Source organism: Diabrotica undecimpunctata, chromosome 2 (assembly GCF_040954645.1).
Source record: "Diabrotica undecimpunctata isolate CICGRU chromosome 2, icDiaUnde3, whole genome shotgun sequence".
In the NCBI taxonomy this organism is placed as follows: Eukaryota; Metazoa; Arthropoda; class Insecta; order Coleoptera; family Chrysomelidae; genus Diabrotica; species Diabrotica undecimpunctata.
Genome location: NC_092804.1, coordinates 99,457,332 through 99,529,420, shown reverse-complemented (window position 1 = coordinate 99,529,420; position 72,089 = coordinate 99,457,332). Strand labels below are relative to the sequence as shown.

Here is a 72,089-nt window from a genome sequence, read left to right as displayed (position 1 = left end):
GGGTCCTTTTATGCTTTCTTAAGTAATCTTCCGCATATTGGCATATTATTACATCTCCCTTTCCATTTAATGAAATTCGATCAGCCTGCATCGAATTAAAAATTTCAGATTTCAATCTTAATTTATCCAAAAATCTCTTTCGAGATTCTGTGAATGAAAGCATGGTTTGGCCTTCACTTGCATATTTAATTCCTGCTTTGTTTTCCTTATTGTAATAACATTTTTTTGCATGTCGCTTCAGGGATTTTTGTTTATATAAACCTTTGCAGTATATACAGGGTAAGTAATCTGCTGATACAGTATTAGAATTTGAAAAAGACGAAGGTCTCTGGACAGGTCTAATGGTATCGGCTGCATGCAAATATGAAAATATATGCTTTCTAGCAATATCTCTTTTGGGTAACATGGTTATTTTTAAAACACTCTCCTCTTTAGGATGTTTTCTAAAAATATGCCTCGAAAAATTTGTTACGTTCAAACTGCAGTATAGGCAGCGGTCTCTCTTGTTCCACACCCTTCCTTTCCGCAGACAACATTCTACACTTTTGCCCTTCGAAGTGCTGACCTATTAAAAAAAGAAAATAAATCAGTCTACTAAAGTCAAGGGAATTATTTAAAACAAATCACAGTGAGAACTTCTTACTTACCAATATCTAAAAAATTACAACATTTAAAAAGCCACAGCATAGTTAATTTAAGACAGAACAAATTTATTGACAAATAAGTAAATAATAAATTTTTGTCAGTCGATTTACTCTACTATATGGAACGTATTTACTCTTGTGCAAAACTAATATTTTTATGTAAAAACACGATTAGAATGTTACAATGATAGCTTTTCTTATACAGATAAACTGTTAATTTTAAATAATTTCCCTTTTTTAATTTTGTACATAAATAATAAACAAAAATAGCTTTGAGAATAGAATTCAACAAATTCAATAAAACAGAGCATTTTAGTTATTCGGTTTATAAAGTTTATGTTGAATTATTTGATTATATACAGAAAAATTATAATCATTACTTACCTTTTGTTATCTTTGAATTTTGTTTCACTAATTCAACTAACCGCTGCCCTCGAGACATTTATAAAATATAAAACACCGTAACCGCAAATTACTTTACTCCTTGAGTAGGAAATATGCAATACAAGACGAGCTCTGGTCGCTCGACTAATACCCTTTAGAGCTGGCAACAGTGTGGGATCTCGCGTTGATCGGAAAATATCTAAAATTTTGTATATAAGTCTTCCCCTTCCCTTTTCAGCTACGGATCTCGTTTCGCTTTTAATTTATCAGAAAAATTTAAGTTTAAAAATCTTTTCCCCTCTAAGTGTGCCATGATTAATATGTTAATTATAAATATAGTTATGAACAATATACTCAAATAATTAATTTCCTATTGGTGGATCTCGGGTTGTCCTCGATTTAATCGGATCTCGCCTTGTTATGAAGACGTATATATATATATATATATATACACTATATAATATATATATATATATATATATATATATATATATATATATATATATATATATATATATACACTATATAATATATATATATATATATATATATATATATATATATATATATATATATATATATATATATACTATATCTTCTTCTTCTTCTAATGGCGCTACAACCCTTTGTGAGTCTTGGCCTGCTTAACAATGTTCTTCCATTCTGCCCTGTCGGATACTTTCCTTCGCCACTGCCTGATGTTCATGGTTTTAAGATCCCTATCTACGTCGTCTATCCATCTTTTACGGGGCCTTCCTCTTGTTCTGTTTCCTTGGGGCTTCCATCTCTGGACTACTTTTACAGCTCGATTATCTGGCATTCTTTCTAGGTGACCAAGCCAGTTTAGTCTTTGTGACTTTACAAATCTGACAATATCTGCGCTCTGCATTAGTTCATCCAGCTCGTGATTCATTTTAATTCTCCACGAACCATCGCTGCATTGGGTTGGTCCAAATATCTTCCTTAGTATTTTGCGCTCAAATATTCTTAGTTGATTTTCATCAGTGGTTGAGAGGGTCCACGTTTCACATCCATATGTGACCACTGGTCTAATTACTGTTTTGTAGATTCTCAGCTTAGACTCACGATTCAGTAACTTACTTTTCATTAAGTCTTTGTATGCATAAAAGCACTTATTACCGCTAAGAATCCGTGCTTGTATTTCTTGACTGATGTTGTTGTTGTCATTTATTATTGAGCCTAGGTAGGGAAAAGTGGAGGCATATTTGTAGGTATGGTTGTCTACCTTCAGATTCTCATGTTCATTCGATTTTGTGCACTCCATATATTTTGTTTTACTTTCATTTATATATAGACCAAACGTAGCAGTTTCTCGTTTCAGTTCTATAACTTTTTCGCTTAATACACTTTTGTTGCGGCTTATTATGGCAACATCATCCGCATATGCGCATATTTGCATAGATCTTGTATTAATACAGCCGTTTATATCCAGTTTTCTAACAACAGCTTCTAAAGTTAGATTAAAAAGTGTTGTTGATAAGGCATCCCCTTGTCTAACTCCATTTTCAATATCAAAGGCCTGCGTCATATCTCCATCTATTCTCACCATAGCTTTGGAACCCTCCAGAGTCATTCGTATAAGTTTAACCAACTTATTGGGTATCCCTAACATAGATAGTTGCTTTAACATCTTTTGTCGATCTACTCCATCAAACGCCATATATACTATATAATAGATATATATATATATATATATATATATATATATATATATATATATATATATGTATATGGAATTGATAACATGGCATGCCATGTTATCAATTCCAATTGTAACTATAACATCATAACATATAAGATCCAATAATGTAACCTAAATTCAAATTAATAACATTTAACGGGTTTTTATCCAAATATTTAGTGGCTCAAAACATGTACACCTAGACACACTGATGATGGAAAATGGAACATAATTAAATACCTTTTATAAAGGATTTTTAAATAAATTTTTTGTGATATATGGTATACAGCCACCTACAGGAACTTAGTTTCCTTGTGGAGTACAACCATAACTGACTAATATAATATTCATCTTGTGCATTAGTTACAGGTAAAGGCAGGTTATTTTCAGTAGTAATATCCCTAGGACATTGATAACAGACGAGATAATCTTATGACAATCGAAAGGTACTCAGCCTTCGGCTTCGTGCTGTTACCAAGGAACGAGCTTGAGAAATTTGTTGTGAAATTATGAGGCATTCATCAATGTCCGAGGGATATTCGGCGGATAATTTTTCGAAAAAAAAAATTTATATAAATTTATATTTAAAAATATATTTCAAATTCTCATATTGACGGCCCAATCTTTTAGTATCAACGCCAATTCTTCTAAGCTCCTATGTTCATTCAACTCATATTCTCGTCCGCAGCAAAATTCCATGAATATTCCCCAAATATATTTGTGACTGTAGGTTGTATTTCTGGGAATTTTTTCTTTGATTAGCGCATTTATACTTTGAACATTCTCATTGCCGAAACGTGACATTTTGAAATTTATTTGGATGAAGTTGTCAAACTCGATCGTGTTGTCATAGGGATTGAAAATTGCACTGAATGCAATTATCAGTCTAATGTTGACATGATTGGGTGAAATTGTTCCACATGACACAAAATGACGAAATTTGAATGGTTGTTAGAACAGTCGAAAAATTATCATAATAATATAATCATTTCAGAAGAGTCAGTTGATTTTTGAACTTCAGCTAATTGTTTTTTAAAAACATCTTCTTTTCTAAGATGAATATCCTTATCCCTTTTAAATGTTTTTAAGGTTTTCTCATTAGATTCCAGATCAGCTTGCCTTATATTAACTACGCATTTTGTACAGGTGTTGCATATATCCTTTCTTGTATATCCAAATGAAATGTTAAATTCTTCATTAAAACCTTCGAAAAAATCACATATGAGACTCTATTATCAGAATGTTTGTTGAAATTTTTATGTAGTTTAGTGATTGATAGATTAGGGTCCAGGTATTTTCTATTACGGCTATCAGATTTTGTATAATGCCATTCTCGAACTGGTAATTCAGCAATAAATTTTCTGACCTTTTCAAGAGATTCTGGTGTTGTTCTGACACAGACATTAATGAACATTAATGAACTGTTCATTAATGTCTGTGTCCCGTTTTACGTTTTGAATCTTGACAAAGGCAAGGGTTTTCTGCCGAAACGTTGATTACTATGGAAAATAAAATCTAGTTCCATATGTAATATATATTTTAGTGAACCTAAACCGAAGAAATACTAATTTTATAATAATATGTATATATATATATATATATATATATATATATATATATATATATATATATATATATATATATATATATATTTGATTTTAATGTTTTTTACTAAGTATATATTTAAAGTTTATGAAGTCAAATTACAATATTCAGTATTTGGACTGTCATAAAAATTTTGCTTTATGGTACTTGTCCTCTTAAGTTCTTATTTAAGTCTACGCGTATAGTATTCTCATAATACAAGAATACCTACACCATTTTAGTACTTCTCCCCTCATTCAATATTACTTATATAGTATGCCCTAATACAAGAGTAATCACACTATAGATTGTGTTCATATAAACAATACATAAAAGTGTAACTTTTTAGCAACAACCATCAAGAGTGAAGTCTCTCCAGATATCATCAAAGTTCCCAATGGTTTAAGCGGGAAAGGAATTACCACTAGATACTGGGATTGCTGCAAACCGTCATGTGCTTGGGTAGACAATATCGACACGCCCGATAAAAAACCTATTAAGTCGTGCAAAAGTGATGGAGAAACTGTGACTTCAGCTAGTGATCCCTCTGGTAAGCAATTTCTAAGATATATTTTTTGTTCTGAAATCAACAATTTTTTGTTTTAGGATGTGATAAAGGTAGTGCTTTTACATGTAACAACAACCAACCGTTTATGATTAACTCCACTTTATCTTATGGTTTTGCTTCTGCTTCCTTTACCGGCGGTATTGACTATAGCATGTGTTGTTCTTGCATGTTACTTAATTTTGAAGGTCAACTGAAAGGAAAGCAATTTTTGGTCCAAGTCACTAATTCTGGTGTGGAATATCAGACAAACCAATTTGATCTCGGTATCCCTGGAGGTAAGTTTCTATAATTACGATTTTTTTAAATTGTCATCTTATGCCCCACAGCCTAAGCAATGGACAAAATATGAAAACTTCAAAGTAATATTTATGTAAAAATCTATTTTATACACAAAAGTGTAAACGATCTACGAAAGATGATTGAACATTCTACTTAATATCTACTCGAGAATCAAATTTAAAAACATGAATGTGTACGAAATATTGCATATTAACATTGTTGAACTTTACTAATATGAATAGCAATAGTTATAAAACGTTTTATATAGAAAGTTCCACATTTTTGTAATCAAGATAATCTGATAAAATATAATGCTATTAAAAAGCAGCAGAACTTAATGAAATAGGTATTATGAATAAATAAAAGATGTAAAAGAAGCTAATTGGCTGTAGTAAGACAAGTTTAAAACAGACGGCTAACGAAAAGAAAAGGTTTTCTTCAAGAGATAAAAAAGTAATAAAATAAAAGTCCAGATATTAGGATTTTTGGATACATATTCTGGATTTTTTTTAGATCTTCCTTCTTTAAGAATTTCTTTAAGGGGATTTAATTCTTCGTATTTCAATACTTATTTTAATTTCATGAAATTATTTTTCATAATGTGGTTGAAAAGTACTTTCTAGTTAATCTGTATATATTTTAACTTTTTGTTTATTACTGCGGATCTAACTTCATGGTTGTTTCTAATGGAAGCACTCAGTATAATTATTGATCTTTTGAGTTTTTTATAGCGGTTCAGCGCAAGTTATAGATAGTCTTCTCAGTACTGATTTAATGGTTTAACTAAGGTAACTGTTTAGAAAATCTTATTTTATGTGTTTGATTTCCTATTTAAAATGCCAGTAGAATTATTCAAGTTCAGTTCATATGCAAAATTCAGAGTTTGTTGGCAAACACGACACAATATTCTTTTTGTGGTTATTAAATTAGTTATTTCTTTTGGGTATTTGTTTTCTTTGGTTCTGGTAGTGATAACTGGTGTGTTATCCGAAGCAACTAGTTGAATATTGTATAGTATACGTTTTGAAAAACGGCGAATGATCTGAGCCCATATTGTATACCTCTTCTACTTCTAGGTAGTTAGACACAATGCCGCTTATTACAACTGATAAAATTACTAAAATTTCTGTTAGAGTTTGTATCTTGTTTACATAGTTTACTCATATCATTTCTTTTAGTAACTGCTCGGCTCTAGTTATTGTTAACGTGAAACCCCAATAAACAGGTTTTGTTTTAAAATCAGATCTAAAGATAAATCTTTGTCCCTCCGTTACATAATCAAATGATTATAGTTTTTTATTTTAAAACATGTCTATGAGGAGAGTACAGTGGTACCACAGTTATATTGTAGTTTTTAATTCACATCCAGAGTTGTTAGCTTGGAATTCTGTTGACTTAAATCCTCTTTTGAAAATAATTCGCAGATTCCCTATTTGTTAACGGATTAAGTATCACGAAATGCGAAAAATTACTGCTGGTACGACAATTAATAATTTGCCATATATAAATATATAGCTTTCGAAAAGCTTGCATAAACAGTTTGTCATTTTGTTTATTTATTATAACTAACTATTGTATTTATTTTAGGTGGAGTAGGTTTATTCCCCCAAGGTTGTACGGCTCAGTGGAACGCTCCAAGTACCGGTTGGGGTGATTTATACGGAGGAGTTCATAGTGAAGAAGAGTGTAACGAACTTCCCGAAGTTTTACAACCAGGATGCAAGTGGCGGTTTACATTTATGGAAGGCGTTTCTAACCCCGATGTGACGTTTACTCAAGTACAGTGTCCAAAGGAACTTGTTGAAAGAAGTGGTTGTGTACTATAAATAGAATTAGATAGATACAATAAAAACTATAAAAATAATTGTTTTTTTTTTGTTTTTAGCTTAATTATTTAAGATAGTGAGACTTGTTACAACTTTCGCATTTCTCCTAATTTGGTTAAGATTAAGCATTAAAATGATAATTTTTCAAGTAGCGTCTCATAACAAGCACGTCATTCATTTGAAATCTTTAATATCCTTTCCTCAAATTTTAGTCTTTATGTATATAAGCCATCGTGATTAAGAAACTATTTTTGTACTGTATACAGGTTATTATAAATATTTATTAAAACATGTTACGAAACATTTTGTACGAATTCATTTAAGATAAACACACCGTAAATTCAGTCAGGGTAGCCTGTACCGTATAAAGATATAATTATCCCAGCTGTTCGTTACGAACACAACCATGAAAGTCAAGTATGGGCTTAATTGACCCTTTTTTGTTTACTAAAGAAATCGTAAATTAATTTGAATTTGACAAAAGGCGATATAAAATCAGGTATTCAAATAATAAAAAAAAAACAAAAAACAAAACGACAAAAATATGTCAACTCAATTTGGCAAAGACTGAACTCGAATAAAATAATGAAAGGAAAAAAATGGGAACACAAATTGGTACTAGCTTGTTCACCACCAAAATTTAAATAATCTAAAATTAAATCGATAATATTTACCCTGGTTATTTAAACGTTACAAAACCTTAAACGTTATTACAAAATCTTTTCTCTCTCATTTCTTTCCCTTGGTAACGATCATTCTAATTATAAGTTCAGAAACAACCGCATCCGCTGTTAAGAAATTTACCTCGAATGTAGACGTGGTTGTTGTAATGAAATGCAAAACCTTTATAAACTAGGTTTTAATATACAAGAAATTAGCATTGTTTTGTTTTAATGAATAACATGACAATTACATATGACATTAACTAAAACTAAGATGACAAACACAGTTCACAGACCACAGGACATTCACCCCAACTTTATTTTTGAACAAAGTCTTTAAGGTAAGCAGGAGTGTACCTCTTCTAATAAGACTGTCTTTATTTTCTTCCTTTAAAACACTTTCAATATTACCTTGATCTTCCAGAACGTTAACAGGAGAAATATTTGGATTTTCCTCACATATACTCAATCTAGGGCTTGGTGGATCTTTGATAAACTGTTCATTAGAAACCGCAGATTCCGATCCAGTAACACAGTCCAGTAGAGATGCATCTCCTCGTGGTGCGTTGTCTTAAGGCTACTGTTGTTTCTTTACCATCTTCACGTCTAACAACAGCATAGTTTGGATTTGCTTCAATTAGCTGTACTTCTTCAACGAGGGGTTCATGTTTGGACTGCCTCACATTTTTTTTTCATAAATACTTTTCCGTGGGTTATCAACCATGAAGGAAGCGCAGCTCCATTTATAGCTTTTCTGGAATGATGAAACATTCGCTCATGAGGGGTACTGTTTGTAGATGTACACAAAAGAGAACGAATTGAATGAAGAGCTAAATAGTTTTCCATATAATTCCATTATATCTTTCTGTCTGGCCATTGCCTTCAGGATTGTAAGATGTTGTTCGGCTTTTAGGTATTCCTTGTGAATGCAGCAATGTTTTGACTTCTTGAGACATAAATGCCCCCCCTTGATCTGAATGGATATAACTAGGCATTCCAAATAAAGAGAATAAGTTTGTAAGACACTTCACAACAGTTTTCGCTGAAACATCTTGACATGGATATACAAAGGGGAATCGAGAATATTCGTCAACAATTGTTAGGATATATTTGTTATGAGATCTAGATGGAAGCGGTCCTTTAAAATCCAGAGACAATCTTTCAAAAGGCGAAGTAGCTTTAATTAATCTCCCTTGAGTTTTCAAAAACTTTGGTTTTATTTCTGCACAGATAGGACAGCGATTGGTCATTTCACGGACTTCATCCATAGTATATGGTAAGTTACGTGTCTTTATCCAATGGACCATTCTGGTGATTCCTGGATGACACAAGGATTGATGTAGTTCAAATAGACTTGGTCGAGGATTTATTGAACAGCTCACTCGTGAGAAAGTATCTGGCACTACATTCTCAACTCCTGGTCGGTACTGAATATCGAAACTGTAGCATGATAATTCAAGGAGCCATCTGATAATCTTCTCATTTTTTATCTTACTAGTGTGGCGCATATTGAACATAAAAAAGACAGACTTTCGATCAGTTATAAGTCGAAAATGTTTACCTATCAAGAAATGTCTCCATTTTCTAAGAGCTTCCACTATTGTATAAGCCTCTTTTTCCACTGATGAATGATTTCTTTCACTTTTTGATAAGGTTCTTGAAAAGAAAGCAACAAGTCTTCCTCCTTGGCTAAGAGAAGCAGCAATACAAAAGTCTGAAGCATCAGATTCAACTATAAAAAAATCTTGTCATCAATCGTAGTAACGGCTGAAGAAATAATTTCAGATTTAAGAATTTGGAAAGCTTCAGCTGCTTGTTCTGTTAAAGGAAAAGTATTGCATGTGACTAGTTTTTGTATCTTTTCTGAAAATTGTGGGATAAATTTGGAATAATGTGCAAACATTCCGACAGCTCTCTTTAGTGATTGTGAATCGTTTGGTAAGGGTAACTTCTTTAATGGTTCAAGTCTTTCAGAATCAGGTTTTAAGGTCTGATTTTCTATTTGATAACCCAAAAGTTTGATTGAATTTAGTGTATAAGAACTTTTATTTTGATTTATTGTTAGATTGTATTTCTTCGCTACTTCCATAAATTTATTAAGATTTTCATTAGGTTGTTGTTGATTTAATCCACAAACCGTAATGTCATCAAGATATGCATATACACCTTTTAAATGTTCGGATTTAATAATACCATCGATAACCCTTTGAAAACAAGCCACTCCGTTGGTTACCCCAAAAGGAATCCGGCAAAATTGGTATAGTTGGCTGTTGGCTTCAAAAGCAGTGTATTTTTTCTCTTCATTTTTGATTGGAATTTGATGGTATGCATTTTTAAGATCAATAGTACTGAAGACAGAATATCTTGCTACTTTTCTAACGATATCTTCAACATCTGGGAGAGGATAGGCATCTAAGTAAGTAAATTTATTAATCGTTTGTGAATAATATACCACCATTCGCTTTTTGTGTGTTTCACTTTTTGTAATAAGTACTTGTGCACGCCAAGGAGAGTTGCTTTCTTCTATGATTCCATTCAATAGCAGATACTGTATCTCGTCAGATATGAATTTTCTATCTTCAGTTGAAAATTTTCTTGATTTAGTTGCCCTCGGTTTGCAATCATTTGATAGATTGGAGAATAATTTGGGTGGCTCTATATTTAAGTATGCCAAACTACAAATGTTATCTATACGATCAATAACTAAAGGCATTTTTTAAGCCAGCAAAAGTGATTTCTAGAGAAGAATGTTGTTTAAGCAAGTCATGACCTATAACTACATCAGCACATAAATCTTGAATTATTGATAATTTGACATTTTTATAGGAATGTTCGTTTATTTCTAAATTAACAAAGCAGTGTCCTGAGATAGTCGTTCTGAGTGCTGTTGAAGCCATTATTATGCTTGCATGACTTCTAAATGTTTTCACGTTTATAGACAATGCATAATTCTTACTGATATATGACTCAGAACTACCTGTGTCTATTAAACTTTCAGTTGTATTTCCATTCACCTTTATCTCAGTAACACTTTTAGATAAGCATTGAGGGGCAGCAGCAAGATTTCTAACATTGGAACTAGATGTAGTAGTAGCTAAAACAGCAGCTGATACTGAATTGGGCATCTGAAGCCTACATACCTTGGAAAAATGTCCAACTTTCGAGCATTTCTTACAAACTTTGTCTCTAGCAAGGCATAGGCTACGAGTATGCCTTTCAGTTGATCCACTAAAGTAACATTTTCAACTTTTCACAGCAGCAGAAGTATAATTAGTGTGCTCTCTGGTTTCGGAAGAAATTGCATTAATAATTTATACAGGAGTTGTATAAGCCTCAGAGTGTTTTGAAGCTGACTCCAGAGACTGGGCTTTCACTATGGCATCTTGCAGAGTAATAGTGTTGTTTTCTAGTAAACGTTGTCTTATGTCATTAGAAAGAATGTCATTAATAAAAGAGTCTCTTATATAATCTTCTCTATTTTGGTCTGCAGAAACGGCTAGAAAATTACAGTCTTTGGAAAGCACTTTAAGATGTTGAACGTATTGACCTATATTTTCACCAGTTTGTTGTTTTTTGTCATTAGGATATGTCTGGCAAAAATTTCATTTTTGGGTTTAACAAAAGCTGTTTCGAGAATACTTTTGGCTTCAGAATACTTTCTACAATCAGAGATGAGTTCATAGATATTGTTGCTCGCGTAATTTACCAGTAGTTTGAATTTCTCCTCCTCTGAAACAGAGGAAATAAAGTTTTCAAAGGTAGCTTTCCAATGCATCCATTCTTGAGACGATCTAGGAGAGTTAGGAACTGCATCGAATCTGTCTGGCCGTAGTAGCTTATCCATATTTGGTATTTCTTGTATATTAAATTGTAATGAAATGCAAAACCTTTATAAACTAGGTTTTAATATACAAGAAATTAGCATTGTTTTGTTTGAATGAATAATATGACAATTACAAATGACATTAACTAAAACTAAGATGACAAACACAGTTCACAGACCACAGGACAGTTGTTTCTAACGATATAAAAATAAGTTAAGGGCCAATGTATTGTTTCACAGAAAAAAATAAAAAATTAGGGTTTTAACTTTTAGTAAATAGATCAACATAAAAACAGGATGCTATATCCTAAATAGAACTTAGCTAAACACTTAGCTTAGCTAGTTGAGTGTCAAATTAAAGAATGAAAAGAAGAAAAAAATCTGGCCCCATGTTGCAGCGCTAAAAAAGTGTTACGTAACTTCCCTGGACGAGAATTTTGGGATGAAAAGAGAAAAATAAAATCAAGGTGCAAGTTAGTTCACCTTGCAAACCCGCGCTTAGGTGTTTTGAAGGACACAACGGTGAGTTTTGAGACGTGGGTCAATAGATTTGGTATGGGGGTATATTTTAAGAAGGATAAAAAAGATAAGCTAAAACTCATAAAAAAATATGCATACATAGTCAAAAAAAGAACAAACAGACTTACCTTTCAATATCTCTCTATATTTCTTTCATATTTACCTTCTTATTAGTTATCAGAAGAAAGAAAGATTATAGGAGAGCATTAACTAAATAATGACTACAAATTAACATTTTTTATTACACAAAAGTTCAGCCAGATAAACGTATGATGTAATGTTAACAAATCAACCAAGTAAACATAAATAAAATAAAACAAATAACAAAAAGACAAAAATAAAAATTTAGATAAGTCAGGTATTAAGTAAATAGTTTTAAAATTAGGTGCACTACCTTTATAACTGGACAAAACTGCAAAATAAATTCAAATTGTAAAATTTAGCAAAAATAATTAGGGATTACCTCAGTTGAAGCTGACTATCATGATACTACAGGCACCTACAGGCATTATATCTTACTAAATATCTATAAAAAATTACATACTAGTTAGCTGAACAAAAGGGAACAACAATTCCCTTTGATCACTAGAGCACTGGCATGCAAACTGATAGGCTGTCTTTACAAACAAAGATTATTACGGGATACCAGAAAAATAAAAGTGCATACCCTATATGTAGAAAAATTTTGAACGGCACTACACTAGATATGTAGGCAATAAAAGTCAACATTTGTAATTCTTCAACTGACCAGAACGAAGACATTTAGAAATATGATCTCCAACATTCGGACAAGTTTTAAAATTAATTTCAACTTACATAATACTGCTATAGACTTCACTAACTAATTTTCAAATGAATTAAAACTTATCACTTTATTTTACCTTGGTTTAACTGTTGTACTTTATTCGTACTACTGCAATACATTTCTGATTTTCCCACGTTTCTTACGGACTACGTGCCCAATTGCGACAAAAACTAAAAACAGGCCAAGCCTGAGAGGATCTTCATCGTCTTCTTACCGTTTCTCACGGCGCTATCCCGAGAAGTGACTCCATCCTCAAAATTTCTTGCGGAAATCCAATTTAGGCGGAATCCAGATCAAACGAAAGAGCAATTTATTTATTATAAACACTCTTAAATGTTTAAATTATTAATCTCAGAAACGCAAAAAGGTTAAGAATCTTATTCGGCTTTAATTATGTACGGTGTGAAATGAACTAATCTGATACTGTCAAAAATAACGCATTAAAAATTTTTATTATAACTAATAATATATTTTAATATTTTATTTTTATTTTATTAATATAAGTAATAAAAATAAACCAAAAAAATAAAACCAGTTAAGATATAATCTACGTTTGGCTAGTTATTATCAATTGCCTTCTGATTTTCACCGACGGGTAGATTTACTTAAAATTTTAAGCGATTCTGAGGTATTACTTGACAAATTTTGATAATTATATTTTGCTGTTTTTCAGAAGAATATTTTGCACACAATTTGCTTTATTAATCACCGGGACGAAATACTGCACTTAAAATGGCAAACACACGAATCACATCCTCGTCGCCAAAATAATAAGTATCGAACCGGATTGTAAATAAATAACAACAGTATTGTATACTACCGACTTTCATTATCACTGCAAAATGGAAGGAAAATAATAACAAAACAAAACCGATAGTTGAACGTGTATATCGTCTCAAGTTTTTTATTAGCTGATTATGGCGTAGCCACACTGCATGGTTGCCAATACATCACAAATAACAACTGTTAACCTTAATTCTAGATTAACCCTGCGGTTCACGGGTGATAATTTGATACACGAAGGAACGGGTTGGGTCTAAGAAGCCCAAAAATTAAACTAAGAATTTTTTATGTTTAATTTTGTATAAAAAATATAAAAGAAATTACATACTACAATATGGTAGATGTTTAAAGAACACCTTGTATATAACTTATTCAGTCATTTTATCAATGCATATGCGACAAACAGGTACGGTATGTTCTAAGCAAATAAATTTTTTACAGTAGTAACACATGTAGCGAGTTTTACGATCTCTACAAAAAGCACAACGCCCCCTTTTATTTTGCAATTCCGCAGGTGCTTCTACTGGTCCAACACCACTGAGTTTAGCAGCAAGCTCTCTTATATCTCGTGCCAAATGAGGAGATTGGGCTCTTGCTTTTATATTGTCTATCACTAACTAAAGACCTAGTTCTTTTAAAAAAAATCTTCTTTTGCTTGTTTTTAGATCCGGTGTGTTACTTCTCTGTATCACAAATGCATTTATTGCAGCAACATCAAGCAATGCATAAAAGATGACCAAGGGCCAGCGTTTTATATTTCTTGCGACAATAGACCTCGACTTGCGACTATAGGAACCTCGAAGTTGATCAACGGTGTCCACACCACCTTTCGTAGAGTTATAGAACATTATTGCTTAAGGTTTACTTTCGTCACCCGTTGTCGGATCGATTTGGTCATCATGATGTAGAGTTGACAAAAGAACAACATGTTTTTTGGTTTTGGTATATAGGACAATATTGTCATATCTTTGGTAAATCCAAACATAGTTGATTTTGGCGGTCTATTGTTCATTAAACATTCGGTTGGGATATGCCTTTTGTTTTTCCGTAGGGTGCCTATAATTGTTAGACTATGATTTGTCAGTAAGTTTTGTGCGAGTTCAATTGATGTAAACCAATTGTCCATTGTGACATTCCGGTTGGATCTGGAGATTGGTTTGCAAAGCCGCTCAACCACATCGTTGACTGCAGAACTGATAGAATATGGACCTGGTGGTTGTGTACCGGCATATATTTCTAATTCATAAGTATAGAACGTGCGAGAATCCAACAAGGAAAATACCTTCAGACCGTATCGGGCCTGTTTTTTTGGAAGGTACATTCTAAAACTACAGCGACCTCTAAAGCCTAAAAGCATTTCATCGATAGTGACATATTGGCCAATGGTATAATATTTTTGAAAATTTTCAACTACATTCTCGAATACGACTCTAACTGCTGCAAGTTTGTCTACTTGTGTCCGTTCGTTCCTTGTACGAATATCATCTAGGCGTAAGCACTTCATAAGAAATCGAAATCTGCGGAGAGCCATCGTTGCCGGAAATATGTCAATGCCCATACCATTTCTTTCCCAAAACTCAAAAATTGAAGTTCTACCTCCACGATAAACTCCAGCTAAGTAAAGCAGACCAATCAGAGCTTTTAGTTCACATATATTTGTTAGCCTCGCATCAGAACTGTCTTTGTATCTCACGGACACACGCTCGATATATACATTAGTACATTCAACAATATGTTTTATAATTTTGTCGTTAAAAAACAGTTCCCAGCATTCTTTTTCAGTTTTGCAACTTTTCGCTTCACGAATAACTCCAGGAAGTTTTGTTATGATATTTTCTCGTCTAGTTCTAACATTTCGTGATCCGCATATCTTATTCCATTTCATTCCATCTTTGGTATTGTAATAAAGGTGTTGGTTTGACTTACCTTGTGGAATACATTCTTGTACGTTTAATTCGGTGTCTGATAAATCCAATTCAGACTCAGAGTTATGATTAACATCTTCATGTTCTAAGTTGCCAACTACAGACTCATCGGAATCTGAATCTTCATAATTTTCTTCCTCGTCGGTTGCAACTTCCTCGTAGAGACGTTGCAAATGTTTTGCCTCTCTCTCGTAAGAATACATTGTTTTGCTAAGCTCTAAAAACAATACACTACAAATTTTGTTTTGTGGGTACTTTCATAAAAAAAACTTACATTAAGGAACGGGTTGGGTCTGAGAGAACGATAACAGATATATCATCGACACTATTGCTTCAATGAGCATTCGTAACTGAGGGATTATAGCTAGCTATGCCGACGAAAGGTACCTAGACCGCCAGGACCGTACTTAGACTCGCTGACCGAATAGAGATATTAGAAGAACTGAATGGGACTGACAGACCCAACCCGTGCACCGCAGGGTTAATGTTATAAAAAAAAATGACAACCTCTAACCTGTACTTCATTGATCGGAATTTGTTGGAAAATATTCATCGCTAGACCCATTATTAGCGAATACTTGGCTCTGAAAGACTATCTTCATCAAAAATACTCATTTTAAACTACACTAAATACAATTAAATATGCAAATGAATCTTAATGTATCCAAAACTAACATCCACAAATACGTGTGAAAACAAAAACAGTTGCATGAACAGGGGTGTATATCCCATGTACTCACTTTGGCTGTCAACAGTTAGATAACTCCACTGACAACACAAAATGTATTGCCTATCTACATGGTTACTGTATGACTTATAACTTAGGTATACCTTACACAATCTGTGCTAATATAAAATACTTGATGCAGAACACGTTTTAGACTTTAACTAATATTGGTGAAAAATGGGGTTACACCACTTTTACTTTAAGGAGCTCAAGTGTAGATGGCAGTCTACTGGCAAACCCACTTACTAGCCAAGTGATGCAAACAGAATCCCGAACCTCTTATTTTTTTATATCCAGAGGTATAGTAACAAATTTTATAGAAATAGAGCTTGTAGAGGAGCTATATTTGACTACTCCCCAATTCTACTAACCATTAGTGAACAAATTGTTACCACTGACACTGAAGTGAAACCCGCGTTGACCATTAAGTTTAAAGACTGGGTAAACTTCCAATCAGAAATGAATGAGAAAATTGAGTTCAATGGATTTTCTCAAACGATACAACAATTTGAACGAGAAACTGAGCTATTTATAATAAACATCCAACCGACTGTGTGGAACAACACACACATAATCCAGAGAAAAACGTTAGGAAACAATTACCCCAAAGAAATTAGAGAGTTGATTCAGGAAAAATGAAAGACTCAGAAATTATAGCAGAAGACTCAAAGAACTGAAAATAAAAATAAGCTAAACAGGCTCACACAACAGCTACAAAGAAAAATCTCTAAATAAAAATGAATCAATCATTAAGTACCTACCTGAGAGAACTAACTGATGATGAATGCACCGATTATTCTCTCTATAATGCGACCAGAAACATAAATAACCCAGTTCAACATATACCTACTTTACGAAAAGAAAACAGAACATGGGCAAGAAATCCCAAAGAGAAAGTGGATGCGTTCGCTGATTATTTAGAAAATATATTTCAACCAAATTCTGGGGAAACTCATGTAGACGATGAACCAGTATATACTGATTCTATTACTATATAATAAAGGATTTCAAAAATTAATTAAGAACATCAATAAAAAAAAAGCGCCTGACCTGAGTTTGACCTGATCAATGGTAAGATACTAAAAAAATATCTAGAAAAGCCATAGTAAAGCTTACTACCGTAATAAATCCATCTTTTATCCTTAGATATCCTTTGGAAAACTACAGAGGTCATAATGATACCCAAAGTAGGACAAGATAACCATGAATTAATATCATTCAGGCCAATTTCCTTACTATCCATATTCTCAAAGGTCTTTGAAAAATTGCTACTACGAAGAATGAACCATATAATTAAACAAGAAAATATTATTCTGACACACCAATTTGTATTTCGTGATAAAAACTCCACAGTTGACCAGACCCATCGAATATTAACTGAAATAGAGAAAGCATTGGAAGGGGACAAAATTTGTTCAGCAGTATTTCTGGATATCGCAAATATGGCACGACGGCCTCTCAACGAAGCTAAAGAAAATATTTCCTATGCAACTCGTTGAAATATTACAGTCATATCTGGACCAGCGAACATTTAGAGTTAAAATGGAAAACGAGTACTCTAAGTTAAAGCCAATAAAAGCAGGAGTTCCACAACGTAGCGTTACGTAGCATTCTTAGACCAGTACTATACCTTTTGTATACATCTGACATTTCGGAGAAAGAAAACATTTAACTAGCCACATTTGCTAGTGATACAGCAGTCCTGACAATAGGAACAACTATAGAAGAATCTACGGTTAACCTACAAAGTGCAATTAATGGCATAGACGTTGATATAAAAATGACGTATAAAGTTTAATGAACAGAAATCAGTTCATATTAACTTTACTAACAAGAAAATCAATTATCTCCCAGTTATCTTAAAGAACAGCATTGTTCCTAACAAGAAAACAGCGAAATACCTGGGTTTAATCTTAACGTCAAACTCACATGGAAAGAGCATGTTAAAAAGAAAACTGAACAGTTGAAAATAAAGTACAAAAAGATGTATTGCCTGATAGGTAGGTACTCTCAACTTTCCATCCAGAACAAAGTACTGATTTCCAAACAGATATTGATGAAACTGGTGTGGACCTATGGCCTACAATTATTAGGCTCTACCAAAAAAAGCAATTATAGAAATTTAGAAACGCTCCAGAACCGACTACTAAGGAATATTGTAGGTGCTCCTTGGTATGTTCGGAATGACGATTTACGTAGAGACCGTAAAGTGGAATTTATTCCAAATGAAATTAAGAAAATCGCCAGGAGACGTTAAGAGAGGCTCCATAACCATCCCAACCATGAAGTACTTCAGCTTCTTGTCAAGCTCAGAGGCTCAAGAGGACTAAACCGTTCGAGCTTGTGTAATGTGTGAAGTTGTACAAGGCTTAGTGTTGTATATTGTAACCACAACAAGGACTTGAGCAGTTAGTGAAAAGCAGAGTCAGTGCGCCTCTTCCGACTGGGGTGGGGATGCTTGAGTTACGTCACCAGAGTACACAAGAATACAAAAACCATTTATTATCACAGTTTGTTCGTGGTAATTATCTTTCAGTTTATTATTTGCTTTATTATTTATCGTTTCTTAAATATCTCAGTTTACTTTATATTTTTGTATTTGAAATTTTGGTGTTGTTTTCTATAAAAACTTATTTTGAATTATCGAAGAAACGTTATTTATTGTAGTTGTACATCGTCTTCGTATCTTTTTATAAGGTAGGTTAAAACTTTAAAATTTCATTGTGTATTAACGTAATAATAATGTTGATGAAATTTTAGAATGCCAGGCACAGGTTGTAGTGTGAAGGAAAGATATTAAAAAAATGGAAAAAATAGTTATGTAATTCGGTAATTCATTCAATAGTTAATCCAGTATTGATGGAAATTCAGTATACGCGACAAATTTTCAGTGTAAAATGGAGATTGAAGTCCTAGATTTACGTAAATCCTGCATTAACATTGGATAAACGTTAACAACCGGTTCTGATTAATTTAAGTACCAAACTGCCTATATATCAACAGTTTTCCACAATTAGGTATTATAATCCACTAGACATCTTTATTTCATAACTATCTTTACTATTTTCCACACATCAAAGACATAAAAACCACGATTAACAATGTTACGATTCAAATTACTGTACTCTCGTGACGTAATTTCGGGCTTAATGTTCATTGGTTAGTCGGAAGAGGCAACCGTAGTAAGTCTACGAACCGTGGGATGGACCAGGTGACATCTAGTTTACAAACAATCTTAGGAAAATTAGGTTAAAGAAAAAATGCTGATTAATCTTGTAGATTAATCAGCATTTATTAATCCTTAGTTTAAAATAAAAAAAAAATCTAATGGCATGTTTATCACATTACCAACGTTTCAACGAGGCAAGGTTAAACAGCAGGTGAGCAGGTTACGAAGAGGAAGAAGAGATGACGTTTTGACATGTGACGTGTTTATTTTCTATTTGATTTGTGAAATATCTACAAAATTTTAATATATAATTACATTTTAGTAACTTTTTAAAAATTTAATTATTGATTTTCTTTAATTACATTACTCTCTCTTGTATTAAAAAAATGAACTGAAGCAGTCTAAGTTGTAGAATTGTGTAATGAGGTGGTACGGGCATGTCTTTGTTCAAATTAGAGACCAAGGAGGCTAGTATTTCAGCCGAGAATTGCCACGATATTATTGATAATGTTATCAGTAAAGTTGATTCTAATTCTAAAACCGAAATTGAACATTCCGAAGATAATAACAAAAATAAAAACATACAAGAAAATAAGGAACTTCCTACCATAACCATAAGAATGCTGAATTTTTGTAGGGAACTTGCAATTTTTTGTCTTGTAATGATGACATATGTTGCTTTTAGTAAAGAGTATGTAATTATTTATCCTGATTTGTAAACCATGTTTTTAATTAATATGTCTAATCCATATTAATTTATAGTAATTTATAATTTCAGCCCACCAAAAATATCCAAGGCACCTGCGGCATATCGTTTTTTTCCTGAAAATTCAATTGTTACTGATTGGTATAGAGGACAGATAAGCAAAGCTATAGAACATGCTAGATCTAGTGATATTGCATTTGTAATGTTTTATGCTCCTTGGGATGCAGATAGCCAAAAAGGAAGAAACGAATTTGAGAAAGCTGCTGAGTACATGCAGGTAATTTTATTAGAAATACATATATATTGCTGCAGATCAGTATAAGATGAGATCTTATGTGTTAACTGGTTAATTAGTTCTCTTATGTTAGTTTTATAAAATATTATTGCTGAATTTACAACTCCTGCTATTATAAGATGTAGTCCAACTTGAGAAGTGATAAAAAGTATAAAGAAGGTGTTTGGTTGAAGTTTATCATAAAACAAATATTAATAGGAAAAGTTAGAAATACAAATACTTATAAGGGGGCATGTGTCTCTTATTAATATTTACCTTTTTTATGGTTAAAATTTTGGGACAAAATCTAAAGAATGTTGCGGTGCTACAAATGATTCATGACAGAACAAGATATTGGTGACAAATATCTTGTTAATAGTTTAGTATTATCAAAAAAGAAAAAGTAAATAGTTTAAAAACATTAAATAGTAAAATTTAAGTATAAATAATAAAGTTAAGGAAACATGTGATACCTGGTGGTTTGAAGATTGAGAAATATATCTGCTAATCTATCAAACCGCAATTGCCAAAAAATAATAATAAAATAGAAAGAAACAAATATTTATTCTTTTGTGTTTTATTAAATTCAAAATTGCAAAATCCATAAAATAATACAGTAAAAATGTACTGTTTCAAAGCTTTCTCTGTGTATATAACATATACATTATAAGAACATGTCAATACCACCAAATGCAAATATTTCATTCTGTGTACTGTCTTTGTAGCTACCTTCACCACAACATTCTCTAGATGATGTCCATATTTTGTTTTATCAAATTTTGCAAAATATTTAAATAAAACCAAAATGAATATTAGAAGTAATTTTATACAAATTTCAGGCCTATGTAAGCTTTGTGGCTGTAAATTGTTGGCAACCTTTGGGAGAATGCAGAACACAATACAACAAAGTTTATAAATGGCCTGTTCTTATAGCTTACCTACCTCATGGAAGAGGTGTACAATACAATGGTCCATTAAGTGCTCCACATTTTATTCAGTTTCTGAAGAAAGTTTCTAATCCTATCAAACATTTAGGAAATGAGGGCATAAGGGATTTTCAGGATGTAAGTATAACTAAAAACTCTTTAATATTTATTTAAATGCATAATCTACTTACATTGGTATAATGTACTGAAAGTTGTTTTCATAAATTATATACATTTAATAAGGTTTTTCCTTCTTTCAAGAAGAAATTAAAAAGGCAGGGCAAGGATACAAGCTGGGCAAAAAACAACATCTAAAGTGAAACTCCTAATGGTGGTAAGATGCAAAATAGTAATTAATGACATGATAATTAAACAAGTCTCAAGATTCGAGTATCTGGGAGTAGAAATATGTTGCTATGGAAGCATTAAATATAGTATGAGAAAACAAGCAAATACAGCAGTTTATACTGATATGGCAATTTTTGAACTACTGTATATATGTTATTCAGGATGTGGAAAAATAACACTTAATTTGTTTGAATAGAAGTGAGAGGCAGTCAAATTTCTATTTGAGATTTTTTACTACATAGAAATAATTGAATAGGATAATTTTTTTTTTTTTTATAAAATCTGTTATAAATCAATTATTTACGTTTATTTAAGATTATTAAAGAAGTATATATTAATCATAAATATTTATGTTTTACAATGAAAATTACCTCAAATATTACTAAAAAAACTTAACAAAAAATTGTTTAAATAATGCCAGAGATATAGTTAAAAGCTCCTTTCTTCTCCATCGCTCCCACGAGTTTCAAAGACAGCTTGTTTTGAGGAACTCATTATGAAGCTTTGCGGACGACTTCATTGAAATGTAATCTTTTTCAAATTTGTCACACTAAAACTTTAAAGTATGTTCTTTCAAGTGACACTATTTAGATATCTTAATTGTTATAAACAAAACTGAAAAAAATCCAAGCTTTCCAAATATGGAAAAACAATTTTTGTATAGGCAACAGTTAAAAAGTTATTCTAATTGTTTATATGAAAAAAATCGTCATGATTGTTTTGCAAAAGGATCTGTATCTGTAGAGTAGGGAGGGCGAGTTAAGTTTCACAGCACTTAAGCCACAATTGATCCATTGTGCATCCTCCCAGGGAGCTGTCACCCTTAGCTCATTGTCCATCCATTTCTAGGAAGGTGGACAAGTCACCAGGAGACATCTCTCTTATGTGGGCAGGTGTGGACCAGGACTCGCTGAACGCATACTCTCGTATTAACGATAACTCCGGGCATTCACATAGGACATGCTCTACAGTTTTGTCTTCTAGTTCACACTTCCTACATAGAGGTGTGTCTGCTACCCCCAGCATGTGGAGGTGTTTGCTTAGTTGACAATGATCCGTTAAAAAACCAACTGCCAAACATAGGTTTTTCCTGGTCATTTCCAAGTACTTCTTTAATGTTGACTCTTCAAGATTACTTAGTGTTACCCTGGCAAGTTTACATCCTTCCCCTTCTTCCCATCTTTTTACGGTTTACATATGAGAGTGACATTTGATAATTTCCGTGATTTTTGTAGTTGACCAACCAAAAAGATCCCCAGGTCTAAAAGTCTTAGGCTTGCCGCCTTCCTAGATAATTGGTCAGCAATGCGGTTGCCTTTATTCCTATTGTGTCCTTTAACCCACCTCAGGATGATGGTGTTACCATCCAAAGCTTGAGTCAGTGACTCGTGACACTCCATTACTAAACCTGATGTGACACGTGGTCTATTCAAGGTTAGTAGCGCTTGTCTGCTATCTGTGCAGATCATTACAGTTTTCCCTGCTATACATTTTTGGGTTATCTCTTTTGTGGCTATGGAGATACCAGTCAGTTCTGTCTGAACTACGCTGGCATTTTTGCCCACACCCCACTTTATTCTGAGGTTCAGTGATCTGGAGTATATCCCGCATCCTGAGCCTTCTTTCATTTTGCAGCCATCAGTGTATATGCAATAGGCATTTGCCACGTTTGTCTCCATATACTGTCTTGTTTCAATTTTGTAGGGTTTGTTAAAGACAAACTTTGGTTCAATTGAGTCGCAGCCTGCCTGTAGCAGTGGTAGCGCCTCCAGCCCTCCCCGCCAGAAACGAGTTCTCAATTGTCTCATTACTACCTCAAGGTTTGCACCAGCTAAGCGCAGTCGCATCATTGTCACTAGCGCCACCTCTTTGACATATATATCTATAGGCGTGATGCCAATGATTAACTCCATTGCAGTAGTTGGTGTTGTTTTCATGGCACCTGTTATATTTATGCAAGCCATCGCTGTTGCCTGTAGCACTTTTAGTACCCAAGCAATAGCCCCGTAAGTTAGCATTGGCCTAATGACAGCAGTGTAGACCCAGGCGATCACCCTGGGCGTAAGGCCCCAGGTGCGTCCGACCGTTCGTCGACACTGCTCATAGGCAATATATGCTCTTTTAGCTCTACCATCTAAGTGTGAGTTCCATGTTAACTTCCTGTCAAGGGTACTTCACCTCGTCAGAAAAATTTAGACTGTAGTTTAGAATCCCTGGGGGTATTAAGCCTGTGATTCTTCTTTTGCAATCTCAATTGCAATTATAAACCTATTTTTAAATTATTGTGGGAGACTTTAGAAGAAGAAAAGTGAACTCTTGCAATCTTAAAACTGTATTCATTATATATTTATAGTATATAAAGTATACTGAGAAACATCACGATCAAGTTTCTTCTTTATATCTAAATAATTTGTTTTATCAATAACTTGTCCATTGAACCTACTTTGACCTTCAGTAAATTTGTAACATATTCATTATGCTGCTATGAAAAGCAATTTAAAAAAAAACTAAATTTTGGAGAGTCTTTGGAGAGAATCATTCTCTCTCCTGTTGCCGACAAGAATGTAGCGTAGAATAATTTTAAATAATTTTAAACTGTTTGTTCTTGTTTTAGTGTAGTGTTATGTACAATTTATGTTTAATTTCATGTTAATTACATTTTGCGCTTGCTGGATAGCCCAAATTTGACGAAATGCCCCTGATGATACTGTAGAAAGCGAAAGTACTTGGGCAAGATTTGATTATTAAAATAGTGCTCAATATTTGCCTTTAATTTTTCAAAGTTCATTTATTCGAGCATTCAACCTTATATCAACATTATTCATTAGCCTTTTCACAGTCAGTCTCGTTCCATTACACAGTCGAGGTTGATTTATGTTATGTTACGCAGTATAGTAACAACTTGATGTATTTATTTTTAATGTCATCATAAAAAAAATAAAAAATTAAAACAATGGTTGGAATGCACCACTCTTATCACTTAGTGATATGAAAAATATATTACGACCAATTATCAGACCTACCTAATATACATGGAAAATTTTATAAAAATCAGTCACGTCGTTTCAGAGGAGTGTGGCAACTAACTCGGTGACACTCTAATGGCTATTGAAAATTAGGGGTTAGTGATAGAAGGGTGAAAATTAAGGGGTCCATCGTATGGAGCCATCTATTAGTTTTATTGCGATTTAAAATTATAGAAAAACTGTTTTTAAGGTCCTTCCGTACAATTTTTTGAAATTTATCTAATTTGGTGCAGTCGTTCTGAAGTGATTCCCAAACATTTGGGTGATGTACAAACATTTCAACGATTCATTTTATTAATATAGATTAATGTATAGTCTGAATTTTACAGATTTGTGATAAGTAAACAACGTGGGTATGCTTTGTGAATACGTTAACAGGTGGCGTTAGGAGCAAACATAATAATTTATTGAATTTGTTTAAAATATAAAAAAAAATAATAAAATTACTTTATTTAATTTTAAATATACTATTTAAAATTTAAAAATATTTTTTTATGTAACTTGTTATCTTTAAACATCTTATTTAGTTTATATAATAATGAAATTTACTATCAAATGATATTTATTTATATTTTCATAATTTCATATAAATATAAATACAGTGTTGGCTCTTTGCAAGTATCAGTTCGACTATTGTATTAATGTGCGATAAAAAGGGTTATTAGTAAAACATTTTCATATTTTATACAGTCACAGCAGAAGAATCCATTTGTGTAACTAACGAGTGGGTGGCCGTTAGGTATGCAAAATGTCAAAACTGACCATAATTTGTTATTTTGAGTTTTTGAAATGTTTCATAATTTTTTGTACAGTAAACGTAAAAAAGATCGTACTAACGAATGCGATAAAGCATGAAAAAAGGTTAAAATTATGAAATTGTTATTATTATATTATGAACTTGTAAAAAAAATCCACAATGAAACTTAATTTCTGTAGTTGAGTGTATACGATGTATCACAAAAATTTTTTATTTAAAAAATTGCTTTATATTAAAATCAAGTAGAGTCATAATATGTTACCCAAGTTTACAATCTTTGTAGTTAAGCTTGCTAAAATGGTTACAAATCTCCTTTTTTAAAATTTTCAGTTTTCAACATTTCCTAGAGTTTAAATCTTACAAAAAGTAGGGAAGACTTGGGCGATAAACCAAATATCTAGCTTCAAAGTGCATCTTTTAGTGGCTAAGCTCATGTACTGGAGAGCCAAGGAGCCAAGTTTAATATACCTTTTAGAAAAATAAAAATTTTTTGTAAAAAAATTGCAAAAACAGCAATTTTGTTGATTAATATAAAGCATCGCGATAGTCTACAGTACCGCCCACTGAATTATTATTATCTTTTTTTAATAATATTGATAGAATAAATCTTCCTTCATAAGCTATCCGTAGAATTTCTATAACTTCATCATGTTCTGAATTATATTAAATAAAATAACTTTTAAACTATTTGACCGATTGTGTTGAAATTTTGATCATAATTTAAGCAGTACGCGAACCAATATTCTATGTAATTTGAAGGTTTTAAGTTCATTTTTTAAAAAGTTAGTTTTTATAAAAAATCGATTTTTCTGACTTATTTTGCACTTTCTAAGCAACAAATGAGGATAGAAACATTTAAAAAGGCCATTTTGAAATTTTTTATATGACTTAGCTTATTGCTCTCAAATTTGTTTCAAATGTTTAGCTTTTTGCTTATAGATTAAAAAAGAGAATAGTCTAAAAAATCGACTGCGGGAAATATATAGGTTCTTGTTATAGAGGTCCACACAACTCAAAATAACTGTCGTTTGCTTGGCTGGTTCAGTGTCGCAAACAAGGTACTTTTTTGCTTATTTCCCTGGCCTATTTGAGTCCTTAACAGTGGTGTATCCTTCTCACTTTCTAAAGGAATAAGTGGTCATATATTAGCTGACCTTATGATGTTTTTTTCTTCCTAATGACATATATACTGTCGATTTATTATCAATTTTCTGCTTTGTTTATTTATCCTTTCACCAGCAGACTATCAAAAAAAGTATACCTTCCGATTAGTCAAGATAACATTGGCGTCAACTTTACTTCATTTGTTTTATTTAATTTTTCTTTGGTTCATCATATTGTTGACATCTTGTATTTCTGTTTTTTTTTATTTTTGAAAGAACTTCGTTCCTGTGTTTGTTTCCATTGGGTGCATTTCTCTATTTCCTCTTTCGCTTTCTTTAAGAATTTACCATTTTAAAAGTCACCCAATTGTAGCGTTTTAATCTTTATAATGTTAGTCACCCAATAATTCCGTTTAAGCAGTGAATTGATGTTGCGCGAAAGAAGTCCGAAAAAACTGATACTACAACAATGTATTAAAAACCAAAAGCAGAAGCGTATGTAGTTATATATCTTTTATAGGTTTGGCAGATGACAACATTTTTCTAATAGTTCACAATTGTTTTTATTTTAGTGTTGACTATTGCCTCCTTTAATTATTTCATTGGAAGTGTACTTAAAATACTATTCATTTATATATCTAATAATGTATTATTTGTTTTAGGCTTATGTTAGGGCAGAAATGAATGTGTCACCAGGAAGCCTTGATTTCGCTGTGTATTATACAACAGCGCTTAGATATTTAGAGAAAGATCCACAATATAGAGTTACCTTTTATATAACTCCTTCTAATGTTACAACACCATCATTGTCTCTATACATGTGGAACGAAACTTTAGTAGGTATAAACCAATAGAGCATATTTTACGTAAAACTTTTTTAAGATAAACTTCTCTTAAGTATACCTTTATCCCTTTAAACTGTCCATTAACTTAAAAACTCCATTTTTTTGTTCCTGATAATGATACTTTGATATTTTACACATTCAATTATATGAAATGTTAATTAAAAATACACTGTTCATTTGAAAAGGATCCAACCTCAATATTTCTGAAATACGACATAGAAAGCAATGCCGAGAAAGGTCAATTTTTAAATTTAGTTTTATTTATTTTGTATAAAAGCAACTGTGTTGACGTGGTGATGAAGTTATCCATTTTTTTAAGGTAACCTATATTTTTTCTGTCAAAATTAAATATACAATGAAATTCTATAAACATGCATATGACAATACGCGTCACTGTTGCATTAAAATTAGTAAATTTTGGTATACAAGATGTTAAAAGTAAAATAATTAAAACTTTTTTTGAAACTATCCAACTAATTCACGTTTCTTCCTTGTTATATATTAGAATTTTTGGTTTTCTGTTTGTATAATTGTGTTCGATTAAGCAGGAGAGATTCCATTTGGGTTCTTTCCAAGTATTTTATTCCTAGGTTTTAATTCGGCTGTTTAGAAAGGAAGAATTCCAGTTTATCTGTGAATGATGATTACGGAGGTTTTTAGTGAAAAGTCATCTTGTTTTGAAGTTACCCTTCGGAAGCTCATTAGATGGGCGTATGCTTCGTCTGTGCCGTATTTGGTATGAGAAATGGACGTGACGGTATTTAGGGGGGGGGGGGGTTAGGGTATTTTGTTGCGTTTTTTAAATTGTTTTATTCGATAGTAGAACTCTTGCAAGAATATCCAGTTAAAATTTCAGAATGATCGGAGCAAAATTGATGGAGTCATAAGCATTTGGAAATGAGTGAAATGAGTGAGTTAGGTGAGATAATGAGGTGGTGAGTTAGGTGAGTTAGCTTAATGAATGAGCACTCACATAGAAATTGGAATAGGTACAGTGTCAAGTTCTCATAATTATTCACTTGCGACAGATAACAATAGGATTAATAGAGCAGATAAAATGGTTGCAGATGCAACCATAAAAGGCACAGTTCATCGAAAGCAGGAGCACAAAAATGCTCTAGATATTTTATCAATAAGCACGTCGCTATATGGGTCTAGAATAGACGATATTGTGTGAGTATAGAAAAAAATATAAGCTTTTTTTTATCGCATTTTTCTGGGAATAATTTTTTTCACTCTGGTGTTCACTCTGTATCTCAAAAACTACTTGATCGATTCTTCTCGAATTTTACACACTTCTTTTATAGATAAATTACTAGGTCGCAACCTCGACCTAGTAATTTATCTATTGTTGTATTGTTATAGTTGTTACTATATTTAATTTTATAACATCAACTTAATCCAATTTTAACAAAAATTTTTCGAAATTTCAAAAAATTTGTTATTTTAACTTCTAAAATTTGAAAAAAACAATAAAATGATCAATATCTCGACAGTGCGACCTAGAAAAACTCATAAACTAACGAAATCTTTTTGGTTTTTTGTCAACAGATGATCCGGTTCTAAGTTACGATGAACATCGCAAAGTAACTTTTTTTTCATTTTGGAAAATTAGCCGTCATTTTCTTAATTTTTAATATTTTTGTTCCAAAATTTAAGAAAATACTCTTGAAATGTTGTACTATAATGTACTAATGTTATAAATAAATTTATATTAAACACTTTTTCACAAAGCAATCTTAAAAATATGTTTAAAATGTTAAAAATACACCCTACTTCCCCCTTAATCCAAGATTAGATATCTAAATCAGAGAATGAGCGACAGAGGCGCTGACCTTGGTTATTAAAATTCTTTTAGATGGGGTAATAAGTCTGCGAATGGGTATATCTTGGGAATTAATTTTATCCCTTGAGTGGTAGTTAAAATCTTTAAACTTATTACGTGGAAAATAGGTATATACAGACTTGAGCGACATATGACTATTAATTGATATTTTTGGGAGAATCAATAATGCGCATCGCTTTAATGTAATCAAAAATTACACAGGGATAGAAGGCATTAACATGACTTGATTACGATAGAGTGTTAGAAGGTGTAGCTTTTGTGAACTTAGACGTAGCATAGTATCCATGGGGTATTATTCTGGTAGATGATGACTTGTGAGTTGGAGGTTGAGATATGCACTGTGGCCATAAAGTGGTGGTAGAGTTAGCAATGTGAGGTGGTTAGTTGGGAATTAGGGGGCTAACAAATTATCCAGTGTAGAGTGAATTCGCTATTCACTATATATAAAATTATGTATAAATATATATATATATATATATATATATATATATATATATATATATATATATATATATACAGTAGACTCCCTCTATAACGAGAACTGAAATGACAGACTAATTACCTCGTTATATGAGACAATCATAATACTGTGCATACATATGAATCTGTAGTTTTCTAAACCATTAACTTCCTATAGTTAAGCCATTCGAAGGAACATAAGATGCTAATAAATATTGTTTGAATGGCGTTTTTGAAAAAAAGTCATTTACTTTTATTGTCAATGAAATATATTAAAACATAAAAGAGTTGTTTACTTTTATTATCAATGATATACGTTAAAACAAAAAAGCTGTACTTATATTTTTTTCCAATTACATAATGTATAAATCGTATTTTCAAGGATAACATAAACTATTGCTTCTGCAATTTTAAGAACTCTGTTATTTTTAACTGCTTTAAATGGTCCAGTATCATTCTATCATATATTTTCTAAAGATGTGAAACAGTTGTATTTATTCATTGTAAAAAAGTTTATTGCGGGCTGCAGTTAAGTTTATTGAGGGGCTGTTTGAAAAGGTATTTATTTATAGCCACGACCGGACTAAAAACGTAAAAAACACGTTTTTGGATCTTATTTTCTCTCATTATAACCAAATTTGCCTCGCTATAGACGGTTATAGTTCAATAGAAATTTCACGGGACATCTAATGTATCTCGTTATAAGCGAAACATCATAATAACCGTGTTCGTTATAGAGGGAGTATACTGTATATATGAAGAGTCCAGGGGAAAATCCCCGTCATTGATGCAAATCTGATTTTGAGAAAAATAAATTTAAAAGTTGACCAACTTTATAGAACCTTCAAAAACGATTTAAAAAATACAAAAATTTTGTTTTTGAACCATTAATTATGCAGATTTAAAATAAGTTTCCCGGATAACCATTTTTCAAGCTATTCAATGATATTTTATACCTTCTTTTACCCCTAAACCAAACAATGGAGAGAATGAAAGATTTTGAAGAATGCAAAAAATTTTATTATCCGCAAACCACACAAAAACTTTCTTTGTACATTTATTTTGTAAACTGCGTACTTATCTACTAGGTTTAAAACATTTTAAATTTAATCCACCGATTATGAATGTTTTCATTTAAAAATTTTCAACGAATTCAGCATTATGAGCAGATGTTCCGTCTTGTTGGAACCAAAATGTGTTATTCCTTAAATTCGTTTCTAAGATATCAGCATATCCGGCAGCAGGTAATTTATCATCAAATCCATGATAAACTAATTTATTATGCTTGACAAAACAACTAACGCCAAAACCGAAACTACCTTGCCTCCTGATCTCCTGAACTAAGTGAAGAGAGTCATTCCAACATAGTTCATGGTTTTAGTTGAATATTCCTGCACTGGAGATGCGAGTTTCATCGCTAAATATTACCTTGGAAAAAAAATTTGGATTTTCATTTCGATATACCATTCTGCAAATATTGTGTCCTTCTCAAATAATCGTTTGAGTATAATTTTTGTCGGGAAGATGTACGATAAGGCCTAAATTTATGTTTCTCCAAGCACTTGTCTTTGGAATACATATTTCCTTCTTAATTTGACTTAAAGAAGTTGTATGGTGTGCTTGTATACCTATAACCCAACGTATTTACAACTCTCGCTTCGTTATTTTTTCATACTGACGAAGCTTTTTGAAAATTCTCTTGTCTGGTGGCCTTCTTTCTGGATATTGTTGAAAATATAATTCAGATGCAGCAATAACATTCTTTTGGTACTATTTGGTACATTTGGTAATATATACCAAATGCTTATAGTATTTTTCATAATTTTCAAAATTCATGTTTTGGTTGACAATACTTTACGTTGCAACAGTAATTGTGATCGGTAACAGAGATGGCATAGGTATTGTTTTATTTTCCATGATAACATTATCAAAGCGTACTCGATGGAATAAACATTCGTACAAGATTTAACAATATGTCTTCTTCTTAGAGTGCCATATCCCTACGGAACGTCGGCGACTACCATGCTTGTAATATTGTTATACTGATCTCGGTCTTGCGCTACGTGTAGCAATTGGTCCGCTGTCAAACCTGTCCACTGCCGCAAATTCCTCAATCAAGAGAGTTTCTTCCGTCCTATCCATTTCTTTCCTTCGATTTTACCGTTGAGAATTAGCCGAAGGAACTCATATCTTGGTCCTCTGATTATATGTCCAAGATATTCTAGTTTACGCCTCTTAATAATATTTAATAGAGTTCGTTGATGTCCCATTCTTCGAAGAACTTCTTCGTTTCTGGTTCTGCTAGTCCATGGAATTTTTAGTATCCTTCGATACAACCACATCTCAAACGCCTCGATTTTATTCATGATATCGGCGTTTAAAATCCAAGTTTCACATCCATACAAAAGTACAGACTACAATTAACATTACATATTAACAATATGTAATTTTAGATAAAACAAAATAGAAGACAATAATATTGTATTTGGTAAAAATATATAAATGAATACGAAAAAGGAAATAAAATACAGTGTGTACTATTTCATAATAATTTTATTTATAAAATATGGCAGCAATAATTTAAAAATAATAATTTACTTTGAAGCAACAATAAGCACTGAAACTTTACTATTAAGTTAGGTAGATACTGATTTAATTTTTGCTAAATAAAACTGTCCATTTTTTTTATTACCCTCATAATAAAATGTTAAATGCTTTACCGAATTTTTTATTAATGTCTTTAACATGACGTCAACTATAAACATTCTATTTGCAGAGTATCTTCAACGACTGAAAATATATAATATGTCGTCTCAGCTGGAAGAGAATTAAAAATGTAAACAAAAAGTGTCAAAAGATATAGGGTTTTCCATATCAAACAAACATAAGTTATTATATTTCTTTAGTGAGACTAGAAAAAGTTGTACGCCACTGAATCTTTCCATAACATCAAAAGTTCTAATAAGGGTTTTTAAAATTTTTCTTAATAAGGGAGATCTATAACGCTGTCATTTTCGACATTTTTCAATAATTGCCCTGTATCTCGCTAATATGGAAAGTAATTGATGATTCAATTAGGTAGTTGTTTTGTATAAAACTTAATGAGGTCGCTGGTTAAATGATAATCGATAAATAATAATAACGAAAAAAATGAAATAATTTGTTTGTAAGTAAATTAGCGAAAAATAGCAAATGTTCGTAAATAGATATGTAAAATAAAATGCAATTCAAATAACAATTGGCAGATTTAATATCTTATTGTCAATTCTATATGAGATTCACTTACCTTTTGTCTGTGGTTGGGCCTCGCTCGGAGTCTCTAAGGTCTGAGGGTAAAAATGGGATGCACACCCGATGCTGGCTTGCTTGCGTCTCTTCACGATGAGAGGTTCTTGTAGAGTGGCCGATCATACGAAACAAAATATGTATGTACGCGAATCCATTGGGGTGGTTCTTCTGTTCTTAGGACCTCCGTGAATAGCCGTAAATTAAGCTTAAAGTGGCATTTTAAATTTTCTACACAAAGAATGGGTACGTTTCCTTAAGAACTCTGAAGTGTTTGGGTTGATTAATGTTTCCCAAAAACATGTTGTTTTCAGACAAGTGAATTCTCAGAACTTGACAATAATTAATCAGCCAATTTGAGAATTTAAAGGATGAACTAAAGCCATATTATACTTAGCTAATATACTATGAATAAAAGATTTAAAACTAAATAAGGTCATATTCTGAATATTAAAAATAAAATATTTAAATCAGTCTTGATACTTTTCCAAACAGTAGTCATTACTTTTTTTTTCAATTTTCTATAGTATACCCTGCAAAACATACCAATTTGAGATACCGTATACATATAAAAATGAGAAGTATATCTTAAAATCCACCATACGATAAACCTAAAAATTGTATCAACTTAATAGATAATATACATATTTTTGACATCGTTATAATAAATACCATCTCTATCTTTAGATGTTTCCTTCTCACGAACTGCCATGGACATCTGAAGAGATTTTGAAATGGTTATTTAAAAACGTCCATCAAATCACGTCATGGGTCTTGCCTAGTGGATCTAAAAGTGTCGCCTTATCGAGTAGTATGCAAAACGGATCTATTCTTATTCTGTTTACTCCGAGAAATCCTTTGCATAACAACATTGATTATTATAACCTGGTAAGTTTTAACTAAAATACGTATCTTCTTAATTCCATTAATATCAAATATTCGTTTATTTACTAATATATTTATAGCGACAAGCTAATAACGAATTAAATTTTTGTATTCAAAAATTAAATAAAACAATCTCATATTAATATTTACATTTTCGCAAATGGTTTATATACATAAGAAATAGAAATGTGTTTTTTCAATATGTTTATTTACTACAGATGTTAGATATGCTCGACACTTTAATTATACATTTTGAGTGCGTTGCATTTATGGGAAAAGAAATTAATATAACGACCAGCCCGATAATAAAAGTTTATGGCCTGGCTTTTAAAAACAAAGAACGCGTGTTCTGTGTTGAGTTTTAGTTTTCAGTAATCATTGGTACACAATTTGCATCGGTCCGCGATACATATACAAAAAATACCGTCCCTTCGAGAATTAATTACGTTTTACAAAATAAATATTATTAACACTTTTTTCTACGTTTTATTCGATTCTACTATTTTTTATTTTTGTTTCCGTGGTAAATAAGTTTATCACACGCATCCACACAACCACGGAACATATTGATTAATTTCTAACTTTCTGAATTAAAAGAATAATTTACTGATTCTTTTGCTTATCTGTCTACCACTGTCTTTGGTAATTTGCTCTACTTCTGCTTGCCTATAATATGGTTATTTTATTCTGATAAAGTATGGGATCAAAGCCATAGTTAATTCCCTACCGACATGACGTGTTTTTCCTTCAAATTAATTTATTCTCGTAAGGGCGCGCCTTGAGAACAATATAGTTTGAACCAAATGGAAAACAAAAACCGAATTATTATTTAAATATGGGTTTTAATCATAAAATATAGCATACTTAAAGTAATTTTGACATTATTATTCTAAAAGAAGAATAAATTTTTATCCATAATCTCATAAAGATAATTGTGACAAGACACAGGTCTTGTTGTTGTGGACTTTGCATACAAAATTATTGCAAGAATGACATTGTACAGAAGAATTTTGCTCGATCTTTTTGAAAATCAATTCAACAATATTTTGTATCCAGTACTTCAAAAGGTCATTTTGTCGGCCTAAAAATAAGAGAAAAGCCTTATAAGAGTTTAGCAGACTTACTACGTCATCAAATACACGTAGACATTCTGAGTCAACATAAAATTAAACATTTAACTTTAGCTCTGTACGTACCGTCTTCTACCGAAGATTGACGTTTTTTATACAGTAAACTTGTCTGTTTTATGCTGAACCTATTACACTTGTAGCTTCTGTAATTTTGATATATTCTTGGAATTTTCTCAGCCAGTATTTATATCGACCGTTTTGGGGCCGGTCACTGATTTCATTTCGTCAAGTTCGGGAACTTGACGAAGTGTGCCTTTTAGTTCTAAGTGCCTTCGTCGCCTCCCACTACTAGATACTCTGTTTTTGATAGATTAATTGATAAACCCCTCTTAGTATATTCTTCATCTATTTTTCGCAACATGTAGTAAGATTAATATTATTTAAAAAATTACTAGATTAGAATAATCTAATCTAAGATAAATTATTAGAAATCTTACTCATTTCCGGATTGAACCGCGTCGAAGTTAGATACGCTGGGCTTTCGACTTCTTCTTTGGAGGGCTTCAGAGGCATCCTGTCTCCGCGGAAGTATCAGTACTCTGGGATCTGTCTCCTGAGCTGCCAGGTTCAATATTACACCATTCTCTGTTGGCTGCGCAATAGTACAGAACTATAGCAGTGTAGTTAACAGTGTACTAGCGAACTGAACTGGTGGTTCAGGAAACTGAGACCCCGAAGTCCCTGATGAAGATTCCAGAGAGTCGAAAATTCGGCGTTCATCGAATGCGATGCGGTGTTACCCGATTTAAGATTATTTTTTCTATTAATTTTAATCTTCGTTATAGGTTTAATTGTTCTAATCAGGATCAGAATACAGGATGCTGTTTCTCTGTTTTCACTTAAGCGGCGAGTACAGGAGGATATAGAGTTGTGTGTGAATAAAGTATAACCAAACAAATCCCCGTGGATCAACTGAAAATGTGGAATAGGAGCTGCAGTTATGTCATTAGTGTAGATTCGTTGATTAAACATAACTCATACACAAACAAACAAATACCATGCTCAGTTGGCAAATTACAGGCAGCCGCACCACAACTGGCTCATCATACAATAAGATATGTTCTGCGACTACTGTGCACCCTAATCCTTAGATGGACCATCATCGTGTCCAGGGGATGCATGGAGCAAGGTAGTATGGCTTTAAGCGTATGCAAGGGAGCTGGCGAACTTTGGCTAATTATAGGCACAGTACCGAAAGGTGTACACCGAACCTGACAATATTACGTTCCAACTCATTGGAATAAAAATTAACAATGATACAAAAGAAAAAAGAAATGACCCAAAAAATGGTTTAGAAATGAGTGATCCTTCGGAGTCTAAAAATAAAAGCATTTGGGGAGATGATTTGACCCATCCTGATCGCGGATTCTGTCTGCACCCCAAATATTGTGCCAGAAGGTGTCAATTAGGTGAGTTAATTAAGATCAAACACCTAACTGGAGCTCAGAAGAAACATGAAAAAATAGCTGCGGGGATATGAACTAAAACCCACAAAACCACAGAGGCAGAAATGGTAAATTATATGGTATAAAGAGGCCTCTAGAGAACTTTGCATGATCCTTGCAACAAAGAGTCGCTAAACAACTTAGGAGCACTAACGAGGAGACCAGGTCCTATAACAATGTCAAAATTTTCCAATTTATTCATGTTATCAGATACCAGCCTGATACTAAACTTGACCGGGCACAAGCACACCTGTGCATCAACAAACTGGAAGCAGAGGATTAGGCTCCTATCGGATGTCAGAATCTACTACAGAATAAAACAACGTTTACCGCTGCGATCCTGTGGTTGAACTGTACTAACGGGTACAGCAAGAAATGGACTGTGTATGTGGTGAGAGTTAAAAAGTACCTGAAAGTTGGTAATTAATATAACAGTAGCAACGACTCAAGTGACTAGAACTATTAAATAATGGCATGTGTCAGATGAGGGATCTTGTTCAGAACATCGACACATCTGTTTTGAAATAACACGTATTGAGCCTGTCAAGAAAATTTATCATAACCCTCGTTAAAAATACGGAAGCATATCAAACTGACCTGGAATCTCGTTTACGCAAGGGTAAACGGACCATAACGCATACACTGAACCTAGATATTGTTGCGAACAATGTTGTATATCGGCGTTCGAAGACAATTGTCCTGAGATAGTGAGAAATTCCAACAGAAAAGAGCCCTGGTGGAATAATAATCTTACAATTAAAAGAGTAAAAGTCAAACGAAAATTTAATTTCGCCAAAAGATCAGGTTAAAGGGGCGATTATCGCAAAGCTCTAATTGAATACAATAAGGAACTGAGAAAGCCAAACAAAATTGTTTGAGAACGGCAAACAGAGAAAAAGGCATTACGAGAATATAACAAACTGCAGAAATGTTAAAGACTCTCTCTAAGAACCCTTAGATAAGGATACCTTTACTCCAAAAGTCAGAATAGTCAGAAGAATACAACCAGAATGGTAAAGAGGACCTGAAAGAGCTTTTCAGGGTGCACTTTCCAAATTACATTACAGCACACTGGACTGGAGACAATAACTTCTGGTTCTAGGGAAAACTGGCGTGTGGCAAAAAAAGTGGTAGATCAGGAACAGGTCAAATTGGTAATAAATTCATGTGATCCATATAAATTACCTGATCTTGACAGAATTTAACCAATACTTCTACAGAAGTGTTCCCATTGTAATTATAAAGTCAGAACAGGGATTGCGGATGTTGTAGAAAGAACACCACACGTGCAATGGATCTAGGCTAGATACATGGTGAGAATGAATGAGGCTAGGTGGACCAAAGGCATAATGGAGTGGATCGTAGATTTTAGGAATATAGAGGTAGCGGTAGACTTAATGAGTTTTTTTGGAAAACGATTTGCGTATTGGAAGTTGAAATTTCAAGGACATAATTTAATTAGGATCAGTGTGGTTTATTATCAAAAAATGTTATTCAGTAGTTTCAGAATCAAATTAAGTGGCTTCCATGGGATTGTAGTCATTTTCTATTTTCAAAAAATAATAAAATAGTCACAACCAAGACATATAAGTTGCATTTAATTTTCAAGAGAACATGTTTGTCTATTTAAATTAATAGTTTCCAAAATTAGAAACAGTTAGAAGCATCCTACCATAAAATCTCCAGTAACCCTCTCAAACTCAGACTATATGGTTTACCAAAGATACACAAAGTCGACATTCCTATTGGTCCAGTTGTCAATCAACACTCCAGTTTCTATCTTATCTAAATTCATTCTTAACACCTTAAAAACTTAATCAACTTCACCCCCCAATTCACAGTTTCTAACTCTCACCAATTAGTTGAAAAACTTCAACTTATCAATCTTGTTCGTAATATTACTAATGTTATCCTTTGATGTAAGCAATTTATTTACTTTAGTATCCAAACAGGAATATATTAATCTGGTTAACACACTCCTTAAAATAAATCTATTTCTCCCATCAACATTTCATAAATTTTAAATATTCTAAAAATTTGTCTGTCTCAAGATTACTTTGGAGTTGGAGTTCGTTCGCGATTTCGAACTGCAAGCACACTATCAGTTATATCAATTAGCGATAATCGATTTTTAATATTAACGAGTTTAATAATTTTTACCTAATTATAGTTATAGACAAGGCGAAAAGCTCGGGTTCGTTCGAAAAAATATTCACATGAGTTTTTTTTTGCAGACTCACTTTTATGAGATACTTCAAAATAAGATTCAAGAGGTCGCCCAGGCGAAAAGTTTAAATTTTTTTAAACAAATTGTAACAATCAATTTATTCGGCCCGGACAAATGTTTTTTGAATTTTTTGGATCATTCTGAACAAAATAGGTCGTTTGTAGTTTTTCTGTAAACTTGATCGTTTTCGAGTTATAAATGATAAAATATAATAGAAATAAACTGAGAAAAAGCAAAATTACGATTTTCGAGGCTCAAAAACACATTATTTTTCAATTCACTAAGAACCTAAATTCAAGTCCCAACCTAGTTGTATCATTTCGGATAAGTATTTTGGACCTATTTCATTTTAAAACTTAATAACTTAAAACATAAAGCGCTTATGACAGGACGGGCGCTCGAGCTGGAGCGTGTATTAGACAGAGAAACAAGATCTAGGGCACAAATTTTTGCTGGTTTAAATTCTCATTGTACAAATGAGCGCCCGCTCTTCCATACGCACTTCATTGTCAATTTAAAAATGGTTTAATGGTTATTTATGCACCAAATGTGTTATTAAGATAATTACACCCGGAGAGCAACATAATCCAGCCAGAGGGCCTCATGCGTTGACATCAGTGGTACATACAAAATATGCATATATATTTTGTAGGTGCAATAGAATAAAAAGTAAAAACGTCTCAGTTTTAGATTTTATGTTATATGAAGTGAAAAATAAAATCTTGTATGTACCATTGGTGTTACCGGATGATGACGCTCATCGATCATCCATCCCTCGGACCAGAGGCCCTCTAGCTGGATTATGTTGCTCTCTGGGCGTAATCATCTTAATAACACCCTTGGTGCGTAAATAACTATTAAACCATTGTTTTTTAATTGATAATGAAGCAGGTGTGGCAGGGCGGGCGCTCATTTTTATAATGAGAATTTAAACCAACAAAAATTCTTGCCCTAGATCTTGTTTCTCTCTCTTATACACATCGCCGTCAGAGCGCTCGTCCTGTCACAAGCGTTTCATTAACGATTAAAAAACAATGTTTTAAAATGAAATAGACCCAAAAGACCCATCGAGAAATGATAAAACAAGGTTTGAACTTAATTTAGGTTCCTGGTGAATTCAAAATAATGTTTGTTTACTTACAGCCCTCGTATTATTTAAAGCGATTTTAATTCACACAATTCTATATGGGGTTCAACAATAACTAACGCCACTTCAACAAAAAAAATTCAGGAAAACGGAACACCTCAGGGGTCAGTTACGAGCCCAACTCTCTTTCTCGTGGCTATCGTATGCATCGTCAGTCGCCTGTAACAAATTTCACCCAGTGTTTTGAAATACATTTACGGACCGTTTTACCTAGAAACTTATAAAAAAAAAGTGAGTTTGATTCACCATTCTATGAAAGAGTATGAAGAAATTTAAAAGATCTGCAAAAACTCCTCCTCCCTATTTAATCATGAATTCTGAAATCAATACGACACTACTCCATTATCACAAATTGGAGACATCAGCCAATGTACTTCGAGAGTAATTTTTTAAAGGAACTCGAGACTTGCAGGGAAATTTTTTGCATTTAGACAAATGCCCCCAAATCGGCTTTCTTAAAGATACATCTTTATATAATTTAATATAATGTAATAACTAATGTCACTAATGACCCAGGTGGTTAAAGCGACTATTGTTTATTAATAAAAAAAGATTACTTTGGTTTCAATAATAAATTTTATCAACAACCTGACGGTTTAGCAATGGGTAGTTACTTATCCCCGTTCTTAGCTGATGTCTTTATAGATCATTTAGAATTTAATCATATCACAAAAAATCCTGAGATTCTACATTGGTTCCGATATGTTGACGACTGCTTAGTCTTCATTTCAGGTAACTCTGAATCAGCTCATAACTTAGTTCATAAAATCAATTAAATTCATCTTAACATTACTTTTACCAGGGAACTAGAAACTTCTAATTCCGTTAACTTCCTTGACTTATCCATCACCAGACTAAATGACCACTTCAGCTTTGGTATCTACCGTAAACCTAGACAAACAGATCACGTCATCCACTTATCCTCAAATCATACACTGTCACAGAAGCTATCTGCTTTTCGCAGTTTTATTCATAGATTACATTCCATACCTCTTTCACCAACTGATTTCAATAAAGAATTGAACGTTATTAAACAAATTTCAGATAACAATGGTTATTACCCATCTATTATAGATAAACTTCAACAAAAAAGAGAGCTCAGACTCCTTCAACAATCAGCCTTTCCCTCAATTTCCAATATTACTTCCATTTATGCTTCTTTACCGTTCCATTATCCCAAATTATCCGAAAAAATCACACAAATCATCAGTACATCTTCTGACAACATCAAAATTGCATTTAAAGTTAACAACACCCTTAATAAAACTTTAACCAATACCAAGGACCCCATACATTACATGAACCGCAATGGTGTATAGAAACTCTCTTGTTCAGATTGCGATGCTACTTATATTGGTAGAACTTACAGATCTTTATCCACCAGATCCTTCGAACACTCCAAGGGAGAGTCCACATCTGCCTTTTCATACCATTTAAAAGTCAACAAACATCAACTTAAGATTACTGAAGGTGTCCAATTAATTCACAATATACAACAAACATATTACGTTTTGATCTATACGAATATTTAGAGATCATTAAAGACATTAAGAACACTTCCCTAACTGTGTCAACAGACAGACTTCGCTCAACCTTAACTTTGTTCCCATTCATCGACAGTTGTTTTCTTAATCTCTATACTTTTCTTAATTCTACTTAATAAGCTCTCATATCTTTTTTTGCTTATCTACTTATCAATGATTTCATCATACTCCTTCTATTTCCATCAACCGCAATAACTACTATTAATTTACCCAGCTCATATTAATCTCGACCGTACTAACTCATCCAATATTTTTCTCCTGCTAGTACACCGACCCTCTTCTTCATCTTAATCTCTTAAATACCAAATAGAATATATTTCCATACTTTTTCATTATCAATTTTTTCTTTCATTCCCATATTACCATTATTATTAATTCCTACATTAACGAAATATTAACTCATCCAGTCTTTCCCGTCTCTCATTAATGATCTTCTTCTTCTCTATTTCTAGAACAGTTTATCTCATATTTTCAACATTTCACCAAACAATAAATAATTTCTTTTCGATTCATAATCTCTTAGACCGTGAAGGATCTTGTATCCAATCATATAATTTGATTTCATATTCATACATTGTACTGAGACACCTTCACTTCAGGATTCATTAAGTTTCCCCCATTTTTTTTTTATTAATTTTTCATTCAATTTTACAATTTACATCATCAACTTATGGCATTGACTATAATTCATTATATTAATATCACTAGTACATTTTATCTGATGACCCTTGCAAATATTTCTGTCTCTTAGCATCAATAATCTTAAAAAACCCTCACTTTTTCAATAAAATTCAAATAACCTTCATTTTACAACAATTATAATTCAAATTCCGCTTAGCCATATACAAGCTACCCTACAGGTGACCATCAAATTTCCAATACATTTTTTTTTACTTATTCATCATTAACATTACTTTATTCATACACAATTAGTTACAATTACACTATAGGACATTATAATCCCTCCCAGTGGTCTATAAGATAAACTTCTTTTCTTTCACATTTAATTATTCAACCGTTTAACTTATTATTAATTCACTTACTTTTTTCACATTTTAATTTCTGTCTTTTTCTAAAAGCAGCTTTCAGTTTTACTGATCAATTTAATTTTAAAGTCAATTCATAAAATATAAATAAATAGGTGTAAATAATAAAAATAATAACTTCAATTTTAATAATCTAATCTAATTAAAATTCATATAGAGTTCAACAGACCTGGTTTACTTTTTAAAAACTGTACTATCAATATTGTTCCGAATGTCATTGTCACTGTAAAAAGTCAATTATCACTTTCAGCATGTCAGATTAGTTGGTATTTAACATTCCTAGAGTTCGAATGTAGAAAACTCTTTCGAGTAGGGACTTATGTTCCCTGTAGGCAATCTGAATCCATCGGAAGACTACCAGATAATTTAATAATTTCAACTGTGGTTTAATCGATTTAAACCCAACCAATGTTTAGTTTTGAAATTATTTTGTAACTACTACAAAGTAAGTAATTAACCACATGTTTGCATATAATAGTCGAAATTTTACCTTACGTTTTTATTAATTTCGTGGGATTACTTGCTTTTAGGTTCACTGAAGATGCACTGATTAGTCCGAAAACGTTTTGAACTTAATCCTTTTAGATTTTTAAATTCAATTTTAATTAAATATACCAATTATAACAGAAGTGTATTACTTCGATGTTCGAGTTTTTTATCTATATGGCATACAGCCAACTCCTGGGAATTATCTCCTTTTAAATTAATGTTTTCACAAAAATATTAATATATAAAGAAAAATCATGGGTACTTGAGGACTTCATGGAACTGTCAGTCTAATGTTGTGCCACTCATAGTATTTTCCTTATTTAAGATTAGGGGATCGTGGAATTGAAAGTGGGCGGTTGGTAAATGAAAGAGATTGTAACGTTGAAATATATCTCCCTTTGAATAAAAGGCGATCTGTGTCAGCATTCAGCAGCGAGATTTTAAAGTTTTAATTTCTTAACTATATGTATACTTAATGTCAAACAAATCGATTCACATATGATCTAATTCATAAACCGTATGCGACGACAACAGTAATAGTTACGACAACTATTATTTAGTAAAAAATAAAATAAAATCATATTTACCATATATTTCAAATAATTAAAATGTTAATGTAATTATAAATCGTTTAAATGATAATTTATATATTTTAGCTGCAAGAAATAGCCCAAGAATATTTTACGTGTGAAGAAAATATTGTAGCAAATATACTTGCTGTTCATCTTAAGTTGAGACGAACAGGTAAGTGATTAAACAATTAAACTAATTATGATGTGCTAGTATATACTAAATAATATTTAAGGATAATAATTAGGGAAGGATAAGGATTAAAATAATAATGAGGGAAGCAGAAATTCAACAATTTAGAATTTTCCATTGAATATCCTATGGCCTGTTTGACGATTTACTACCCAATATATATATATATATATATATATATATATATATATATATATATATATATATATAATATGTATATATATATATATATGTATATATATATATATATATATATATATATATATATATATTTGTCTCTATACTAAGTCCTAAGTAGTAATAGTAGTAGTAGTGCAGAATTAAATCTGACTTTTGCCGAAAAATATTCCATTTTATTATATCTTCACAAATTACTTCTGAAATTGTACTTGGCAACTGTTGACTTCAAAATATTATAAGTTTTCTGTTTCAATAAAATCCAATAATTATAAAAATTTTAAATGAGCTTTTACACAATATATAACTAACTAATATTTTCAGCAAATTCCTTGATACATAAACACTTAAAATCTACCTGCAATCTAAAATCTAAAGTGTTTAATCAAAAAACAATTTTCCAAACGAAAACAGTTTGGGCAAATGCTTCAGCATGTTCACAGAAGCCCAAGCCACATGATTGTGATTTACTGGTAGACAAGAATATACAGCACTATTGTGCTGACTTCAAGACTGAGACTTGTTTAGAATTATTTCCTAAAATTGTAGATGATTTTCCTTGTAAGGAAAAAGCTCCAATTGCTGAGGATATATTAAAAACTTCTATGATTACAGGTAAATAAACATTTTTTACTGAAAACCTAATATTTATAAATCTTTTTTTTTTTATTAAAACGATACCTATACCTACCATATGTCCTGGATGTGGTTTTGCATTATACAATATATGCGACTTTATGATACAGATAAGTATAATCCAAAATTAAAAAATCCTTTTTGGACATTATATATTAATGGTCTTCTTTTAACAACTCCAGAGTAAATTAGGAGTAAGCTGGCTAATCTATCATTTCTTTTTTGTACGTTATGTAAGGAACGCACTATAATAAGTCTTCAGGCTTTTATAAAGATATATCATCTTGCTGTCACAATTTTTGTTCTCTATCTGGTTTGTTAGGTTCAATTATTGTGTTGATTTCCAATAACAGAGTACAACGCCATGTGTTTAGCATCAGAACTTTTTCAATTTGTAATTTAACTGAACCGTCACCGTCCACCGTGGTTCGGAGGACACATAAAGCCGTCGGTCCCGGCATCGTAAGTGGTTTTCACATTGTTCACATAGACACTTTCGATCATATTCTGGAAATTCCGAAAATCTTCACAGATGTTGAATTCGTTGGTGTTATTGCATAATGGAATAAAATTCACGTTAATAGACTTTTTTGTTTTGGTGATCATCATCATTGGCTCCACAACCCATGGTGGGTCTTGGCCTGCTCAAGGATAAATCTCTATTCTCTCCTATTCTTCGCCTTGGCTTTCCAGTTTCGTACTCCCAACATCTCAAGTCTTTCTCCACCTGATCCTTAAATCGTGCTCTGGGTCTGCCTCTTCTTCTCACTCCATCTATTCTTTGGTTATAAATATGTTTTGGTGGCTCCATATCATTCATTATCTCTATGTGACCTAACCACCGCAGCCGGTTTATTTTGATGGACCTATTGTTTTGGTGATATTAATGTTAAATCCAACTTTAGATGACTCGGGGACCAAGAGGTTGTTTTGATAAGTATAGCTTTACCTTGCCCTTGTATTCCTTATTTCTAATTTTGTCGCGTAGTCGTAGGTTTGTCTTTTGTTTGAATTGTTTTGTACGCAATTTTTAATTTATTCATAAATTTATTACTGAGTGATCCGGGACGGGATGATTAGGTGAAATCAGCATTAACAAAACAGGTTTATATTACCGAGTGATAAGAATTTAGAAAAGTAAGTAAAACATCAGCAGTTTATGAGTAAGAGAACAATAAATCTTCTTGTCGAATTTATAACTACTGTAAAATCCTATATCTCCGTGTGCAAGAGCATCTCAAGTACATGGGAGGGATGACCCAGAAAAAAACAGTATTAATTAAAAAATTTGTAGTGATTGACAAAAATATAAGAACACACTTTGTAAATAACATTATCGAGAAAAATCACGTTTCATTCAATCAAGTTTCCTTAAAATTGTCTCTCTACCTACCTACACTTTATATGTATTTTTTGGTATTTTCTTGTGACATCATAATACAATTTACTATTTTTATTGGCAATAAGCCACAATTTTACTTTATAATAAGTTTACATTGACGTTTCGATTTCCACTTCAAAGATTTTGAGAATCATTTCACTATAAGTGTAATTCAAACGTCAAAATAAACTTATTTTAAAGTAAAATTGTGGCTTATTTCCAATAAAAATAGTAAATCCACAACTTTTACGCAAAGATCTGTTCTACGACAAAGTCACGAGAAGGCGACGTACAGTTTTCATGTGTCCAAAAACCCAGTTTGACACATCTGAACGCGCACCAGTGTCTGATCTCGAGACTTGTTGATAGCCGTAGCGAAACCTGGCTTACCAGGAAATTGGCGAAGACGAAGCTTAAATGAAAACTCTGATTCTGACCACTATTTTTTAAAATAATAATTTTTGAAAACGATTTCTGGAGTTTAAATTGAAATATCAAACAACAATTATAAAATGTAATATTCATTATAATCAATGGTGGTTTAATCCCATATACACCAGTAATTTTATACACATATTTGAAGGTTCTAAAAGGTATAACGGGCAGTTGATGAAAAATCCACACAGAAGACGTACAGCTGATTTTGCCTTATTTTAAACAATCTTTAAAAGTGAAAAAACCATTTTTTGGCTATAAAACGTTTCTTATGCAGTTTAGGGAAAAATGGTTTAAATAAAAATTGTAGGTCTTAAAAAAGATTGTTGCAAAAAAATCCTTATTTTTGCAGTAATTTATAAATGTTAATTACTTTCTTTTGCATAATAACATGTAATGTAACTACTTAAAATTATGGCAGATAATAAGTTATTGAAGTGTGCTAAATTTCAAACAGATCGACCAAATATTTTATGTTATTCAATTTGTTTATCCCGGAGAGCCATTATTTAAACACCTTTACTTGTCCAAACAGTTACTCTAGACGTATTCTGTAAAGGTATGTTAAAAAACCGCAACATTTTATTAAATTTGTTTTTAAAAAACAATTTGAAAAAGTTCTGACTTTTTAGATTATAAACATTTATAATAACTGTGACATTTTTTTATGTAACACGCTTATAAGTAGGTTCAATGAAAAGCTGGCTGAAAAATGTAATATAATGTTGAAGTTTTTTAATGCACCCTAAAACTGAAGTCTCAAAGAATCGATTGCAATTTACAAAATAGCTGTAGAGTCACTGTTTGGGCAAGTACAGTCATTTAAATAATCACTCTCCGGGATAAACAAATTGATTGACATAAACTATTGTGCCAATCTAGTTGAAATTTAGCACACTTTAATAACTAATTAATTGCCATAATTTCAAGTAGCTATGTTTGAATATGTAATTATTCAAAAAAAAGTTATTAACATTTCTAAATTACTTAAAATAATTGTTTTTTGTAATTATTTCAGTCAATTTTTTATATATTTTCGTATAAGAAACGTTTTATAGGAAAAAATTAATTTTTTTCACTTTTTAAGATTGTTTAAAAAAACAAAGCAAAATCAGCTGTACGTCTTTACGGATATCTTAACAACTACCCCTCATATACCTTTAGAATCTTTAAAAATCTGTATAGGATTTTTTCAGCGTTTTTCTTTCTTGACTGGGGTAATAACGGGTATCCCATAATTTACGAAAGATTTGAATGTAATAGAAAACACTGTTTTTTTCTTTAGATTCTAATTTTTTATTGAATCATGAAGTACATAGGGTGGGTTATGTATGGAATAGCACATAAGGCAAATGGCCTCCACAGTTTTGCTGGCACACATACACACTCTTGTCAAAATTTTGCATTTTGCATAAATGTGGCCGAATTTCGTTAATGCACTGTTGGATTTGTTCCTTAAACGAACGGATGGTTGTAGGCTTTTTGGCATAGACCTTTGACTTTAATTAACCCTATAAAAAGAATCTAATGGTGTTAAATCCCACGATCTAGGTGGCCAATTCTGATCACCGAAACGAGAGATTACACTTCCAGGAAATGTCTCATGCAGTAATTGAACTTTTTCATGGGCTGTGTGGCATGTGACACCGTCTTGTTGAAACTGCATGTCGTCCACATTAATATTATCCTATTTAGACAGCAAAAACTCTCTTATCCTGTTGCGATATAGAGCACCAGTAACAGTCACTGCTTGACCAGCCTCATTTCAAAGAAGTATGGTCCAATGATTACACGGACACGTTGTGGATGCAATTTGGCATGTGGGTTTTCATAACCCCAAATTCTGCAATTTTGACGATTAACAAAACCATTAAGGTGAAAATGTGCTTCATCGCTTAGGATGATTTTGCTCGAAAAATCAGCATCCACTTGTTGATGTTCAATAATCCATTAAACGAACTCTCATCGCTGTGCGAATGTTTCAGTTTCATTAGGTTTCAGTTCTTGTGGCAATAATTGAACTTTGTAAGCATGAAGATGCAGATCTTTAGTGAGTATACGCTGTAGAGAGATTCTAAATCTCTCCATCTCTCTAAATAAAGATAAAATTTGTAATTCTTGCCGAATTGGTGTTCCTGGACTTTCACCAAGACTCTCACGCATTGCTTGGATATTGAAATTTGAATTGCTTATTTTGGACAATCAGTGTATTTAGCATCATCAATTGATCCAGTCTCCCTAAATTTTTCAATTACTCTATTCACAGTTACTGAAGTTAAATTAATATTCCGACCATATATTATACGAAATTTCCGAACTGTGACCGCCAAACTGTCAATATTTTTAAAATATTGTTCAACAATGAAAATTTATTGTTCTCTTGTGTAACGCTCCATTTTTAATAACCCTAAACTGTTGGCTGTCAAACTGTTTTGTTAACAATTTACTGCACAAATGGCAAATTCAAATCTTTCGTGAATTTTTGGGACACCTGTAATAAACACAATATATAACTTTAACAAGCCACAAGAAAACAGTTTCAGAATGTTTTATTTATTTTTAGTTGCGATAAATTTCGCTCTTCTTGACACCATTTATAACGGGAATTAAACTCACGGTTCAATTTATATACACTTTTATTTATTCCTGCAATTGCTTTACTTCATTCTAAAACTTGTCACAAATTGTCTTTTACTTAATAATAAATAGTATTCTGATCTTAATGTCCAGAACGTTAGCAATTGCTGTTGATGCATAGAAAAATATAATAATTAATATATATGGATTGACAGAGCCTTAGGGCCAATAATTATTAAACTTTGTCTTTATTTGAATGACATTTAATAAATAAGATTTGTATAGCTGTTCGCCCTACTTTGGTCATTTCTAAAGGTATTTTATCACATGTAGAAGAATTGGAAGATTGTGGATATTATTATTAATTTCTGATTTCAGTTTCTTTTGTTGAAAATTATGTGTGAAATAAGATTTGTATTGAAGTTGTCAACTTTTTTTTCATTTCTAAAGAAACAATAACACATCTAGTACTTTATTTTTTAGGTGTAGGTGACTATAGATCTCCAGAAAATCTCCAAAAAGTTTTACACAGAGAAAGATGTAACCAATTCATAGCAGCCGAAATGTACCACCCCGCAATATTTTCGAAAAACTTTCCTTCAGAGAAAAATATTAGTATTGCAGGATTGTCTTGTAGAAGTAACAAAAGTTTGTCATTTGTAGCAATGGACAGTCTGCTCCATTATTATTTTGCTCGCCAGCTTGGAATCGATTTGAACAACGAACCAGATAAAAGCGCTGTAGTCATTTTAAATGACAAGGTAAGCATTTTAAAATATTTGAAGGGGCGTCCTACACTACTTCTTCCTTTCGATTTGTAATTATTATTTGTTTAATTAGTCGATTTTCGTTCATTTTGCCCAAAACATTGTCGTTACTATGCCCGCGTTTTTGAAAACCGTGTTTTGTTCTTATAATGGCTTCTGTAATATTTTTAATATATTGTTACTAATTTTGGAGTATGTTCTATAGAATGCATTCATCCTCTATAGTTTTCGCAAGTTACGGTCGACTTTTTTAAAGAATGATATAAGGCATTCGCCTTTGTATAAGGCGAATGCCGTTTGGGAACATGTAATAAGGATCATTACCTCTTTAGCGTCCATAAGAGTTCCTACTCCAACGGTAAGTGCCTGCTTTGGTACCTTTTCTATATCATTATCAAAGAATCGAGCATTAGCAACTAATGTATTTTGGGCAAGGTTTTTACTCTCGTCCGAGAAACTAACGACGAACCTGGTTCGTTAAATGCTGTGTGGCCATCAGGTCCTATTCCTCTAACAAATAGTTCTATTCCTCCTGCTTCACGTATTTCCTTTTCGAATTTTTGACATTCACCAGCTAGGTCTGCAGCATAATGATAGCTTTCAGTGTGTTCTTTTGGTAAATTAACATATTCATCCATATTAAAGGTTTTTACATATTTGAATCCGTTGCTTCTCAAATTCTATCAGCTTTTTGTACATTCCTAGTGGGGTGCTTCCTGTTGTGAGTCCGACAACAAAATATTTTTCGGAGATGGATTAAATTCTTGTATCCTTTTCATTATATATGTGACTGCCCATTCAGCAACCTTTTCAACTTTATCCAAAATAATTAATCTCATATTTACACGATTTATTATTTAACCGTCAACTCAAAGAACGTAATTTGAACTGAACTAGCGCAGATACCCTTTTTCAAATGTCGAAATCCAATCTCGTAACTGTAACACTGTTTACTGATTTATCTACGGTAATTATTTGATATGGGATGTAGATAACGTATGTTTTTAAGATAGATTAAAGTTTTTCTTGTCTGGGTAATATTAAATTAAATTAAAGTAGCTTTCTTTTCTAAGTGTTCACTCTTTGTCTATTATTATAACTACATTGTGTAATAGGTTAAATTTGTAACTGCTTGTTTAATATCATCTATTAAACAATGGATTTTATTGCCTCGTGTAAAGAACGCTCATTTTCTCAAATAATATTATTGCATGTGTAGCCTACATTTATTTGTTTGCCACATGCTGTTGATTGAAGCTGTAACATTTATTTGTTATACATATTTGTAATAATGCTTGAAACGTGGAGAGTGACCTAATTCATTAAAAGCATCTATCAGATGTTACTTGTCAGATGTCCTAATGCTTCAAGTCATTAAAAACCGGATTAGTGTCACTAAAACGGTCAATATTGGGTCAACTTAATTTCCGTCCTGATCATCGATTAAATCTTCGATATTTTTTCAGTTATGACGGCTCTGTTTTTCATACGATATTTTTAGTCTATTGTGTTATATTTGTTTTTTCTTTGACTCTAGTCTTTTACAATTCCGAGTAGCCATCTTTATTGTCCCTTATTTCAGATCGTTTATTATTAACTTGCCTGGTTCGTCCTGATTTTCATCTGTTCGACCTTTTAGTTTGATGTTTCTGAGTATTTGTAATTTCCCCAGAACAGATTACCAATATGTGATCTGTAAGTTGTATAACATACATTCATTGTCAGCAATGCAGTGAGTGGTTACGCCGCACTGAGCCTTCGGAGACATGACAGTAGGGTTAGTTGTGGTTCTGAATCTATTTTCTGGTAACATGTTCGCCATTGTAATGGTTTCAAATTATCTGAGATAAATGGAGCAAGAAAACTTACCATCAAATGGTGCCAATTTGAATCCCATGTCATGTATTAACTGTTCTTTATTCTTATGTACATATAAATGGATACCTGAATTGTCACCAATATGATTGAATATTGAATAAAGAATAAAGAACCTGTTATTGTTAAGTAAAAGTATGGTAAGCTGTATTTTAGAGAATGTGATAACAATTGCACAAGTAGTGAATAAATAATGTAAATAAATGGAGCCGTGAGTATAATGCATGCTAGAATTGATGTCGGAAAGTGTGGGATAATTTGTTTAAATTTTTTTTTTTAATTAATAATAATTTGTGGTAGAAATTTAAATAATAAAGACATTGAACTTTGGAAGTGTTCAGCGGAAGTGTCTATTCAGGATATTAGCGAACAATTAGACAATTTCTAAAAATTCTTTATATTTCAAGATCCTTCAAGAAATTTCTTTCTTACTAGAATGTTCCTAGTAAAATTGATGGAACTTCTAGTTCCATCGTCAGAAGTTCGAAAATGTTTCCAGTAACATTGGTGAAGCTTCTAAAAAGACGAATAAGAAATTCATAGAAGTTTCAAAATTTGTTGAATAAACTTCTAAACCGAATGAAGAAACGATCAATAAAACGAAAAATATAGATAAAATAATTAGAACAATGATAACTGATGGGGTCCAAATAACAAATCTCTCACCAACTGAGGCAAAAAGAGACAGAGTAGATCCAAGTCCAATAGTAGATACAGGAAGAATGGAAAAAAATAAGAATATACACCACATGAGATTTAATGGGTAGTCATCTTGGTCCATTTATCTCAGACAATTTGAAGCTATTACGATGGCCAACCATTAGACAGAAAAAGAGAAAGCTGTTTCCTTGATTGCAGCTTTATGAGGTAATGATGTCAATTTACGATTTATTATGAAGAGAATGATAGATTATGGAGTGAGGCAGGGCTGTATTTTATCTCCTCTAATCTTCAATATTTACTCTGAAACAATATTTATGGAAGCTTTGCCCCAAACTGAAAAAGACATTCTACTAAACGGGTATCGGCTAAACAACATCAGATATGCAGATGACACCATAGTAATTGCGAACAACCTAGAAGACCTATAAATCCTTATGAACAAAATCACGTACTACTGTCAACAATATGGACTCAAAATAAAAGTAAAGAAAACTAAACTCAAGATAATTAGCAAAAAAAAGATAACAAGGTCAACTCTACGTCAACCAAACCCCGGTAGAAAGAGTGATGCACTACAATTACCTCGGCACCATAATAAATAGAAGAATGGACCAACAAGCAGGAGATAAGAGCGCGCATCGAAAAAGCTAGATCCACCTTCAACCGGATGGAGGCCTTCTTTAAGAGCCACAACCTCTCTTTTGGTATAAAAGTAAGAATGCTGCGATTCTACGTCTTCTCTGTCCTTTTCTATGGTGTTAAATCCTGGACCTTCAACGAAGATATGTGAAGAAGATTGGAAGCATTTGAGATGTGGCTATAACAGAGAATACTTAAGATCTCGTGGACTGACCAAGTCACAAATGGGGACGTCCTCAGAATAATGAAGAAGAACCAAGAAGTACTGACCACTATCAAATCTCGAAAGTTACAATACTTCAGATACATTATGCGAAATGAATCCAGATATGCTCTCGTACAAGCCATCCTACAAGGAAAAATATTTGGAAAGCGAGGTCCAGGAAGAACATCCTAGTTAAAGAACCTCAGAATCTGGTTCAACGCACCATATGTGCAGCTTTTCCTCGCTGCTGCAAATAAGATAAAGATTACCAGGATAAACCCCAACACTCATCGCGAATAGGCACATCAAGAAAAAGAAGAAGAAGGGTCGAGAAAAATGTTATTAAAGCAAAAAGTTTACAAAGCAAACTGCGTATCAGCGTGCAAGCCGGAACTTATAGAAAACGATATTTCTTTTTCAAGAGAAGCTTTACTTATAGCGAGACCAAAGTCATTTTAAGTAGACCTGTTTGCCGCACTTTCAAGCAACAAGTCACCAGCATCAGTACAACTCAGAATGGCCACCGCTGAGATAATCAAATCAATCGACGAAGTGAATATGACAGTCTGTATTGGCAAGACGGTACTAGGTATTAAAAATGAGGTCATCAAAGGCTACGACGAAGAGTTTCCCTTTTTTGAAGAAAAAAATGTCCGCTTACTAACTATGTGACGTAACTATTTCCTGTCCGAACTGCTGTAACATTGAGTAGAACTTTTATAATACACTTTCTTCCTTCGATTTGTTCTTTGTCTGCGACTGACAAATCTTCGAAGTCAAAGTATTCAAAAAAACTTATTGATATAGTCATTCATACATGCAGTGATCTTGACAATGAACAGACACAGTAAAGGATAAGGGCAAAACAAATAGCCCATAAAATTAATACCGGAGATGATTAGTGATTAGCCGATCAAACGAACTCGAGAAGAACTTCGTTTGCCAAACGAGATAAAGATAAAAAAATTATTAAGAGATATGTGCATACAAGGGGACATTGAGCCATCAAGTAGTCCGTGGACCTCACCTTTAGGTAAAGGATGGTTCTACCCGTTTTTGTATTGATTACCGCCAGCTTAATGCAGTAACTAGTACAGATAGATACCCCTTGTCCAGACTAGATGATACATTGGACATCGAAATTAACCTACCCGAGACAAGAACCACAATTCGTTTTGAATACAATGCAACACTGCCATGGAAGCCGTTATTTTCCAAATTCTAGATATGTCAAAAAACGCCATCCCTTACTTCAGCAAAGTGTTGTCAAAACTAGAAAAGTCGATTGCGTTACTAGAAGAGAACGTCTAGGTACTGTGAGGACTTGCGAACTTTTTTACAAATACCTGTATGGTCAAAAGTTTCATTTTCCGAACTTACCGTACAGCCCTGTGGCTTAAGAAGAGTGATTTGCTAGATTGATTATAAGAATACGATTACGACATCGGACACAGGGTAGGAAAATCCATTTGATGCTATTTCGAGAAGAACATGTGGCACGAAGTATACACACTGTTCAAAATTAGAGGAACGACTTTGCCACGTGCGACGAACTACCGTCACAAATGATCAATCATCAACAGCTATAAGATACCCATGAAAACTATCCATGTCTGTAACGTGGATGGATTGAAAACGTAAAGTTGAAAGATGATCTTCTGTGTGATAATCTTTGATAAATGACGATGGTCCGGAATCGAGGCTACAGCTGATTGTACCTACAAGTAAAGTGTCTGACTATTTGTGTTCATAAGTTAAACTTTTCGTTGACTACCATGTTTTTTGAGCTGCATCGTTCTAAGATACATCTATTGCAATTTTCTCTATGGATGTATGCTCATTTAACTACTGTTAGATGAACTGATGGTGTGTATGGTTTCACATACGAAACGTCTTCAATAAAGGATAAAGTAGCAAGTATCTCCTTTCTTTTCTTCTCCAACTTTTGACCAATAACCCTCCAGTATCACAGTGAACTATATATTGTATTTTAATTGACAGTCGTACTCCTTTTTCCGATATATAAAAGAGTCCACCCACATATTTGGCAACATTCATAGGATTTTGTGAAAATGTAGGTCGATTTTTATTTTAAAGGGGTCATCTTTTAACGAATACAGATATTTGTAAATGGTCAACCCTCTCCATTCCAGTACCCCGACCCTTAAGTTGTAAATAGGAAATATACCATGTTTGGCACATTGTTAGACAGGTATTTCGCAGGAGAATTCAGACATCCATTTTATTCGATATTGACTCTATTCTTGTGATTAAGTATCAGTTTATTGAAAGCGTTACACGTCTTAAAAACGAAACGTAACGCCTATGTTTTAAGGTCGCTAAATGTTTTAAAGTCGCTGTTCGAAATTATGAAGAATATTTTGGAGCATTCTAGGGTTCACGCACTATTCGTTATCTCCCAATGAAGCTTGAATGGTATTATAAATCTTGCTTTCTAAATAACTCCATATAAAGAAGTCCAGGAGAGTTAAATCGGTGGCTTATTGAATGGAGAGCAAGATCACCGATTTCACTCTCCTGGACTTCTTCATATGGGGTTATTTAAAGAGCAAGCCTGCAAGTTATCACCTCCAGCTTCATTGGAAAAACTAAGACAATGAATAGTACATGACTGTAGTGTAGTAACACCCAAAATGCTCCAAAATATTCTTCGCAATTTCGAACAGCTACCACCAGCACTTTGCTACAAAATGCAATAAACAAAATAGCCACCTGGTTTATGCGTGCTGGATTTATGTTTTCAGCTTCTAAATCCAAAGTAATAATTCACTTTACCAAAAAGCATAGACCTATTCCCCCTTCTATAACTCTAAACGGACTTCGTTTGGAGACAGGATATTCAAAAACTTTAAGGAAACTGTACCCAAAGAATCAGTAGAATACAGTATTCTTTATATGACATCTAGTAGCTCCTTACTTAAGTCTCTAAACACGATTCAAAATACATCCCTACGACTATGTTTAGTGCTTTCAAATCAAGCCCCGCTGAAAGTGTTTGTGTTGAATCTTCAGAGCCACCACTCCATCTAAGAAGGCAGCAACTTCTACTTTCATACTTTGTTAGAATATCAGCAAACCCAAGTAACCGGGTAATAAATCTAATCAATCCCATATAGCAAACGCTTCCAATCACTCACTAACATTACCACAAATATTATCTCCTTTATTAGATTCCATCAACCTTTCCAATACTACTTCTATTTATACTTCCAAGACAGCTCCATGGATGCACAATCTTCCAATATTCAATACTGATTTATGCAGATTCAACAAAACAGAAACCACAAACTCAATCCTTAGAAAATCCTTCCAAAACATCCTCAACTTAACACAATTTTATAAAATTTTGTACACCGATGCGTCCAAGAATGAAGACTGTTGTGGCTGCGCTGTGTCCACATTGACGACGACAATAAGCTCTATGCGACTGCCTAGAAGTTGTAGTATCTACACTGCTGAATTATATGGAATACCCCAAGCATTAAAGACTTCAATCCATCCCACTTCAAATAAAAGCAAAACAATTGCCATTTGTACTGATTCTCTTTCCTCGATTCATTCCATAAGATGCATCTTCTCCAAAAATCCACTAGTCCAGGAAATACACACCATCTGTAACCAACTATATTCTGCGCTAACAAAAAAGTCATAATGATCTGGATTCCATCTCATGTTGGTATATTGGGAAACGAAAAAGCAGAACAGGCCGCTAAAGCAGCATGTTCCTCTGACTTAGCCTTCAAAGACGTCCAAACCCATACGGATCTTAAGATATTGATAAAACAAAAAATCCTCAGCTCATGGACAGACCTATGGAATAAAACAAAAACTAAGCTGCATGACGTTCAACCCAACTTATCTCGCGTCAATATGTCCTCTATGAACAGGAAAGAAAAATCAGTTATTCGCCGACTACGTATAGGGCCATGGATACCTTATGGCATCAGAAAACCCGCCAGTATGCCACTACTGCATTACCCACCTTTCCATCAAACACGTGATAGTGGACTGCTGCCAGTATGATTCTTCTAGAAACAAGCACAACCTAAAAGGAAATCTAGAAGACGTTCTTAAATTAAAAAAAAACAAGTTTAATTCAACTAATATAAACAGTGTATAGTGATAAGCTTAATTGTTTAACTTTTCCACAAAAAAACTTGTTCATATCAAATGCTTGTATATAAAATATGTATAATGTTGTAAACTGTACCCGTGTCAATGACCATAAGCTGTTGAGACACGAACGTAATAAAGTACAACAGAGTAATATGGAAAATAATATTCTCAATTTAATTTAGAATAATCCAAAAGTGAGTATCCGACGAATTAGTCATGCTCTGCAAATTCTTCATACCACTGTCTGGCGAAGACTTAAAAAATAATCTCCATCCTTACCATATACATGAAGTACAAAGATTCATCCTTGAAGCTGGAGATAAAATACTCAGAATTTTTTTTAGTAGGTGGATCACCCGAAAACCAAGTATTGTAAACAGATGTTTATTTAAACAGGAACTCACACGTTTGGGCAGAGCAAAATCCATTTACCACAAGGCAACGTCACTCGTAGCATAAATTTTCTGTTAATGTATGGTGTGGCATATTTGATAAAAAATTAATAGGACCATACATTTTACCTCCCACTGTAACCGGTGAAGTGTATTAAAAAATTTTACCACTACTACTAGATGATGAAAGTATCAATACAAGTGGACTATACTTTTAACATGGTAATGTTTCACCACATTACAAGTGCATAGTTAGATATTTTGTATCCGACAATTTTTTCAATAGGTGGATTATTAGAGGATTATTATATTAATATTATATTATATATATGTATATATTTTCTGTATTTCTTATATATATATATATATATATATATATATATATATATATATATATATATATATATATATATATATATATATATATATATATATATATATATATGTAACAATAAAACACTGAAAACTTTGTTTTCAAAACTTCCACAAAATTTATTTTAAATTCTTATCACTACAGCTGTTTCGGCTGATTGCCTTTCTCAAGTGATCTGTTTTTGGCATGGGTTTACACTTTATAGTCTCTAATGAAATAGGTTGAGGAGGGGAGAACTGTTTGTCTCAAGCTGGTCATTCAGAATTATATCTGTGTTTTTTAACTTGTTGATTTCCATAGATTCTAACAAAGATAGCTTAAGGCCTTTATTTTGAATGTGTAGAATTTTAAATTCGTCATTAAAAGAATGATTATGATCTAGAAGGTGAAGTGCGTATGTAGAATCTGTTTTTCTATTATTGAAAGCCCTTTTATGTTCTGCTATTCGTTTATTAAAATTTCTACCTGTTTGACCAATGTAAGTTTTTGGGCAGTCGCCACATTTAAGTTTGTACACACCACTGTGTAAGTGTTTTTTATGTTGGCTCTTATTGTTTTTAATATATTTGCCTAGGTTGTTATTTGTTCTGAAAGCTGGTGTTATTCCTTTCTTTTTTATGTGTTTGGCTATTTTTGTTGATATTTTGCCTGTATATGTAATCGAGCAGAAGGTACTGGGTTTTTTCTCTGGTGGTGGAAATACTAAATTCAGGGCTTTCTTGTGTAGTTTTTGATTTAACATTTTATTAATTGTTTGTTCGTTGTATCCATTGTTTACTGCTATTTGTTTAATGATATTTAATTCTGTCTCAAAATTGTATTTTGACATAGGAATTGCTGTTAATCTATGTAACATACTATGATAGGCTGCCAGTTTATGTTGTGTGGGATGGGATGATGAATTGTGAATAGTCGTGTCAGTATGGGTAGGTTTATGAAATATGGAGAAGTCATGTTTGTTTTTAAGTCTGGTAATTTTTAAATCTAAAAAATTTATGGATTGATTTTGTTCTGTTTCTATTGTAAATTCAATATCACTATGAAGAGAATTAATATACGATAAAAATTGGTCGAGTTGCCTGATAATTCCTGTGAAACATACCGGTACGTCGTCTACGTATCTCCACCAATATAAAAACTGTTTGAATATGGGATGTTTTGAAATCTTTGTCTCTAGATGATCCAGTGTAAACACCAGCATTCAGAACAAATAACAACCTAGGCAAATATATTAAAAACAATAAGAGCCAACATAAAAAACACTTACACAGTGGTGTGTACAAACTTAAATGTGGCGACTGCCCAAAAACTTACATTGGTCAAACAGGTAGAAATTTTAATAAACGAATAGCAGAACATAAAAGGGCTTTCAATAATAGAAAAACAGATTCTACATACGCACTTCACCTTCTAGATCATAATCATTCTTTTAATGACGAATTTAAAATTCTACACATTCAAAATAAAGGCCTTAAGCTATCTTTGTTAGAATCTATGGAAATCAACAAGTTAAAAAACACAGATATAATTCTGAATGACCAGCTTGAGACAAACAGTTCTCCCCTCCTCAACCTATTTCATTAGAGACTATAAAGTGTAAACCCATGCCAAAAACAGATCACTTGAGAAAGGCAATCAGCCGAAACAGCTGTAGTGATAAGAATTTAAAATAAATTTTGTGGAAGTTTTGAAAACAAAGTTTTCAGTGTTTTATTGTTACATAAAATGAATTTCCATCAAGTAACGGTCGAATCCATCAATTATATATATATATATATATATATATATATATATATATATATATATATATATATATATATATATATATATATATACATTGATATCAACACACGGAACATATTTAAGATAGTAACTGTTATATTTTACAGATGGAATCTCATTATGTACTCAGAAATCCAATTACAAGCGAGACCATTAAAGAAGTGATTTCAAATTTAACTAAAAACCATTTAAATAGATCCTTCAGTTCAGCAGCTACTTTAACACCGCCTTCTCGGGCAAACATACAAGTTAAGACGGAAGTTATCGTTACTGAACTATATACTGATACATTCCTACCAACTATATTAGAAAAAGATAAGGTGAGTTGTTTACATATCTACTTTATTTCGATATTTGGGGAATATATAGCCATTTTAGAAATTTAAAGAACAGATTTTGTGTCAATCCAGATATTGATATTTCATCATAATACTCTTTATGTAGGATGTTACATAGAGGCTGACAGAATTTGATTTTTTGGTTATTCATTCTTTTCCAAGAGAATGTGCTTCGAAAAGAGTAAAAAGTAAAATTAATGTTAACAACAGGAAAGCTTCAATAATAAACAAACAATTGAGAAAGATTTAATTCTCAGAATTTTTGGAATATATGCTCCATGCACTTTATTTGTGTAGAGTTCATTTACTCATCATAGTCTGTACTTATTTAGTTACAAGTAAATATAGTATATACACTCAGGTCCAAAAAATCTAATCCACACCGTTTTTATATAGAAGACACATTTTTGGAGATGCCACTTACAGATTGAGCGTAATTTAAGGAAGCACATTAATTGAGCACAGATTCAGCGTAATTTAAGGAATTACCAAGATAATGCTGGTTAAAAATATTTTAGTTTATTATCCTTGTTGTAAAAAATACAAAAAAGACGGGGAAACAAGCCAAATATCAAAATCGGTATACGTAAAAATACGCAATTTTCTTCATTTTTAATCCAACGTAACTCGAATAGATCCATCGCATTACGAAATGCCGGACATGCTTTAGCTTGGTTATAAATAAATTTATATATTTATACTTCAGTCGTTAGAGACGAAAATGCCACTGCAAATTACTATGTGTTCACTGATCTGATAAGACCTAAAACATTCTAATAAAATGGTAATGTTTGGAAAATTTCATTTTTATTAGACACCAGTTTATAATAAATACCACATTACATACCATTTTACACTAGCAGTTTTTTACTTCACTGTAAGTTTATACCTACTATATGTTAATCACCATATCAGAATAAGGAGAAAAGTAAAAAACTGCTTACATAAAAGTTATAATAGATAGGCGAATACAAATAATACCACTAAAACATTGGAAATGAGCGCTAAGGCTCTTGCAGATTAAATAGGCAATTGAATTATTGGCAATTACCGAGTAAATAAAAAATGTTATTTTTTTTGTTTGTTTAATGATAAATTCTAATATTATAACAATTATTTTTTAGACCGTTGTAGTGTTTTACTATACCAAGCAATGTTCATTCTGCAATGGCGTTTCTTACATATTCCTGACAGTAGCAAGGAAATTTTCATTAATGTCAAATTTAATATTCACTCGTATTGATGGAGACATCAACATCCTCCCATGGGAATACACGATGGAAACGTATCCCACTATTCTATTCTTTCCTGCCAAAAGGTACAACTCTCGATATTACTATTACTAATATTGTTTGTGATTTTATCTTTAATTATGTTTTAGGAAATCTGAAAGTCGGGTGTTCCCTTCGAGTATTTCCATAACTGTACCAAATCTAATCAATTTTTTGTTGGTTAATTTGGAACCAAATTTAAAAATACAAGCATTGTGGTCCATGTGTGTTCAAACTAAAGTAAGTATCTAAAAATATGAAGTAAAATGTTAGTCACATCAAAAAATAATTATCAATAGATTAAGGCAAACGCCCACCTTCTTTATTATCTACTCACAATAATTTACACTTTACATACGTACTATACATCGCCTATTAACATGATATTTAACATACAACAAATGGGTTGAGAGCTTTGAGAGAAACATTCGAGGAAGACGAGTTACGTTACGAGCACAATTACAAATAAAATATTGTAAGATTATATAATAATTGTTGGTTAAAAACGGCAAATACCAAAAAAAATATCGCGAAGATATCAATATGATTTTAGGTGGCACATATTACACAAAAAAATAATTATGAAAAATCTGTGTAAAATAAGAGCTGCGTAAAAAAACATCCTCCATATCTTTCTATAAATTTTTGATTTGGAAAACTCTTGGTCAAATTAAGAGGTAAATGCATAATCGGGACAGTATGCGAGAGTTATGAAGTATTTTGCAGTTGACATTCTTCTGGAAGTTCATCAGCTATTTCATTACCGTGTATTCCCTGATGATCTGAAACCATAGGTTTCGCTAGTCAGTCGAGTTCTTCTAAGCATTAACACACTCGAGTAGAGTCCTCTTAAAAGCCCCCATAACAGCTTCACTATATGTATATATTATATTGATCCGCCTCAGTTCGAAGTCCTCATGTTAATTTCTCTGCGCACTCCAAAATTGCATATATATCTGCCTGGAATACGGAGGTTTTCTCCTAGTGGAATAGAAATGTTTACATTTCCACCACTACGTAATATTACACCTGTCCCTATACTTTGATCAATTCTGGTCCCTTCTGTCTATTTTTTTCTACGAGTAGGGACGAAATACTGTCAGGCACCTTTTCCCTTGTACCATGTATTCCATTATGGTATTACATCTTGGGATTGGGGAGCGGAGTAGTTGCAACACAAATCCAACCGTATAAGCCAGTTATGGTGCTCATACCTATCATTTTCAGACTTATTTATCATTTCATTACTGACCAACATCATCCCACCTGTGACAGTCTGGTCGTTTGTCTCATTTTGTTTTGCTCAATTTAAATTTGCCCTGCCCTTTGTTTTGGGTTTATTCAGAAGAGTTTTAATGTTGCGGTAGCCCTCTTTTCCTTGTGCTGTGATATTTACATCACTATTTTTTATTGCTTTAATTTATACCATGTTCTCATTGATCATTAACTTCTTTCTCCAATTAATCTTTTTCGGATAATTTTATCGGATACTTGACTTAATGTTTTGTTTAATGAGCGCGTTAGGTATTTTATATGTTAGGTCCATTGTATTGTTCGGCGTGACCATTTCCATGTTTGTTACAGCTGGGGACAATATAAATGTATTATCGCGTAACACATCATAACTAGGTTTCATAAAAACGGACTCAATGCCCAGCCGTTGATATTACTTATTTTTACTGATTACATTGTATATATATATATATATATATATATATATATATATATATATATATATATATATATATATATATATATATATATATATGTATATATATATATATATATATATATATATATATATATATATATAAGAAAAAGGTTAATGCGAGTTAATAGTTAATAATTTTCTTGTTGTTTGAAACGTTCTCAACGTTTTAATATTGTTCTGAAGCTATTTTCTTGTGGCATTTTAAATTAATTACTATTTAACTGGGAATAAGCCACAATTAAAGGTTAAAATACGTTTATTGACGTTTTAATTTCCACTTCGGAAATCGTTCTCAAAATACAAACATTAGTCTAATTAAAACTAATGTTTGTATTTTGAGAACGATTTCCGAAGTGGAAATTAAAACGTCAATAAACGTATTTTAACCTTTAATTGTGGCTTATTCCCAGTTAAATAGTAATTAATTCTAAACGTTTGTCATTCATTTCCTCAGGTAGCTTAGCTTCCTCCTTGGATGTGTTGGTTGTTGCTCTGGAAACCTCAGAGTCTTCTAACATTATTGCCACAAATTGGTCGCATTGTTTCTGTAGTGATCCTTTCCCAAGTTAATATGCTCCTTTTCTAACTTGGCTGCACGTACTGAAGACGACCAATAGTCAGAAATACGTATATACGGTTGCCTTCCATCTTATACACATGTTTTATTATATTTTATATATATATATATATATATATATATATATATATATATATATATATATATATATATATATATGTATATATATATATATATATATATATATATATATATATATATATTTAGAGATTCGACCCTGCGCACGTGAGCCACAATTATCTCACAACCATATCCTACTCTGATGTCGGGCAGCAGCGGCATCACCAGTACCAAGATAGAGCGTAAGAGAAATGATCCTGGATCGGTCTATTATTGGATACTACAAGTTTTAATCAACCGAACGATTACCGGTATAAGTAATCCTCCACTTATTGGTCAACAGCTACGGGAGGAAGAAGTGATACGTGCTAGGGCACTTCATTGTCCTGGAGCTGAAAAATTAACTCCGAAGGCGGAAGAGCTAAATTAGTCAAAGACATTGAGATGCGGAAAGTCACGGGATGACTACCACATTAAAGATCGGCTTGGATATCCTTAGTAAACCATCATAAACCCACTAGTCGATAATTTACTTAATAACTATGGAGCTCGGAATCCAACATCCGACCGGGGAGGACAATCAGAAATAGACCACAAGTCCTCTCAGGTTGACATCAAGGAAAATCCTTGTCAAAGAAATAAGAATAACTCTATAGCCTTAAAAATTCGAACATGGAACGTAAGAAGTTTGTACCAATCTGGCATAGACTAGATAATACTGTGTCGGAAATGTGCAGATTGAAGATTAACATACTGGGACCTAGCGTTATACAATGGCCTGAATCAGGAAAATGTAACATCGGAAATGAAACAATATATTATTTATGTAACATTAACTCCAGTCACAGGCAGGGAGTTGGCATTATAGTTGATAGGAATTCTCAAAAAGCTGTTTGTAACTTTGTTCGCTACTTTGATCGAGTATTGATGCTGTCTTTCAACTCTCATTTAAAACGTTAAATAAATACAATCCAAATATATGCACCCACTGCAGACTAGGATGAAGACACCATACAGAACTTCTATGAACAAATTGGCAATGTCTGACTAAGCTGACTAAGGCATGATATAAATATTATAATGGGAAATTTAAACGCTAAAGTTGAGAAAGGAGAAGTGGGGAATTGTGTGGGGCGATATGGACTTGGGGAGAGGAATGAACATGCCGCTAGGCTGGTTGATTTCTGTATCAATGAGGAACTCATAATTGCAAATACCTTGTTCAAACTTCCTAAACGTAGATTATACACATGGCGACAAAGAAAACAAAGCAAAAGACATAGCAGTACAAAGAAATTTAGAAAAAAGAGAGGTGGCTCTCCGACAGATGCAAGGAAATAGAGGATCTGGATAAAAAGTACGATAGCTTTAATGTACACAAAAAAATCAAAGAAATGACAGGTTCTAGAAAAAGTACAAAAACGAATATCCTTAAAAATGATAAAGGGTATATTATTTCTGATGTGAAGGAAAGATTGTGTCACTCGATCAAGTACATCCAAAAGCTATTTAATGATGAAAGAGAAGAACTGTCACTAGAAATCAAAGAGGATACTGGACCACCAATATTACGCGAAGAAGTCATGTATGCCTTCAAAAACATAAAATAGTGCAAACTGGACCAGATGATGTGCCCATTGAGTTATTTAAACTCGTTGATGAAGATGAAGAAAAGTGGATAAATGAAATGTTTGACGAGATAGAAGACAACAAACATGATACATTCAACCTCTACAAAAAATTAGAAGAAACATCTAATAATAACAAGAAACGTAATATGCCCACTCTAGCTGACAGCAAAGGAAGAATAGTTATAGAAAGAAGCGAACAAATTCAAGTATGGGAGGAATTTATCGAAAAATCCTTTGCGGATGACAGACCTGAATTGCAACAGACATCGACGTGGGGGATGGGAAGACCCCCAATCCTAGATGAAGAGATAAAATAGGCGATACAATGTGCAAAGAATTGGAAATCTTGTGAACCCAGACCCCAGACCAGAACCAAATATTTAGGGGTTTGCTTCACTGATACTAATGACCAGACAAGAGAAAGCAAGAGGCGAATAGAGATAGCGAGACAATCGTTTGTCAAAATGAAAAAGTTCCTATGCAGCCGGGACATAAATATAAACTTAAGAACGAGAATGTTAAGGTGCTATGTTCTCTCCGTTCTGCTGTACGGCATGGAAGCCTGGACACTGAAAAAGATAAACATCAAAAACATTGAGGCATTCGAGATATGGTGTTACAGGAGAATGTGGAAAATACCATGGACAGAAAGAGTAACAAATCAAGATGTTCTGCTGAAGATAGGGAAGGAATGCGAAGTCATAAAAACCATACAAACGAAAAAACTGGAATATCTGGGCCACATAATGAGAGGAGAAAAGTACTCTCTGCTTAGACTCATAATCCAAGGAAAAATCTCGGGAAAGAGAAATGTGGGACGTAGGAGGATTTCCTGGTTGCGAAATTTAAGGGAGTGGTATGGGTGCAGTTCAATACAGTTGTTCAGAGCTGCAGCCAACAAAGTAAAGATTGCTGTGATGGTAGCCAACCTCCGATAGGAGACGGTACTGCAAGAAGAAGTGAACCAGACAAAATAGAAATAGATGTAATAAAACTAATAGATACTAACAACATAAAACTACTACCACATCTTTTTAACAACATTATGAAAGTGGCGTAATACAAAAGGGATGGCTTACATAGAAGTCATAGTTGTACCAAAGAAATCCAGTTCCCGCAAATGCGATGAATTTAAGGCTCATTAGCTTAATGAGTCTTTTACTAAAAATATTCTTAAAGATCATACACAATCGAATTTATAAAAAATGTGAAATAGACTATAGAATAATTGACTTTTAGTTTGGATTTAGAAAGGCCTTGGGAATAAGAGAGGCGCTGTTTGCGACTTATTCAAAAATGCCTCGATCGCCAGAAAAAAGTATATCTGTTTCATCGACTACCAGAAGGCTTTTGATAGAGTCCAACATGAAAAATTGTTGTATGAACTACAGAAAATGAAGCTAGACACAAAAGATCTCATAATTCAAAACCTTTATTGGAATCAAGAAGCAACTTAAAATATTCCAACCACACTACTAAAAGTGTCCGTATACAAAGAGGTGTCCAACAAGACTGTCATGTCGGTGCCACTAGACGGCGCCGAAATTGGTATAACAATAAACGGTAAATATATTAGCAATATAGGTATGCGGACGATACCGTTCTAATAGCAGAAAAACCGTTTGGTTGGTCCTTATGTATGGAGTTGAAACCTGGACATTAAAATTAAATACTATGATACTGCTAGAAGCCTTTGAAATCTGGCTTTATCGCAGAATGTTCAGAATATCATGGACACAGAACATCACGCATCAAACAGTATTAAATACCATACATAAAGAGTTAAAACTTATAACAACGATTAAGAAAAGAAAGACCTTGTACTTAGGCCACATAATGAGAAATTACAAATATAACCTGGTATGATTAATAATGGAAGGGAAGATAGAGTGCCGAAGCGGAGTAGGCAGAAGAGCCATGTTATGGCTTCGAAATATCAGAACTTGGACGGGCATGAACGTTCAACAATTACTATGAGTGGTGCAGAATAGAGAACATTTTGATGCAGTGATCCCAAATCTCCAGTAATGGAGTGCACCAGAAGAAGAAGAGTAATATGTTATTGATGTAATGATTGAACTCTTTGATCTAATATATTAGACTGCCACAATCCCCAGAAAATCGCTGCAATCGACCTTTGTGGCAATACCCAAAAATTAAGTTCATCATCCTGCTCAGATCACAGAACAATATCTTCAATGAGTCACAGACTTAAAACATTTTTGAAAATAATACACAGTAGAATTGTTAAATGCATGGACATGAATCAGGGATGTTTGACATGAATAATGTTTTGTAGATTTTGAATAGGCATTTGATAAGGTTCAACATAAAAAGCTTATAGATATATTAAAAAGCAAAATTATTGAGAGTCGTGATATGAAAATTATATCTAATCTATATTGGAATCAAACTGCTAAGCTAAGAGTTGACAACCAGAACACCCGAGATATCAAAATACACAGAGGATTTCGCCATGGTTGCGTGCTGTCACCACTACTCTTCAATGTCTACAGTGAAGCAGTATTGAAAAAAGCACTCTCAGATTCGATAGAAGGTATATCTATGAATAGAGAAGTTTTGAATAACTTGCGTTTTGCAGACGATACAAAAATAATGACGGATAACAACAATGATTTACAGAACGTAATGCAACGCCTTAATGAATGCTGTCATAATGAATACGGACTAAGGATGAATTTGAAAAAAACTAAATGCATGATCATGACTAAATCAGCAGATGCAAACATCCAATCGATTATTGAAGATACTGTAATTGAGAGTGTGGATACCTACAAATACTTAGGAACATGAATAACATCCAATGTAGACCAAATCAAAGAAATTAAGACACGTATTGAAATAGTATGTGCATCATTCGTTAAAAAGTTTTTTTGTTGTCGGGATATAAGGTTAGGACTACGCCGAAGGATGCTTCAGTGTTACGTATTCACTACGCTTCTTTACGTCTTGGAAACTTGGGCATTAAAAACAAGTGCATCTGAATAAGTTGGACGCCTTTAAATTTTGGTGTTACAGAAGAATCCTACGAATATCATGGACTCAAAGAATGTCAAACGCAGAAGTCACTAGAAGAATAGGAAATGAAGCTAAAATAATATTGACTATCAAAAGAAGAAAACTTGAGTACTTAGGCCATGTGATGAGAGGGCAAAAATATTCATTATTTCAACTTATTATGTAAGGCAAAATTCAAGGAAAGCGAAATGTGGAAGACGAAGAATATCGTGACTTAAGAACTTGAGGGAATACTTTGAATGCAGAATTATTTAGAGCAGGGTCCGCATAGCCATGATGATTTCCAACCTTCGATGGAAGTTCAAGAAGAAGAAGACTGATTATATCACGCCAGGATCGGCGAAACACATCCGTGTTGGCTTTAGCTTTTAAGTAATAGTTTTCCTAAACATTGTGATATCGTTTCTTCACTTGTTTTTACCTCAAGAAAATATTCACCTTTTTACATAAACTTGTCTCTATGACACAAAAATCCATTATCTTTAATATATACTGTATTAATCTTATGCTTTTTTAGCTCTCCAAAGAACAATCATTTTGTTATTCAACACTGTTGGAAGAAACACTGAACTTAATAAACGACACTTTAAAAGAATGGAGAAAAACTCACAAACTACAACGTCAAATTCTGTTGCATAGACTAAAGGCACTGCGTCAGTTACACTTATTATTTGCGCATACTCCCACCAAGCACATTGCTATCAGTGATTATTTAAAAAAACTGGATATAAACGTACGACATACTGAAGACTTTTACGTTACTAAAGAGGTTAAACATACTAGATATGAATTATAGCATATATTTATTAAAGATAATACATGTGATCACTAGGATAAGCTGAAGATTTTGTTAACTATTGTTTGTTTTAAAGTGAACACAAGTTTACTGGCCAACTCTACGGGCAGACTTAAGTCGTAAAAGATTATAAACCGGAGGTTTTACTTCTTGCTCAGTTGTTTTTCAGTATGTTTGGTAAAAACTATTTCATTTTGATATTGTTATATCTCTCCCAAAATAACTTTCCCGTTTAAATGTGCACACAGTAGAAACAACTTATTGATGCCATCATAACTGACATATAGTAAAATCCAGAATGAATTTAAATGATATTATGTCAGTATGTTTAAAATATTGCAGTAACTGTTAAAGTTAAAGGTCCATTAATAAAGTTTGAGTTAAATAGTGCCCAGCTTTGGGAAACTGGTTATCATTCTTAAATATTTAAAAATCAAATAATCATTCCAATGCAGTATTGTTTCATTCTGTATAAAATTAGAATTTGTAATGCTTGATACTCAATTCAGTAAATATTATGTTTAGAAAAAAAATAATTTCATTTCAATGTTCTGGGCTTATTAATGGCATATGATTTATTGTTTATATAATTTCATATTTCATATCGACATTAAAATGTTAAACATGTTATGTATATAATAAAATATTTTCTGTTAATTGATGTATTTATCTCTTTTCCCTTTAAACGCGCGTACTTACTGACTTAAGCAAATTTATTCGCACAAATGCTGCATGCGCAAAAATGCTCAGGTCTCTACGTGTGCCCACATAAAGTTAACCCGCACGAATGCTATCCGTCAGTAGTCGGTTTCTGGGCATCAAAAAATATTTACGCATCAATTTGTTTAGTGTTTATAGACTAGAAAGCAGCCTGCGTCTCTGAATAGAAAAGAAATGTTCAAAGCAATGAAAAAGCTAGGAATACCAAATTATTTGGTAAATTTAACAAAACTAACTCTTGAAAAAGTTGAATGTAGAGTACGAATTCGGGGGGAACTGTCTGAACCTTTTAAAACAAATAACGGGCTGCGCCAGAGAGACTCTCTCTCCTGTATACTGTTCAATCTGACTCTGGAAAAAGTAATACGTATGTCACAAATCACAAGCACTGGTTCAATATATAATAAATCAGTGCAAACCTTGGCCTCTGCTGATGATATCAATATTGTTGGGAGAACGGAAAACGCTGAATGAGAGGCGTATGTAGCATTAAAAGAATCAGCTACAAAAATGTATTTATCATGAGCGGTTTATTAAGAAAAAGACAACCTACAACAGCAAGCTTTGAAGGATAGTTTAACGCGCAAAAAGTACTGTAACAGAGGATAACGAAATAAATGTGTGGCTGGCAACTGAAAATCCACATACAAGTATATGGAGTATTTCCAAAGAAAAAGAACTTACTATTCTCTGCAAAGAATTCTTACAAAAAACAGAATGCACCCTTAACGTATTCAATTGCACCAAGAATTAATTCAGGAAGATTTTGAAAAGAGAATCGTATTTTGTGAAGAGGCTTTAGATAAAATGAATCAACGGAGAGATTTCTTCGATAATGTACTATTTAGAGAGGAATCTACGTTTCATAAAAACGGTTCTGTTAATAGGCATAACTTTCATTATTATGCCACAACTAATCCATACCACATAGATACACACAGTCAAACTAGATTGTCGCTGAACGTGTGGGGAGGTATTGTTGGTAACCATCTCGTGGGACCATATTTTTTTGAAGAAAATGAAATGATATTTAAAGTTTTTAATAAATCAATTGCCCATATCATTGGAAGACGTTGCACTTCATATAGGTGAACAAATGTGGTTTTTGCATGAAGGTGCTCCTGTTCAGATTACCAGAATTTATTAAAATGGATTCATTTTTTGGGTTTACGTTAAGAATGAAGTTTATAAAATACATCTAACAACAAAACATCTAACAAGAGATGAGATAAAAGATAGAATACGAAATATATTTCGAAGTGTAGGTATACAAATGATTCGTAATGTAAGTGACTCTTTCAACGACCGTTTTCAGGCGTGCATAAATGTATTAGGAGGTCATTTCAAGTACCTTGGTATTAGATAAAAGATAGAATACGAAATATATTTCGAAATGTTAGTGTACAAATGATTCGTAATGTAACTGACTCTTTCAATGACCGTTTTCAGGCGTGCATAAATGTTTTAGGTTATTTCAAACACCTTGGTAATTAAATATTAAAAATATTTTATTAAAAGTAGTTTTTAATTTTTCCATAAATGTTATAATGTTGTTTTTTTATAACATTTATTAATAATAAATTATTTTTCTTTCTTTATTTGTTACATTGATTACCGGATTAATAATTAGTAATGGTGAACTGTCAGTTTTAGACTGGCTCACTTAAGACTCGTAAAAATTTCGACACCTAAATAATAATTTGTTTTGAAAAATGAAAATATCTCAAAAACTAATAAATTTAGACATAGGAAATGTTAAATAAAAATTGAATTATTGTAACGATACTTTTCGATAATGACATAAAATATAGCGTGTTCTATTTAAAATTACTGAGAAAATAATGTACTTGCGTTTTAAGTCCCTTAAGTATTCAATTTAAAGAAAATTAGCAAAATTTTAATTGTAACTACCCTGTATAACATGATAAAACTTTATACTGTTGTGATGGGAAGTGAAGATTATTAAATCTTCAGGGGAAGTGAAGTTTCGAATATAAAATAAAATATAGGGTGTTCCATTAAAAAAAAAATCCAAGTTTGGGCTGCCACTATGTTATCGAACACCCTATAACATTCTAACTAATTTTTTTATTAACATCTAAGATTTTTTACAATCATCATCATCATCATCATCAGTGGCATTACAGCTCGTTATGAATTTCTTCTTCAGAACAGTCTTCCATTCGCCCCTGTCTCTGGCAACTCTTCTCCATGCTTTTATTCCGATGGATTTTAGATCATCCTCTATGTTATTTTG

At 32.6% G+C, this 72,089-nt stretch overlaps 2 protein-coding genes and 1 pseudogene across 4 annotated transcripts in view; 2 read left to right on the top strand and 1 right to left on the bottom strand.

The window, feature by feature from the left end:
* The window catches only part of LOC140434753 (endoglucanase-like), a 12,791-nt gene extending 5,766 nt beyond the window's left edge, over positions 1-7,025 (top strand). Inside the window, exons 2-4 of the mRNA XM_072523250.1 lie at positions 4,664-4,864; positions 4,921-5,157; positions 6,749-7,025. Of these exons, the coding sequence (XP_072379351.1) occupies positions 4,664-4,864; positions 4,921-5,157; positions 6,749-6,987 (677 nt within the window). The 3' untranslated portion in view covers positions 6,988-7,025. The remainder of the gene's footprint in view (positions 1-4,663; positions 4,865-4,920; positions 5,158-6,748) is intronic.
* Positions 7,026-19,430: 12,405 nt separating this feature from the next.
* On the top strand, positions 19,431-69,769 carry LOC140434751 (thioredoxin domain-containing protein 11). Of its 3 annotated transcripts, none has more exons than XM_072523249.1 (12): positions 19,431-19,611; positions 20,179-20,383; positions 21,220-21,444; positions 27,203-27,376; positions 33,663-33,863; positions 43,545-43,632; positions 44,152-44,442; positions 49,340-49,617; positions 59,797-60,009; positions 61,152-61,345; positions 61,409-61,538; positions 68,834-69,769. In XM_072523249.1, the coding sequence occupies exons 1-12, from the start codon at positions 19,559-19,561 to the stop codon at positions 69,110-69,112; spliced, it is 2,331 nt and encodes a 776-aa protein (XP_072379350.1). In that variant the 5' UTR covers positions 19,431-19,558; the 3' UTR covers positions 69,113-69,769. The 3 variants fall into 3 exon arrangements, with proteins under 3 accessions (XP_072379350.1, XP_072379349.1, XP_072379348.1); XM_072523248.1 differs by lacking the exon at positions 19,431-19,611 and adding an exon at positions 19,635-20,091 and having other exon boundaries at positions 43,545-43,598; positions 44,157-44,442; XM_072523247.1 differs by lacking the exon at positions 19,431-19,611 and adding an exon at positions 19,636-20,091.
* LOC140434752 (glucosamine-6-phosphate deaminase-like) lies at positions 49,765-50,462 on the bottom strand (annotated as a pseudogene).
* Positions 69,770-72,089: the final 2,320 nt, after the last annotated feature.

Excerpts from the sequence above, each read along its gene's own strand:
- LOC140434751 (XM_072523247.1), top strand. The coding sequence starts at position 19,838 with ATGTCTTTGTTCAAATTAGAGACCAAGGAGGCTAGTATTTCAGCCGAG. Across the intron at positions 33,864-43,544 it reads ACATTGATTATTATAACCTG|CTGCAAGAAATAGCCCAAGA; the intron begins GTAAGTTTTAAC and ends TATATATTTTAG. Across the intron at positions 49,618-59,796 it reads TAGTCATTTTAAATGACAAG|ATGGAATCTCATTATGTACT; the intron begins GTAAGCATTTTA and ends TATATTTTACAG.